This window comes from Lotus japonicus, chromosome 3, assembly GCF_012489685.1.
Source record: "Lotus japonicus ecotype B-129 chromosome 3, LjGifu_v1.2".
In the NCBI taxonomy this organism is placed as follows: Eukaryota; Viridiplantae; Streptophyta; class Magnoliopsida; order Fabales; family Fabaceae; genus Lotus; species Lotus japonicus.
The window spans coordinates 22696584-22768672 of record NC_080043.1 but is presented as its reverse complement, the minus strand read 5'-3'; the positions used below and the strand labels follow the sequence as shown (position 1 = coordinate 22768672).

The window sequence follows — 72089 nt, the reverse complement described above, 5'->3', positions numbered from 1 at the left end:
ACAATCCTAATTAAATAATGAAACGAATCAATCTAAACAATAATCTAAATTACCTTATCTAAAACATTCATTCATCCATTCATAAATGATTGCAAATGTCAAATAGTAATAGATGATTGGTTTAAGTGGACCCCTGTAGCTACAGGGAGACCTACAAGAATATGTCGAATACATATGATTGCCTCCGCGAATAATACATATGTTAAACAAAAATAAAATAAAGGATAGCAAAACAATTAAACTTCCCTCTAATTTCCTCTCCCATGTGCAATTTCAAACATTTTAATTCTATGATGTGTCCGTGGGAACAATTGGTTAAGTTTGGTCTCAAACATAATAGACATAGTTGCACATTGCAGTGTAACTACTGACAGGAATAATGAGCCCAAGCTAAAAAAGAATGGAATTAAGATTCAGTGCCTAGAAGCATTTACAGAACCTTCTATATGGTCGAACCCCCAATATAAAGTGTCATAAAGTGTGTAAACTTTACCATTTATGATTCATGATATTAATAAATATACAAACCGCTGAATGGATGAAAGAGGCTCAGCTTCCACGAGAGGGAGCTTGAGTGAAATCGAATTTGAAATGCATCTAACTCATTTAACATTTAATATGAAATAGGCTGATATTGATTGCGAAGGGGAACTTACATTGTAAAAGGTTCAGAAGAGCCAGACCCAAAAATTTACTTTGCTCACGTGAAACATGTCACTGCTTGCTTGGAGTGTTATTTTTTTTTCAATTTTGTTCTGCAAAGTGCTGTTTCATCATCAATTTTTACTTTCTTTGTTTGAGATTCAGTTCTATTGCTCAGCCAATAGGTTCAGTTTATGGTGTCATATACAAGAAATTCCCACAGAGAAATTTTCTTCTTATAAGAAAATCATATGCTTTTAGAAAATAAAACTTCTTAAAAAAATGGAAGCACTCCTGTTGTTTTGTTTGCAGCATAAATAATACATGGGCATGCAACTATTAGTTCTAATTTCTCATTATTATTTAATATTTATATGTAATTAGTAGAGAAAAGTATAATTATGGGTCAATTTGAAATTCGAATCTATATACTTTAGAAAAGAGGAAGCTTGTGAGACCCACCTTGCTGATTTGGCACTCCAAGAATTACTCTCACCCAACCTCCTTCTTTGCCTAACAAGTGTCACCCTCTTATTGATTTGGACCAAAACATTACAAAGCTCATTTTCATTTCAGTTTTGTATGGAGGCCCATTATTGAAAGCTTATATATTGAATGCTGATTTTTTATTATTTTTTTTAGCCATTCATTAATTGCTAACATAAAATATCCACATTAATGGCTGATTAACATTTTGACTATTTCAACTATTTAATTACAAATAATTTTTGTTTTGCACCACAAGATCCATTTGTTTAAATAGAATTATCATTTTTCAAAAATATTCGAAACAGTTTTGAATTTCCTATAATTACTCATTACCTGTGCGAGGACCGTCGACAACGCGTTTCTCAGTTTTTTTTTTAAATCAACGCGTTTCTCAGTTAAATAACGCGTTTCCTATAATTAATCATTTCCATAAATGAGAAATATTGACCTATCATTCATAATAATTATAAGTGAACCGTACGTTTGTAATATTATAATAAATGGAATCACTATTTAATATCATGATTTGTAACGCACGGGGTAATATTTTAATATCTTTTTTGCTACATGGGTAATATTTTAATATCATGATTGATACATTCCATTCTTATGAAGAAAAAATTACCCTGGAATTAATTGAATTTCCTATTTTGAGTAGTAAATCACCTTATGCTATTAAAAGTCACTATAAGCGTACGATTGAAATTTTGGTTGAAAAAAGAAATAGCGCCGGCTAATTTCAAATACCATGCATAATATTACCTTAATTTTCCTTCCTTTTTTAACTTGCATTGAGAAGTAACCCTAATTCTGAAATTTATATATAAATCACCTCATGCTATTCTTCAACTTTATCAATCCTTCCATTTTCCACCAACTATTAGCTTTGAAAATTCTGAATATTACCCGTCAAACACTCATCTTTTTGAACTCAACTTCCGGGAGGATACGCCCACTATCGGTGAGTCTTTATTAATTATTTTGTAGTTATATTATTCGCACAATATTAACAATTTCTGATATCTGGAAATTTTAGATATAATCGGTGTTTTGAGTAAGGTTGGACGAGTACAAGAGTTCACAATCCTTAGAAAGATTGAGAAGGTCGTCCGAATTGATCGACCTTTCTGCAGCAGGGTAATTTAATATGCATTCGTGTACTCATTTATAATTACGTTTATTTTTTTTTCCAATACACCAAAGAACCTAATTTTGTCTTTTATTGATATAGCAGAGCAAAATTGAATGTGTTTTGATTGGGAAATTTGTACAAGAATATGTTGATTTCATTTCTGCTGGTCGTGCACTCGGTGCAGTTGTTTTGATCCAACTTGCCAGAGTAAAAAATTACCCAGGTACCTCGACCACTAAAATTGTTCAACGGAAAAATATATTTTTTTTATGAGAAATTTTTTTAGTCTATTTTGTAATGTTGTTTTTTTTTACTGATGTAGGAAATTCCAATAGATATATATGTGCTGGAATGGAGCCAACCAGAATTTTGTATCAACCAACTCTTTGAAGAACCTCTGATGATCAAGTAGCGCTCCTAGCTATCGTCTGAACGTGAACAAAATAACTGCCCTTATTTTGTTAATAAATCTCGACAAATGCACGGCAGCATCATCTCCATGAAGTATCTATGGAGATATTTAGGTTGCATGGTCTGAAATATGGAATACATAATTCCTTTTTCATTTATATTATGAAAAGTTGTTTTGTTTGTTAATTCTTTGGGTGGGTTGTGACCCAATTCCAATAATCAATTCTGTGATGTTAAGTTACTTTTAGAAATTTAATTAATAATTCAATGCATGGAAATTTAAGTAATAATTAAAAATCTTATAATTGAGGTGGAGTAATAATTAGGTCGACCAAAATGGACTCAGGTTGTGAGTGTGCTCGGCTCAACCCACTTATGGGATGGGTTTAGTTGGAAAAATACAGGTTTACATTTAGGTGAATGCTTTTTCTTCGTTCAATAACTTAATGGGCTACACAAATGAAAAAAAAATTATTTTCTTATATCTTTTTAAAGTATGATCATTAACTACAGAATAACATAACTTTTGATCACAAAAATAATCATAATGGAAATACATAAAAATTTATTAGGCTTTATATCACGCTCATAGTGTGTAGCCTAATTATCAACAATGATATATACACACCTCATTTTTTAAACACTTCATTTCCACCTATTTTTGTTTCTTTTCTTCCTATCTCTCACCTCATTCCACCTCTTCCACCTCTTTTTGAGGTGTGTAAGTAACATTTTCCGCCTAATTATAGACGGAATCTGAAAATTTGCGTATAAATTTTGTATGCTCTTAAATATTTTTTGTTTTGAACTAGCAAAATATATTGACAGAGAGCACTAGGAGTACTCCAACCCAAATAATAAATATATTTAATTACAAAGATAAAGGGAATTACAAATTTCCTTTCTAAATTAGTGTCCCTCCACCATCCCGTGCAGAGTCAAAAAACCTCGATCAACATTAATCTACCACCAATCATTAATTGAATTCAAAACCAAGTCTACAAGGAACTAATCTCTAAGAAATCAAAGGTGCTCTAAACAGTATCTTGGGATGGAGATCCAATCATAGGTTGAGAAATCAAAGGAAAACGTACTCCACCTAACATGTTCTCCATTTTTTCACAAGTCAAACATCAGTTTTTGGCTAAGGAACCAAAATCAAACACTTTTACCAAACAGTGACTAATATGACCCTTAACCCTTCTTTTTATTCTTGACAGTATAAAAAGATTTCAAGCAGTTTATTGATCATCTAATTTGAAGGTTTATTGGCGTGTCTATAAGGTTTGTTTAAGATTTTCAAATTATACACAATTTATATTTGTATTGGTTATTGATTATTACTCTTATGTAAATTTTTCTTTTGTAGGTTCTATAGCTCAAATATGCTTGATTGACAACATGATTGGTTATGAAGTTTTTATCATTAATCATGGACTACAACTTCTAATAAGGGTTAATGTTGTTGTCATTGTTATGTTTAACTTATTTCAATTTCAATGTAATGCATTCCTTAAAAACTGGGTTCTTATTACTATTCAAGTGTTGCCATTGTGAGGTCTATACAACCTCATCAAATTAATATATTTATTGTGGTTCATTCATCTACATGTTTGTAACATATGTTCGGTTCCATATCTGTTCTACTTACTAAAAAGAGCCTAAACTAAGTTAAAACATATTTCTACTAATTCATCTTTACAATAAATTTAATCGCCGTGCAACGCACGGGTAAAGAACACTAGTGAGTATTTTATTTTGAGGAGGGCATTAGTTTTTTAATATGGGTTAATTTCTCTTTTTCACTCTCAAAAACTTATCTTTACATTGGAAATTAAGTTATGGGTAATTTTGGAAATTCATCAATATTCGAGAACAAATTTTGTTTTTTGAAAGTGGTCAAAATAATAATAAGGTGTGTGAAGTAGTTGGTTGATTCTTATATTAAGGACTGAAGAGAACATTTATTATTTTACTTACCAAACAAAATTACTTTTACCAGTATTGTTGGTGTAGGAATGTAGGTGACATAGAAAATTGCAGGTGGTAGTTAAACTTAGAAGTTAGAACTGTGTTACCAATTATTTTCAAAAGTAGTAAAATTACTATCATTGGTAGTGTGATGAGCTGCAAATGTGCTACTCACCAATAACTTTGATGTAGTACTTGCTGGGTAGCATGTCAAATGAAACTTCATAAACTAAGTGGTTAAACAGGGTGGGATAAAGGTGTTGCTGTTTATTATGAAGCAGTAGGGCTTTAACTGAAGTGGTTCTTGCGTTCGGTGGAGCCACCGTGCTAATTAATTGCAACCTTTATGGAGTAAGGGTCCAGGCCCACTTTGATATGCAGCTCACTTTAACCATTTTAAGATGTTATATTTTGACAAAAAAAAAATGTTATATAGTGCTGAGAATTTAAGTGAGTTGAAGTCTAACATTACTTAAATATGAGTGAGTGAAAGACTTTATAAAAGATGTGGCTCATAAATCCAAACAAGTTTTGAATGAAGATATAACGTTGGGTTCTCTTGATGTCTTATTTCCTCGGGCCATGTGCGGTGAAAGCTTTATAAAAAATGTGACCCATATACTCATTGTTTTAAGATTTTGGGTAAAGATGTGATGTAATCTACTACTCCCTCCGTTCCTATTTAACTGTCCGGGAAGAGAAGAAACACATATATTAAGGAGTGCAATTAATTTTGTTGGTTTTCATAAAAGTAGTATTTGTTTTCCATTTTTACCCTTTAGATTGCATTTTATCTTTCTTCATTTATTGTTCTAATAAGGGTATTAGTTGTAAAACATCATTTAATGTTCTTTTAAAATGCTAAATAGACAGTTAAATAAGAACAAATTATTTTTCTCAAAGTGGACAGATAAATAGGAACGGAGGGAGTACATCTTAAAAGAGAGACATGAAATCACTATTCATAAGAGAACTTTCAATCTGGGCCATTGATTTTAATTTCTGATCAAACGGTTATTCAATTCCTCAACTAACCACTGCCACAACCAACCACAGTCCCATCACTCACTTTTCCTCTCATACCATACGCTACAACCACCAACTCCACTCCCATCAGCAAATCAGAGGTGAAAGGAGGAAGAAGCACCAAAGTAACAGAAACAAAAACAAATTTTTATTAATAAAGATTCAAACTTTACATCAAAAAATCAAACTTTACACTAAAAATGGAAACTTTTACACAGCATATTGATATTTACATTAAAAAAAATCCATCTTCAGAGGCTAAAATGTCCGGTCTGGCGTCTTGACTCGGATTTTGGTGAAAAAATCCTTGCTAGGATAGCTCAGAGCCTTGCACGTAACAAATCGTTGTAAAATCTCCGATTAAGGTGCTTCTTGACTCGGATTTGGAGGAAAAATTGTGGCTTTGGTGGCGGTTGGGATAGGGATTTTCGTGGTTCTGGGTGGGTTGGGATGGTGGTTGGGAGTGGAAGAGAGAGAAAAAAAAGAGGAAGAAGAAAAAAATCATTGCTTGGGGTAGGGTTGGGTCCAGATTGAAGCTTTGGTGGCAGTTGGGGGAGAAAATGGTGGACAGGACAAAAGGAGAGGAAGAAACCGATGTGGAGGAAGAGAGAAGAAGATGAAGAATCAGAGAGAAAGAGAGAGGGGCGGCTAGGTTAAAATGTTAGGAAATGTGGTTTGGGTGTTGTTTTTATTTTAAATTGGGTTTCTTTTTATTTTGGTCTTTTGGATATAAAACTGGGCTGAGAGGCCCAGCATTTGTTTTCAAATTACTTTTTTTGTTTTGCTATTTTATCAATATAAAACTTTGTTTTTTAAGAAAGCATTTTAAAAAAATCAATTTTTTTAGAAAGCAATTATTAATATAGAACTATAAAATTAAACAAACCAAAAAATAATCAACTTAGTATTCGAATAAAATAAAATGCATTTCAAAATCAAAAATCCCAAAACAATAATCTTTTTTTAAATTTCACAAATAAAATGATATCAGCTTTTTAAAAAATCCCCGTACTAAAAGACTTTTTACAAAATCATTAAGGTCACCATATTACGGTTGCACATATGTTAAGCCACCCATTTATGGTCGAGTTTTATTAATCAAATCGTTATAGATAAATATATGTTATCATTTATAGTTTTTCTCTTCTTCCTTTGGACGAAGTTATCTTTATGAAAGCATTATTGTAATTCACCTAATTCAGTAGATATTCGATTTAATCCTGTTGTTTTAATTTAACCTCTTAAAATGAGATTAGTTGGAGCAATTTTTTAAATAATCTGATGTGATAAGGTTTCCAAAAACTTATTCATATTTATAAAATTTGATATAGATATGTGAAATTGTTGAAAGGTATAGTAGTGTTTGCAAAACGTTAAATTGATATATTTTTGAAAAGTTAGATTATTACACTGTTACAAGTATATTTATTAATAGTATATTTTTAATTCACTTTGAAGATTGGTATATATTTCTTATTATTTGTCATGGTATTTTATAGTTGATATAATTTAGCTTTGGAATTGAATATGAAGTGAAAGTTGGTTTTTTCTTCGAATGTTAGCAGAAGTGGAAGGACAAATTTGATGTAAGGGATCGAAAAGGTCAAGTGTGAATGGTACAGGGTTCGAAGCTTGTGGATGAAACACTGTTACAAATAGATCTATTAAGAGTATATTTTTTATTCACTTTGAAGATTGAAATATATTTCTTATTATATGTCATTGTATTTTAGAGTTGATATTATTTAGCTTTGGAATTCAATATGAAGTGAAAGTTAGGTTTTTCTTCAAACGTTAGCCGAAGTGGTAGAACTAATTTGACGTAGGGGATCAAAAGGGTTAAGTGTGAATGGTACAGAGTTCGAAGTTTGTGGATGAAACACTGTTACAAATAGATCTATTAAGAGTATATTTTTGATTCACTTTGAAGATTGGAATATATTTCTTATTATATGTTATAGTATTTTAGAGTTGATATTATTTAGCTTTGGAATTCAATATGAAGTGAAAGTTAGGTTTTTCTTCGAACGTTAGCTGAAGTGGTAGGACTAATTTGATGTAGGGGATCGAAAGGGTTAAGTGTGAATGGTACAGGGTTTGAAGATTGTGGATGAAACACTGTTACATATAGATCTATTAAGAGTATATTTTTGATTCACTTTGAAGATTTTAATATATTTCTTATTAAATGTCATAGTATTTTAGAGTTGATATTATTTAGCTTTGGAATTCAATATGAAATGAAAGTTAGGTTTTTCTTTGAATGTTAGCCGAAGTGGTAGGACTAATTTGACGTAGGGGATCGAAAGGGTTAAGTGTGAATGGTACATGGTTCAAAGATTGTAGATAAAACACTATTACAAATAGATCTATTAAGAGTATAATTTTGATTCACTTTGAAGATTGTAATATATTTCTTATTATATGTCATAGTATTTTAGAGATGATATTATTTAGCTTTGGAATTCAATATGAAGTGAAAGTTAGGTTTTTCTTTGAATGTTAGCCGAAGTGGTAGGACTAATTTGATGTAGGAGATCGAAAGGGTTAAGTGTGAATGGTACATGGTTCGAAGCTTGTGGATGAAACACTGTTACAAATAGATCTATTAAGAGTATACTTTTGATTCACTTTGAAGATTGTAATATATTTCTTATTATATGTCATAGTATTTTAGAGTTGATATTACTTAACTTTGTAATTCAATATGAAGTGAAAGTTAGGTTTTTCTTCGAATGTTAGCTGAAGTGGTACGACTAATTTGACGTAGGGGATCGAAAGGGGTAAGTGTGAATGGTACATGGTACGAAGCTTGTGGATGAAACATTGTTACAAAAAGATCTATTAAGAGTATATATTTGGTTCACTTTGAATATTGTAATATATTTCTTATTATATGTGATAGTGTTTTAGAGTTAATGTTATTTAGCTTTGGAATTCAATATAAAGTGAAAGTTATGTTTTTCTTCGAATGTTAGCTGAAGTGGTACGACTAATTTGACGTAGAAGATCGAAAGGGTTAAGTGTGAATGGTACAGGGTTCGAAGCTTGTGGATGAAACACTGTTACAAATAGATCTATTAAGAGTATATTTTTGATTCACTTTGAAGATTGGAATATATTTCTTATTATATGTCATATTATTTTAGAGTTGATATTATTTAGCTTTGGAATTCAATATGAAGTTAAAGTTAGGTTTTTCTTTGAATGTTAGCTGAAGTGGTAGGACTAATTTGACGTAGGGGATCAAAATGGTTAAGTGTGAATGATACATGGTTCGAAGCTTGTGGATGAAACACTATTACAAATAGATCTATTAAGGGTATACTTTTGATTCACTTTGAAGATTGCAATATATTTCTTTTTATATGTCATAGTATTTTAGAGTTGATATTATTTAACTTTGGAATTCAATATGAAGTGAAAGTTAAGTTTTTGTTCGAATGTTAGCCGAAGTGATAGGACTAATTTGACGTAGGGGATCAGATGGGTTAAGTGTGAATAGTACAGGGTTCGAAGCTTGTGAATGAATTATGTATTAACATTATTTGATAACTTGGATATTTCTAAAAGAGGTAAGATAATTGTTTTACTTGAATGTTGTGATGGTGTACTTACTTCATGTGGATTGAGTTGGACATGATTTTTTTCATTTGTCCTAATTGTGTAGAGTTTTTTTATGAAACTTATTTTTTTTTGTTGGTAAGTATGTTAATTTTTTTTGGTTAACTAGAAATTTGCTCTATGGGCCAATAATTTTATGAAACTTTAGGGGGCCCAATATTTTTTGTTGAGTGATGAAATTTAATTTTTTGTTAAATGTTACGGCAGATCTATGATCTTTGTTTTTCTTTTCCCAGAGACGTGAATTTATCATCATAAAATTAATTTTCTTATTCTCTCCCTTTTAGTTTGGATTCACTTTCTCTCCTTCCCATTTCAGCTTTCCATTTTTTGTGATATGAGCTTTGTTTCATTTCCTGTTCAACAATTGACAAACTTGTTTTCGTCCCACTTTGTGCAGCAGTTAGGCTTCGCGTCAGCGTCGTTGTTGCTGCTAATTGCCGAACATGGAGAAGAGGTTCAACTCTATCTCTTTGTAGATCTTCTATAATGTGACAAGTAGGTATTTGACAAATTTTATTTTCTAACATCTTCTTCTGTGTGCATCCAAGTAAGATATTTACTTATTTGATGTAATGTACTAATTAGTACAAAAGTAACAGTAATCATGATTTTCATGTACCCACTCCCAACTGCTTTCAGAGGTAATCATACTTGGAAGTAGATTAAAATAATTTTTACTTGATCATTATTCGTTTACATGACTAGCGTGGGGCAATTTTCTTGTGAAAGTAGGTCAATTGCTTGAGTCCGTTTGTACAATAAGGAAATTAGTAGTTTATGTATTTTTTGATGTGTATTTGACACTGTAATTTCTTTCTGAATATATGTATATTGTTGACCATACCCTGTTGTGAAGAGATTTTCATCATTTTCACTTCGAGACTTCGTATATTTGTAACAAAAACTTTATCATTGTAATTGTGTTCAAGTTATTTTGACAAAGATAAATGAAAATACAACTTTTGTTATACATATTAATGTTTATAATTAATCGTTCATGTCTATATTTCGGTTAAGCTATATTTTGTGTTGTGATTAGTAAGAGTTATAATAATTGGTACGTGATTTAAATAGATGAAGTTAAATAAATTGATTGAATAAATATGATAAATTGAAGAACTGCTCTTCCGTACATTGCACGGATACGGGCTAAAATCCTAGTAATAATGTAATGGTGACTCACACTTGAGGCCAAAACTACCATCAACGTGGCCAAAACTACCCTAGGTAGGTAAACCTTATCTTTTTTCAACGGGTTTAAATAAAAAAAAAATCTGAATTACTAAAAAATAAAATTGGGCGGATGAGCCGGACCAGACTTTGTGCAAGCCAGGAGACTTGACATTCATTCTAATTTCACAGTCATTCATTTAAATTTTACAATCCAAGTTTGACCTGTCACCTATCATAAACCAAATTTCAACGTCAGGTCAAGGCCATAATATGACCTAGCCTATTAGCTTGTTTACAAGCTTATTTAACACAAAATGTGCTCTTAAAGAGGCCAGTAGGCCAACGAGGCTACATGCCTTTCTACATATCATTGCATTTTCATTTGTTTATATTATTAATTAAAATAATATTATGTAAATAGACCAACCTATTAGGCTAAATAGACTTTTTTGATAATCTAAGCCTAGCTTTTTTAATTAATCAAATTGTGCAAAAAGTATAAGCCCGACTTTTTCAATAAACAAAGCTAAGCCTGGCCCGTCCTACTCCCACCCCAACTTGAGGGTGTTAGGTGGACAATACTAGGTGGCAATGGAGGCTGTCAAGCAGTGGTGGAAGTTATTAAGTGAAGGTGGCAGTAGAGTATCGAGTAGTGGTGGTGGCGGCAACGGGAAAGATTGTCATGTGGTTGTAACCATGAAACTGATGCCGATACCCAAACAAGAGTAGGTCATGCCCTTAAAGTTTAAACCTAGTGTCTGGCATGAAGATAACCATGAAATAAACAAATGAAGCTATGTTCTATATTCTCTTCACCATCTTTATTTATCAGCCTTTTCAAGGCTCACATACTTCATCTTTCTTGACATTCCTTAACCTTGAATGTTTTCAATTCAATAGATTTCTCTGCAAATCTATACTTGCGGGAAATACCCCTTTTTATTTAGCCCTGGAGAGGAAGTGTACAAATATACTTAGATCAACTCAGCTTTCTTAAGAACAAAACAAGAGATGTTGATAAATGAGATATCACAAAGGACATGCTCTGAGCCTCTGACAAGAGAACTATGTTATCATCTTTACTTCACAGCTTGAATTGGAAAAGACAGTCAAATGATGGTACATTGAAGCTAAGAGGGAATTTAAAAAACAAAGAGAAGATAAAGCAGTTTATTCAACAATATGCTCTATCTAACTAAATATAGAGCAGCTTAGTATGCAATCCTAGAAAACAGGGCAGCTTTCAAATTCACTTGCAAGCAAGACAGCATATTGTTCTTCAACAAGTTCCAAGTTCCCTGTTCAAGTAGTCAATAAACATTCTTTTTGCACTGTCTGCATCAGAAGGAGGTGGTCGCCCACTTAAACTTGTTTGCCCTGTCAATTTTATGAAGGTACGCCGCATCCTGCGAAGCTCTGGCAGCGCAACTGATCTTGAAATATTGATTGAAGGCAAGTCATTTCCTATAGAAATGCCATTCAGTGGCCCACCAAGAGCACTTGATTGAGCTTCTACTATAGCATTTGTGACCTCCTGCGTGGCCTTGTCCAACTCATAGAGAGAATTTGCATCTGAAAAACGTGACGTTTGAGTTGCAATAGTTGGTTGTAATATTTTCACATCCCGAGTTTTGGAGTCAACCTTTTTGGTTAAGTAGGAGATAGCATCTACAATGGCAGCGGAAGATTTCTCTATCCCATCTCTCTGTGGCCATAACTCAAATAGAGGGGAATCCCATCGGTTTCTTCTATCTGGTTTCTCAAACCTTGTAACCAAATCTTCAAATATTGAATCATCATAATTAGCTTCTCCTTTCTCTCTGCGCTCTTCATTCCATTTTCTACAATGGGGTTCTTCAACATCACAGTAAATCACACAATATCTAATCCCTGCTGCACGAGCCAGGCACCATAGCTCGTATCTGTAACCCTTGATGCTATTCAAAGAATCTACTATGATTATGCTATCTTTGGACAGAGTCCTATCTACTTCTGACCTGAGCACCCCTCTTAAATTCTTCTCTGAGGGCATATTAGCATAGCTCTGATTCCGATCTAGATGAAAGCTAGCTTCATCTATGACCCTCACCTGCTGTTTTGATTCTGATTCTTTGAGAGCTTCAGCCACACAAAGTGCAGCTTTGGACTTCCCACTGCATGGCTGTCCACATATTACAACCAGTGCCATTTGGGGAGAAAAAGTAGTTGGGTTTTCAGCTGATGAAATGATCTCAGTTCTAGGGAACAACCTGCAATATATTCATGTAAGACAAAGGCACCTGGTCTCGTCAGGGCGGAGCAGGGGCAGGAGAAAGAAGAAAGTGGCAGAGGGAGAAAAAGGCACCTGGTAGTTGACGGCTGCTGCTAATGATGAACAGTGGCAGAGGCCAGAAGTAAAAGAAAGGATACATAATTAGGGTTTGGTATTTGGGCTATTCCTAAAAAAGAGTTGGGGCCCAAATAGGCTGTGTTTTTAAAAGTGGGTTGTTTCTTTTAAAACATTTTCAAATTGGGTAAACAAAAAAACACTAGGTAAATATTTTAAACTTGTTTAGTTTTTGAAAAAAATAACTATAATATTTAGTTAATATATTTATTATAAAAAGTGTGGCCATATGTTCCAATATTTAAAAAAAAAAAGACACTTATTCTATTAGAAAAAAAACTAAGTTAATGTATCCTATATCCTACTTTTCATAATATGTTACATGACATATTCTCTATATTTTTTGAGTGTTTTTATATATATATATATATATATATATATATATATATATATGTCGTATCCCCGTATCCTACTCTTTTGATTTTAGCCGTATCGCCGTATCCGTGTCCGTATCGTATCCGTGTCCGTGCTTCATAGGGTGAAACCAATTGAGAAACAACATAGCACATGTTTTAAATTGTGATTGCAACTATATTACAATCCCTAAAATTATGTAAAATTACGGGGAAATGCAATTAGTTGGAGAAGTCTTAGAGAAAGATGATGACAATGACAGAAATGCAGTTGAAGAAGCCCTAATTGGGGTTGCAATACAGTTGTACAGAACAGAAACTTATAAAACTTCAATATTGTGGACGTAAATGGAAATGTAGATCTCAATTTAAAAACTAATAGTAGTCTCTCTTCTTCATTCGGCCAGTCAGAAAATCATATTCAAATATGTTCTTTCAAGTTCATGGATAGATAAAACTAATAGTAGTCTCTCTTCTTCATTCGGCCAGTCAGAAAATCATATTCAAATATGTTCTTTCAAGTTCATGGATAGATAAAACTAATAGTAGTCTGACTAGTCTCTCTTCTTCATTCGGCCAGTCAGAAAATCATATTCAAATATGTTCTTTCAAGTTCATGGATAGATAAAACTAATAGTAGTCTCTCTTCTTCATTCGACCAGTCAGAAAATCATATTCAAATATGTTCTTTCAAGTTCATGGATAGATTGACCTCCAATGCTGATGAGTAATGATGATGAGTTTTCTCTAACTCCAAGGAATGAACAATTTGATTTTAAAATTAAGAATCTAATGTGTGGACACATGGATTCTAAAGACACCCACCTGTCCAATTTGCAGATCCAGTGTTAATTCTCATAGAGGAAACCAAGTTCAAGATGTGGGCAAAAGTGAGAATATTTTGTTAAAAGAGTGTACTTGCATTGAATTCTCTAAAATTGGACCTCAAATTTGGTTTAGCATGATTTACCAATAGACTAGCAATGACTACAGAATGATAATCAAATTAATCTACAAGTACAAGCATTTTCTAGAGTCCAAAAACATTCCCACCAGAAGCTCAATTGAATATATTAACCAACCATATTCAATCCATGGATGCAAAAATAAATAGTCAGGCAATCCAAAACCTACAAGAATCAAAATAGGACATGTGTGGGGCCAAGAATGTCCTGTTGTAGCAAGAATGGACCCACTCTTAGAAGCAACATCACACAAATGATCACACCCCTTACATCGTTCCATCTTAACATATTCATCTTATCAGAGAATCACAAGTGTGACTCAAAGAAGTCCCAGATTGTGTAGATTAGCACGTGTACAATAGTATATGTTAAAAGGGCACAAACACCTATTGCCTTAAGTGGCTTAAGGTTTTGTGGTGTGTGGATGTAACTTAAATTCTTACACATTTAGTATGCTCAATGTCCACACTGCTTTAAAATGCCTTTAAAATATTGGTTGGCCTATTTGCATATTCTCAGCTGATCTGTTCCTCTCCTAGACTCCCAACTTTTTTAATGTGCTCGTTTGATTTCACTTCCTTAACCTTTACACAAATTTTTTTTTATTTAACACCGTGAATTGCATTTGTCTTAGTTTTTTCCCTTATTCACGTGACACTTCAAACTCCCTTGCTTTGGGACATATTACAGATGACTCCTATGGTTCTACTTCCATCTTTCTATAAACCTTTTGAAGTAAACCACACAATATCCATAAATTGATACTACAAATAAAAAGCATACCCAGATCATGGTGTTAAAATTTCTAGGAGCAGCTTCTTTATTTCAATTTAAACTCCAACTACAGTTAAAATTTTGCCAAACTAAACCAAAATTCCTTACTATAAGAAGCTTCTTTATTTCAGATTCTGAACCCCAAATTGTAGCAAACCCAGATCACAGGCTCACAGGGACATCAACAATAAAGCTATGTAACATCACAATACCAACAGATAACATGAGACAATACCAGCAAGCCAAAGATACAAGTCCATCACACTAAAACCAACAAACAAAGCACCAGACAAAATTCAACCCAAGCATCAAATAAAATTCAAACAGAAACCAGAAAATGGAGCAGAGGTTGATGTTGATAACGCATCAGACATTGGAGCAGAAAGCCATAATCTGAGTTTGAGAGCAGAGATTGAAACTTGATCATTGATACTAAATTGAACAGAGCATCAAACAAAGAAGAAAAGGTACTGAGAGCAGAAACAAGATCAGAAACGAAACATACAGAGCTTCGCTTCGATCAAAGTTTATGCACTGCTTCGTCTTCGGTGAAAGTGAGAGCTAGGGTTCTTCCCAGAGCAGAGAGAATCAACGTTCTAGGTTTCAGACGCGTCCTTTACCGATGTCGGAAGGTTTGCCGCCGTCGCAGATGCCTTCGTCGACAGTGATTGAGAGAGGGCTAGGATGTGAGGAAAATCTCCTCTAGGTTTCTCAGCTGATCCATCGAGAAGAGAGTGATACTGAAATTTAATTTTTTAAGTTGTTGAGGGGTCAAATTGTCATTTCTCAGGTTTAATTAGTGCAGCCCATATACAATTCACTTCTCTCAATACAGTGACAGATATTTTGAGCAGTGGGAACAGGGCAAAAGTAATACACAGAATGTAAAACAACCTTTCTGCCCTTCACTCATTTCCTGTACAACCAAAATTTTAAATTTCAAACATTCCTAGCTAAAGTCTCAGAAACCTAATCATCCCTCCACTTTGGCTATTCTGTATTTAATCTGTTTCACCTTAGTCATTATCTTCTGAATTAGTTAATTTTAAGCCATTCATTCAATAATTAGTACTACTGGGCCCTCAAATCTAGCAGAAAATGTAACCCCAACTGAAATCCCAAACCAAACTCTGTAGCAAAGAGTGATATCAGACATGGAAAAATAAAATTGGAAGGCGTGACACACAATCACCAAAGACCATCTAAACATGAAGATTCTACAAATCACACTATCCTCCTTGGGTGGTATGTTCCATTTTCTAGGGACTAGAATTCAACTTCAACTCAAACAAAACAGTGCTATTGATGAAATAAGAATAGATTCATAGAATATTAATTGATATTTTACATGTACATGGTCAGATAAGATAAAAATGAGCATGACTTGGTTCAATAGATTAAGAAGTTATAGAGTCTTACTTGTGAATAAAGGTCTGAGCAGTGGATCACAAAAACAAACAAAACTGCAAGCAATAGAATAGATAGAGAGATAGAGATTCATTCATACGCTTTCCTTCGCCGAGGGAACTGGAATCGCCACCGTCAATCTCCTTCTGCTAGTGGTTTTAGTGGCTGAGAATGGTGGCGGAACGCTACCAGGATTAGGGAATTTGGTTTTGCTTATGGTTGGGAACCTTCTGTTGAGACCCACACTAATGGGTATTGGACTATTGGTGACTTGTTGAAAAAAATGGAGATTACAATTTAGCCCCCACCTTGATGCCCCTGTGAATATGACCACACTAATGAATTGCGGTTTTTGTGTGTGCTCAAGCAGATCAGGAATAGAAGAAGCGTCGAAGCCAGAACTCCTACGCCGGGGTGGCTGGTCGGAGATGGCCGCAGAGGGGCGGTTGCTGGTGAAGAAGTGGAAGAAGGTTGAGGCACAAAAGGGTTTTAATGTAAAATACAAGTGATAGTGCACCTTACACAACACCTAATACATAAAAATGATTGATAATATGCCAACCTGATAACCTAGTCCAATTCAACCTAATTTTCAATTGGATTTGTTTTGTTCGGATATTTTAAGATACAAACCAAACTCATTAAGGGCTTGTTGAAGTCGATTGTGGATTTTTCTGTTTTCTATTTTCAAATGTAAATTAAAAAAAAAAGTGAATCTGAAAATGGTTTTTTACTTAATTTTAAAATTATTTCAGCTGAATTTCTTTTTTGCTCAATCGGAAGATTTTCAGCTTAATTTCTAAAAGCACAAAAAAGTTTTTAAAATATGGTCTTTAGTTTCAAAATTATTTCAGCATAATTTTTTTTTCAGTGTTTGAAAAGAAAGGAAAACTAAGGTCTCACAGAGGAGACTCTCATAGCATCAACCAACAATGAAAAAACTCATCCCTTCTAGAGGGTGATATAAGCCACGAACTCGCTATCTTGCTGAGTACCAAACTTGACGAGGAAATCCACATACGCAGAAACTAAACCAGTAAACGGAGATGAGAATTGGGTGTGACTCTGGCAAAAAGAAAATGAGATCAGAAACAAGATCAGAAACGAAACGTACAGAGCTTCGCTTGGATCAAACTTTATGCACTGCTTCGTCTTCGGTGAGAGTGAGAGCTAGGGTTCTTCCCAGAGCAGAGAGAATCAACGTTCTAGGTTTCAGCTGATTCATAGAGAAAAGAGTGATACTGAAATGAAATTTTTTAAGGAGTTGAGGGGTCAAATTGTCATTTCTCAGGTTTAATTAGTGCAGCCCATATGCAATTCACTTCTCTCAATACAGTGACAGATATTTTGAGCAGTGGGAACAGGGCAAAAGTAAGGGTAAATAGTCAACTTGGTCCCTAAATGTGTCAGCCGACTTTATATTGGTCCCTAAACTTTTAAAATGCCTCTCGCGGTCCCTTAATGTAGCAAAACTCATTCATGTTAGTCCCTCGGTTAAAAACATGTTGACGGACGTTAACAAATTTATTTTTTATAATTTTTTTTGCCTGGGTGGACTGCCTACGTGGAATTGGAATGTTGAGAAAACATTTAGACGTCAAATTAGTCCCTCAATGTGGCAAATTAGTCCCCAATGTGGAAAAAAAAAAGAATTTCTATCACCTCTAAATTCTGATTCAGATCCAAAAATCTTCCAACTTCATCACAAATTGAACCCAAAAAACTTCAACAATGACGTAGTTTTCACGATGAGAGCTTTCAACCCATCCTGTTTAGATTTTTTCTCTCCAAAACCCGATCTTCTTCTTGTTGCAATCTCAAAGTTCTCAACTTTCTTACTTCCATAAGAGTGAAATCCAACATCTCCGTTCCCTATTTCCCACCTTCTCCAACATGTACGATAAAACAAACATACCCAGAAAGCAGAACAAGTTCATCATCTTACAAAAGTTATGTTGAAAATGAAAAGGAGAACTTACTCTTTGTAGGAGATCAACAAATATCAAGACAGAGTGACATTTGTCAAGAAAAAACATCATTTTTTTTACATTCTTCAAATACCCAATTCATGATATATTCAAGAAAACAAGGCCGAGTAAAAGAATGAAATTTTGGAAACATACAACCCACTGAAGCAAAGATACAAACATGTAAAGTGCATAAAATGAAAGAGGAACTGAAGAGTAGGATTTTGAGAAGGATATGCAAGATCTTCACTCTCATCTCCGTCCCAGCAATAGACGATGGTGTAGAGTTTCTGCGAATTGTGAATTTACAATTTAGAGACCAAGATGAAGGGTTTAGGGGGAAATGTTACAGGACGTGAAGCTATGATTATTCTCCCTCAAGTACCATGGCCAGCAGCGCATGGCAGAGTGGTACCTCTTTTCGGATCCCTCCCGACTCGAATCCAACCGCGCGGGTTGGAGTAGCTGGATTTGGACCCTCCGAATCTGAGATCTGATTTGTGGAAGAAGATGAAGGTTGAGGGAGGTTGGTGTTGGTGGAAGAGGGTTTCGGTGGTGGTGGTGTTGTTGGGTGAGAGGGGGGATTTGGTGGTGGTGGTAGTGGTGCTTGGTGGGGTTTTGATTTTGAAGGTTAGGTTGAGAGAAAGAAGATGAAGGTTGAGGGAGGAGGAGGGAGAAGATGAAGTTTCATTTTCTTCATTTTTGGGGGGAAAATAAATAATTTCCACATCAGCACTCTTGGATGGAAAAAAATTCCACATCACTGATTTTGTTAACGTCCGTCGAGTTTTTTTAACCCAAGTACTACCGTGAATGGGTTTTGCCGCATTCAGGGACCGCGAGAGGCATTTTAGAAGTTTAGGGACCAATGTGAAGTCGGCTGACACATTCAAGGACCAAGTTGGCTATTTACCCGCAAAAGTAATACACACAATGTAAAACAACCTTTCTGCCCTTCACTCATTTCCTGTACAACCAAAATTTTAAATTTCAAACATTCCTAGGTAAAGTCTCAGAGACCAAATCATCCCTCCACTCTGGCTATTCTGTATGTAATCTGTTTCACTTTAGTCATTATCTTCTGAATTTGTATGTTCCATTTTCTAGGGACTAGAATTCAACTTCAACTCAAACAAAACCCACAGTGCTATTAATGAAATAAGAATATATTCATACAATATTAATTGATATTTTACATGTACATGGTTAGATAAAAATGAGTCTTACTTGTGAACAAAGGTCTGAGCAGTGGATCACAAAAACAAACAAAACTGCAAGCAATAGAATAGATAGAGAGATAGAGATTCATTCATACGCTTTCCTTCGCCGATGGAATTGGAATCGCCACCGTGAAGCTCCTTCCGGTACTGGTTTCAGTGGCTGAGGATGGTGGCGGAATGCTACCAGGGTTAGGGAATTTGGTTTTGCTTATGGTTGGGAACCTTCTGTTGAGACCCACACTAATGGGTATTGGACTATTGGTGACTTGTTGAAAAAAATGGAGATTACAATTTAACCCCCACCTTGATGCCCCTGTGAATATGACCACACTAATGAATTGCGGTTTTTGTGTGCTCAAGCAGATCAGGAAAAGAAGAAGCGTAGAAGCCAGAACTCCTACGCCGGGGTGGCTGGCCGGAGATGGCCGCAGAGGGGCGGTTGCTGGTGAAGAAGGGGAAGAAGGTTGAGGCACAAAGGGTTTTAATGTAAAATACAAGTGATAGTGCACCTTACACAACACCTAATACATAAAAATGATTGATAATATGCCAACCTGATAACCTAGTCCAATCCAACCTAATTTTCAATTGGATTTGTTTTGTTCGGATTTTTTAAGATGCAAACCAAACTCATTAAGGGCTTGTTGAGGGTGATTGTGGATTTTTCAAGTTTTCTATTTTCAAATATAAATTTAAATTAATTTCAAAATCATTTCAGCTTAATTTCTAAAAGCACAAAAAAAGGTTTTCAGTGGTTTTGGCTTAATTAAGTTTTTTGTCTCCAACCTTTGCCATAAATATGGTTTTAGTCCCTCGCCGGTGTAAATGTGGGGGTTAGTCCCTAGTTTTTGGACAAATGGTTGGGTTTGGTCCCTTCGGCCGTTTGGGTCAACGTCGGAACTCCGGTGGCCCATGTGGTTTTTAGTTTATGGCAAAGGTTAAGGACCAAAAACTTAATTAATGGTTTTTTGTTTCAATAACATGTATCACTGCTGTCATCGTGGTCGCCGCCACTGAGTAACATTCATCCCCCACCGGTCACCACCATCGCCGCCTCCACTAAGTAACATTCACCTCTACCATAACGTTTCCTTAGGCGGGAAGTAACCATCACATTGGAAGACATATTGTTCGCAAAGGTTACTAGGTTATTCTGTTAGGGGAGCTCTTGTTTTCAGCCATCTTAAAGATCATTATCAAGGAAAATAGAAGCAAAACTTGTTGCAGACTTGCAGTAAGAAAAACATTTAATAGCTCTAAAGCTACAAAAAGTGGATCTCATTATGAATGAAAGTGAAGTGGAGCATGATGTTTTTTAGCTTATACCGGTTGTCAAGACTTGTGTTCACTGAAGAAAAAAAATTGAGACTATTTTAATGAGTGTTTTCTCTATTGCAATACATTTAAAACATTTTGCTAAATTCTTCAAGTCATCAGTAGGTCAAAGTGGTACAATTATTTGATTTTGTTACATGTCATATCAGTTCATCCACACCCTATATCATGAGTTTTTCGCTATGAGTAGAAATTGTGATGTTAGGCAAATGCTAATCTTTGTTCCTTAATTGATCATACTTGACATGATGCTTTATTATGACTGGTGCATTAGGTCATAAGTCATAACGTGTTTGATGCTATATAGATTACATTTACCTTGCTTGATATCAATGCAAATATGATGATGACTTACATATCATTTATTAAATGTTAAGCAAGTAAGCATAGCAACTCCAAGTTGGGAGTACAGTTTGGCTATGATGAAATCGACTAATATAGAGACCTTCAAGCACCCATATTTCCATATCAAGGTATCAGGGGTCTGTGTCATACAATAGCTGCTAGAATTAAAGCCAGTTATGGTTTTACACTGGCAAAGACCAGTTCCAATAGGTAAGGTTGAAGCACTGGCATCATATCGTGAGATTGAAACTGTTGTATGCTCATTTACTGCACTTTTTTGTTGGTTCATCTTGTATGTGTCTAAAATCAACTTATTCTAACGTTCAAAAAAAAAAATCAACTTATTCTAGGACAACTTTTAGAGCATTTGATTTAAAGGGTAGAATTTTGTTATTTTTGGTGCTTTTAATTTTAAGGATTTTAATCTTTGTCCTAACTAAGATTTTCCCATATTTCTCCCTTTATCCACCCATTCTTGCTTTTCTCTCTTTTTCTATTGAAACTAATCTTCTGTTTTAGCACACTATATCTATAACCTTAGGTATGGTTTACTAGATCTAAGTGGAGTTTTAGCACTTGCTCTCTGACTATATCAATCCCTGGTTGGAGAATGAGTTGGCTTTAAGCCAAACTAATAGATAAGATATAAACAAATGTTCAACCTGTTGGAAAGGATGATATTGCAGTATTTTTCTCAAATCTTGGTAACTATTTCTTCACTTCTTGTTGCTGACACATGGTTGTTGCTTTGCTATGTTGCGGTATAACATTCCATAGGGGTTTGTATGATAGAACCTGATTTATTGATTTTTTTTTATAGGCAAATGTTAATGGTTAGTTGTTAGTAAGTTAGAAAATTCCTTCAAAGTTCCCTTCTAGGATTCGAACCCTAGACCTTCCCCTCCCCACCCTTATGTCCCCTAGCTCTTACCACTTGAGCTAACCCTCGGGGACAGAACCTGATTTATTGATAGTAAGCCCTACTTCCCAATTGAGAACTAGGGAGAGATACAAGAGAAAGGGATACCGAATTCCCTTCCAAACCTATGAGAGAACCACGTCTCTCTCTAACCCAAAATCAGAATGAATACCAAAAGATACCCCAAATGCTCACTTACCTCTCTTATTTATAGGCAACATGCCTTATTAACTCTCTACCTCACTAACAACTACTAGCACCTCTTAACTAACCTTGCATTCCTATCATTGTATCTCCAGAAACTTGACATCACTAAGCACATCAAACTAAACACTAGTTCATACATGGGATAATCATTAATCAGTAGATAATACCACAGTTTAGATACCAAATTTTGCATAATCACTGTGCTCTTATCCCTAGCGGTCAGTAGTAAAATCTACTTAACTTCAAAGTTATACTTCGTACTTGTAGCTATCATTCTGTATTATGAGTTTGCTGATATTATGCATCCCTATTCATTTTGGTTTAGGCAGCTGGTTGCTTATCTTGGAGAAGGTGTATCCTTGGAGGATAATCAATTGATCTGATATCTGTTCATCTGCTAACAACAACATATATATGAGTGCTTATAATTTTAGTGGCCTGTTACTTTCATGCTTTTAAGACATATGCTTAGATAGATCACAACCAAGCATGCCCACATGCTCTTCCTTTTGAAGTTTTCATGGGTCCGTTTAACGTGCACCATCTACTTGGATGGTGTACGCGTACTCCATAAAAATAACCTACTGCAGTGGGTTTTGCCGGTTGTATTTGAGTTTTTCGTATTTGCAAGGGAAGGACTTGTATATATTTTATGTGGGGTCCCTATACATATTATTAATTGAATAAGTTTGAGCTATACGGGAAATTCTTTTTTTACCCTCCAAACAAGACTTAATTTTCAAATCTTGCCCTCCTCTCAATACAGTAAATCTATGTTTTTTTTTTAGATAAGCAGTAAATCTATGGTAATATCCTATTGTTGGAGCAAGATACAGTGTTGAATGGTACTTCCATCCACCAACTTATTTCTGCACAAATCACAATTTTCATTCTTTGCCTTAGAACTTATTCAATAAGTTGTCAATTTTGGTTACTTCTACTTCAAACGAACAATTGGTCCAAGCAACAATGCTCAAAAAATTCAAACTAGCATCTAAAACACGATTCTGTAGATCATATGTTCTTACTTCATTTAGCGATGAAATTAAGATTAATATTTTAAACAAAAAAACATGAAATTATCCTAGCTTCAAATCCAAGAGACAGCAACCGACAAGGCCAAAGGAAACTCCAAGTTCGAATTGAAAAGAAAAATAACATCACAAAAATGATTTTTTGAGAAAGAACTGATAAAATTTTGACTTGGCTAAAGACTGGAACGACATTGGAGAACCCAGAACGGGAATGCTCTGTTGTTGACAGATGATTTCAACATAGAACCCAGAATCAACCCCCAACCCAGAACCCAGAACCCACCTCCAACCCTGAACCCAGAACCCACCCCCAACCTTGAACTCGGGGCATGCCACGAAGACCACCGCACCACTAACTGCTAAAAAACACTGCCGTTGCCGATCATGTCCACCGCTTCCCACACACAGAGGTGCTGTAGATCTGGGCTATGGTGCTATAGATCTGCAGAGACTTAGCTTAAAATTCATGGCTACCTTTGGAGCGGCGATTTTCCCTCTGAATTTGTAGGAGAAAGTCAATGGCCCTTCTAGATCTCCTTGTTGGTCTTCTGACCTGGTAACTGACATGATGGAAGGATTTTGTGTCGCCAATCTGGTTGAGAAGCTCTTTGACCGGGACAATGGTTATCTTAAGATGTCTATCTCTTCAGCAAGATGGATCCAAACAAAAAGATAAGAACTTGTTTATGGATCTTGTTACTTTTGCTAGTCCTTGGTAGCATACCACGTGATGATGGCAGTGAGTGGATTCAATAACCTGTCTTATGCATGGCAATAAGTTAATATAATAATTTTTAGGTACCAAATTGCAATTTTTAATAAACTTTTAGCAACAGGTTCTATTTATACAGTTACCATCTTCATCTCGTCCGTCTAATATTATATAATTATATCTAATGACAGTTTTTGGTGAAGGACGCGTACACCACCTAATTGGATGGTGCACGTTAAACGGACCCAGTTTTCATCTATGTTACTTTCCTGCTTTTAATATTTGACTTTCTTTCTATATTTTGGGTTGTTCCATATCCTGTTCATCCTCTTCCTTCATTGTTCAGTTCTAAAAAATGTTTTGATGGAGTCATATATATATGGCTCAAGTTATGGAGAATAAAATGTTTTCTTTACATAGTAATCTCAAGATCACTATTTCTATTTTTTCGCAGTCAAAGGGTAACTACTTGGTTTTACATAGGAAATTGTCACTACCTTTTATTAACAATAGCTAATTAGCATAGCTTTGAATTTTTATTTTACTTATAAGAATCTCCACAATGCATATATTTTGAAACAAAAAGGGATCTATTTGAGTATGCCAAGAAAAGGACTAGTAGTTTGGCAACTGATTAATCAGTAATTAGTTTAAGAACACGGAAGAATGGACATCTGATTTTTAAGTAAACATCTCAAAACTTCATCTTCAAAAGAATACTTCAATTGATAACATCAAATTAATTGATTTATTCAAAGCATAACCAGAGAAAAAACATAAGTAACACATGTATCCCTTGAACAAATCATTCATGCGTGAATGACCCAAAAATCAAAAGTGAAAAACAGATCAGATAATCAGAGTCCAAAAGCTTAACAATGTCTTTCACTCTTAATCTAGATTTTAAAATAAGAAAACAGAAATGAAATATAAAACTGTTACTCGTGGTTTTGATTCTTTTTCCATCAAAATGATAATCCTATAATTCCTGTTTTGTTTTTTCTTTGGAACTCTTTTTCATATAGAAAAACCTTATTTTCCACCATGATATTCTCCAAATGGTTCCACAAATTGAATGGCTTGGTTCTGTTTCCTTGGCAATGAACCCACGTTTCCTCATGACATGCTTTTCTTTCTGCAACAAACATTTTTTGTTGATTAGCATATAGATTTAAATTTTTTAATTAATACACATGCACTAAAAAGGTCCAGGTTTACATTTGCTATGAATTTAAATCCAATCTTTATCTGTCCTCTGTAGGTGTTATCTTCAAGGACCACACTATATGCTGCTGGTTTTATTTCTATACATCCCTGGTCAGTTCCCTCACTGATTATTCCACCTATATAAATCCTGCTTTGAATTTAAAATAATGATGCAAAATATAAAAATTAATCCTTTTGAAAAAAAAATCATATGTATGAGAAATGAAAATTCAGATATATGTATAGACATTATAAAGCATGTTTGGATTGGTGATAACAAATACTATGCACGGTGACTTTAGAAGCTACACTATATGCAACTTTTTTTCACAAGTGATTATGAGATTTCCTATCACATAACCAAACATGCTAATAGTCTCCTAATTGAGTGAGAGGAAAAGAATTACTTGGCTTCACCAACAAATCCACCATCTCTGAAGAGTTGTGTGTCCATGATTCTACACTTAATGTGGGTTGAGTTCGTGCAATCATCACACAATGAGAAATCAAATATGAACTTCTCATTCCACCATGGTTTCTGATGTTTGCCTGCTGCATCACACATTCAGTTACTGTAGAATCAATCTAGAGAGGGAGAGAGAAATTAAAAGAATTCAAACCGGATAAACAAACATGCATTTTAACCTGATGAAACTTTGCTTCTTTGAGATTGAGTCCCACACTCAATGACCACATAGTAGGAAGGTGTTCCTGTAGTGTTACTGTTAAGTACACATTATTTAAATTAAAGGAGCTGCATTTACATGAAGACTCTTCAAAAAAAAATGTACACAATATTCTCTAATTAGTTATTGTTCATTTGACTTAGCTTAACCATGTGTTAAATTTTTGTCTCCTAACCCATTTTCTAGTTCTGTCGATCTGGACACGTAGAAATTGACATACTAAGTAAAAATAAGATAATCAAGGATACCAACAAGATTTGTGTGTGTAATGCCTTTAGCATTAACAAGAAGTACTTCAAGAATCCCTGTTTTCATGTGTGTCTATTGATTATGAGTCTAAAAGATGAAATTCATGGAAAAAAAATTCAGATGACATATTATTCAATGCTAAGAGGGATTGAAGGTGGCAGTTTCACCTGGTTCACATAACGAATTAGTTGGGGTTACAAGGAACTGAAGGAAGTCAGTATGTGTATGACAACCATCAGTTTAATCTTTAATTTCTCAAACTGTTTCTGGACGAAGTATGTAAGTTATCATTGGTGCATCCATGGTAGCAGTTTCTGTCACTAATTAAGGATTTAAATTCAACAAAAATCATACTTTTGTGAGATAATTCTTTTATGGAACATGTATTATATTTGATTAGCGGACAATTCTATAATGAATCATATTAAAAGTTGGTTCACGTGGCCAGCCCCCTACCGCTTAGTGCGCTGACCGTGGGGCGAGGGATTAGTCTCACGACTGTCGGCTGAGGGGATACCTTAGTCAAGACAAAAAAATATTAAAAGTTGGTTCACCAATATATTGTCATACAAATTGTTTTTTTTTCCATACAAATTGTTTATAATATACTCCTAACCTAAGGGTATGGAAACTGGGCCAAACCCAGACAATAGAGAGGCCTAAGCCCAAAGAGCTACAGTCCGCAAGGCTAGCAAGAGAAATATGAAGACAGAAAAAATTATGGGGATCCTGGCTCTTGGGTCGAATAGGTGGGAATGCGGAGATTCGCATCATCTCCCTAAAAGACTTCTTACGGGCTGTCGTTGAGGGTCCTCCACCTATGAATTTACTAACGATTACCATCATCTTATGATCTGGAGTGTGATCCTCGACTTCTTGTTCCTCGATTTGGGTAGTCGAATGAAATGAAGACTTCGTCGTTTGTGTCAATAAATTTGAGAGAGAAATGAAAATTATGGTTATAGGTAGCGTGTGCTTCAAAAGTGTCTCATTAATTTGTATTTTTTGTACATCGGAAAGATAAATTGCACCCACTATAGATTAAACCTTGAATTTTCCCCACCTCAACCCATTTGTCATCAACTCTTATCACTTGAACTATCATTCGTGAATTCATTAATTTGAATTTAATTATTTATAGCTCTCAATATTCATCTATCAAAGTATTAATTGAACCTATCATTTCATTACGCAACACTTCCCATGAATATTGGGTAAGAGATATTCAAAAGGTACTACAATTTCAATCAAAATGAAAACATCATATCTTATATCTTATCTTATATTATATATTATTTACGAAAGTGACAACTCCGACAAATGTCACTTCCTTATGCTATGTCTTTTTTTCCAAGTTTTCTCTCACATACTATTATTAGTTGGTAGATGATGTCATATTTATATTTTCTGACTTTTCGGTAATTTCATATTTTTGAAAATAACTATTATATTAATATGATATTTCCACTATTAAAAAAAAGGAATTAGAATAACGTTGTGAATGTGACTAGGATCATATACTATAAATGAAATAACGTATAACTCTGTGAATGTGGGTTTAAAAAAAAGACGTTGTGAATGTGACTAGGATCCTAAAGATTCCCTTTTTAATTGATCAATGATTTGTAACGTAATTTTTTTTAATGATTAATGATTTGTGACGTATCAATGACTTTGAATTAGAAATAGAGAAAAAATAACGATGATGCACTGACAGTGTAAAGTTCTTTTTACACAAAAAACTAATCAACTTTTAAGGATGTGTCACGTCAATTAATGAAATTAAATAATAAAACATATTTCCTCACATCCTTGAAATCTGATTTGTTGATTGTGTAAAAAAAGATTGCATCGTTAGTACATAAAAATGAAACTCTTAGAAATAAAATGCAAATGCGGCTTTGCTATCTATTTCAAAAAGAAAAATACGTAGCTATCAAGGTATTATAGATACTCAAATACACTACGGTAGTTAGCCAACAAGTTTTTTCCACCAATTTATTTTTTCTATCGTTCTTTGCAACTTGGTTTTTCAAAAAACACAAATCTAATGGCTTCTTTGTGTGAAAATACCATGAGCATCAAACTTGGGAAGGATGTGAAACTCATATCAAGAATCATCCTGCTTTGGTCTATTCTAGGTTTTATATATTATGGACATGGTTCTACTTGATGCAAATGGTTCTACTCCACGTCATCACACACCAACATAATTTTTACATCAGTAGCGCAAATCGAACGGAAAACCTCTTAAAAATAAATGACTCATCTTTACTAGCATAGTGACTTAGAGATATTTTTTTGATAGACAATTTGTTCATCATCTTTATAATTGGAAAATAGTATGTCAACTTGTAAGATAGATGAGAAGAAACCGAGAAAATTTAGTGGTATGATATCTGATGTGATAGAATATAAGAAACAAGTTAGAAATAAATATGAATGGAAAATTGAAATAAACGCTTTGTTTGGATCATAAGAAAATAGCTAGCAGAATAGAAAAGAATAGAAAAGGAAGACTAGAAAACAAAGATTTCAAAGCATTTTCTCCCCTTTGGTTCATCAGAGAATATGTGGAGAAAAGATAAAATCAAGTGAGGCCCACACAAAATATTTTCACCTCTTCCATAGTGATTTTTTTTGAGAGAACTCTTCCATAGTGATTAAATGTGAGAGATGAAGGTATTTTGTGGTTTGACCAAAATACCATCACACTTTACAATTTATAATAATAAAAAATAAAAATATTAATAAATTTTAATAATAGACAAAAAATTAACATTTTCAATTTACTTTTTAAAAATATATTTCAAAAAAACTAATTATTATATTTAAATTTTATTCAAGAATATATATGTCATTTTATAAATAAACTTTGTTTTTAATACTTTCCATTTCACTTTCTTTCTCACCAAACAATCTGAAAATCATCTCATTTGTACTATTTTTTTTTATTTTATCTTAAGATAGTAGAAAATACATTACATGCCATAATAAATATTAATAATATTATTATTTAATTCTTATCAGTTCAACCCCGACTCGGCCCCGGTTGATCCTTTAAACCTTGAACTAGTGCCTCAATGCAGTGACGGATCCAGAAATTTTATATAGTGAGGGCAATAAATATATAGGCTTAATTGCAACTTTGGTCCCCGACGTTTACTAATGCCACGATTTTGGTCCCCCACCTAATTTAATTACATGGATGGTCCCCGACGTTGTAGGCCGTGTGCAACGTTAGTCCTACCGTTTATTTCTTAATGGAGGAGGCTTACGTGGACGTCCAGTTGGAGAGAGAAATGAGGTATAGGGAGAGAGGGAAGCACGTGAGTATCACGTGACCCTTATCTGAACCCATTATACCCAAACCCCTGACCTCCCTGGAACGAAGAAGGTAACGCGATTTAGATCCCTAGGGTTTCAGATTTGGGTATAATGGGTTCATATAAGGTTCACGTGATACTCACGTGCTCCCCTCTCTCCTCAGATCTTTTTTTTCTCTCCAACTAGACGTCCACGTAAGCCTCCTCCATTAAGAAATAAACGGTAGGACTAACGTTGCACGCAGCCTACAACGTCGGGGACCATCCATGTAATTAAATTAGGTGGGGGACCAAAATCGTGACATTGGTAAACGTCGGGGACCAAAGTTGTAATTAAGCCAAATATATATATATATATATATATATATATATGTGTGTGTGTATGTATATGTATATATATAAATTTGTAATAAAAAATTAACATACACTATTAGAAATGATGATATTTTTTACCAAAGGAGACACAAGAAGACATTTTTTACCAAAGGGTCACTAAAAACCACATACTTTTACTACTCAAGTGAGGACATTTAGCAATGTGGAACACAAGTGATGGCATTTAGCAATGTGAGACATAAGTGAGGGCAACTTTTATCAAAGAAATCATCAAAAATCACAGACTTTTACTAGTCAAATTTTTTTTTAATGTATTTTTCCATATTCAAGTGAGGACACTTGCCCTTATCTCTATTTGCATCCGTCACTGCCTCAATGGGTTCAGTGAATGATTTGATTTTACAAACATTGAATAAAAAATAAACACATGTTTGAATTTGAAAATTTTGAAATTCTCAAAAATTATTCTAACTAATAAAGTAGTACATGTTTATTCCCCTTAAATAATGTCTTAGGTGTGATTGATTGGATAAAATTCTCGTTAAAAGAGTTGGTCCCGCCGTAATGTTTATGTTCCTGGCTGGAACAAAATTTATTTCGTTAATGTAAGCACAAAAGATAAAAAAAAATATTAATATATTACATTTAAAATTGAATTTTTTTTTGTTACACATTTAAAATAGATTATTGAAATTAAGGAATTTTTTGGAAAAAAAAACTATTAAAAATTGATTAGTATGATCTGATTTGATTTATCATGCTAATTATGATTTTTAAACACTATAACACTATACTCGTACCGCTCGTGAAGTTCAATTTTTTTTTACAAAAACGTCTAACACAACTAGTAAATAGCTGAACTCCTTAAGCATCTAATCCATGTTGGTGTGTATGAAGAAAAATTTGTTTGGAAGATGTCTACCCACTAATGTAATCTCCAAACCTCGAAGAGATTAGTCTCATAGCTGTCGGCTGTGAGAATAAAGTAGAAAAATTTCAAAAAGTCATGAGTATGGTCAATATACACATATTAATTTTCCTCAAGAGGATTAGTCTTATGACTGTCGTTCATTTTTCTTAAGACCTCCTAGAGACATTTTTTGTTTTCCTAAGGGTTCGTTTGATACGTCGCATTAGGCATGATAATATAAGCTTATACAATACATTATGAAGTTATCCATTGTTTGGTGCTAATATTGTATTGTATAAGCCTAGCTTTTATACATTAAAATGACGGATCATTTAAGACTCATTTGGTGTGTCGTATCAGACATGATAGTATAAACTTATACAATACATTATAGATTTATTCATTGTTTGACGCTTACATTGTACTGTATAAGCTTATCCGTCAATTCACTCTTCTACATTAAAATGATGGATAAGGTATGGTAAGAATGTGATGTATAAGTTACGTGAAAATACTAAATCCAAACCACCCTCCACCTCCTCCACCACCACCGCCTCTACCGCCGCCACTAACACCACTTCCACCACCACCACCCTCCATCATTGTCGCTAAGCCCATCACTATTGCTATTGCTATTGCCACCATCGCCCCCGCCACCACCACTATCATCACCATCATCTTCCAACACCACCACTCGAAGTGCCACTTCCATTGTCATAACCACCCTACAGTACTGGCACCACCATAATACTCTCCACCAACACCACCACCACAACCACAACCACCACCTCCACCACCATCGCCACCACCACTATCACTATCTACTGCCATGATCCACCACCGTCACTTCTATGCCACAACCACCTTCCCCCACTGCTGCCATCACTGAACATCACCACTGTCACATCTACTGCCACCGACACAACCACTACCCTCCATCACCGCCAACATTATTGTTGTCGCCACCACTTTTGCTGCCTCCATAACCCATCACCTCATCTTCACCACTCACTAACACCATCATCATTTTTATGTTATCTATCATTATTCAATATTTCACGAAACATAAGAATATATTAGTTTAGAGCCTGTTTGGTTTTCAGTTGGGTGAATGTGAGAGCACATTCACTCAACCCAACAAGTACATTCTATTGGCTGAATGTGCATTGGAAATCGTGATCTCGAATTCCAATGCTTCAAATGGACTTCATAACTGAAAACTAAACGGACACTTAAACGATATGATAAGTTTTAGAATGTATGACTAAACGTTGTATAGTATTAAATTTTATCAGGTTTTATCCTATCAGACCTAATACTATCAAGTCTTATACTATCAGGGTTGCATACCAACACAAGTCTTAATCTACCCTATAGATGATGGATAAGGCCTGATAAGAGTGATGTATAAGTTACATGAAAATATTTAATTCATTGCCACCATCACCACCACCACCCTCCACCTCTGCCACCACCTCCACCATCACTAGCGCCGCCTCCACCACACGCTCCACCACTTCCACATGCTACCGCTATCGTCATCGTCGTCGCCACCACCACCACCACCCACACCATCCAACACCCTCACCACATGAACCGCCACCTCAATAGCCGCCACCGCCCTACAATACTACCACCACCATAATACTTCCACCAACACCACCCACAACTAGTACCACCACCCCCTCCACAACCCTTCACCGCCATCGTCCTCGCCCCCACTACTACCTACCGTCACGAACCACCGCCACTACAACTGTAACTACCCCCACCACTGCCATCACCACTTAACTTCACCACTGCCACCTTTACAGCCACTACCACAACCCGCCATCACTGCGCCACCACCACTACCGTTGTCAATGTCGTAGCTCCATAAATCACATACCTTACTAGTAGCTTAGGTAAAAATTAAAATTATTAAAAATATATATTAAATAATATATTATTATTATATGATTGGATTTCAGGTTGGGTTGGATGAATTATTATGAAATCCGATATCCAATTCAAAGATGATTTGATCGTAATAAAATCCATTCGATGGACCCGTTTGCCCAATCCAACCCGCATTTTTACCATTGAATCGAGTTGGGTTGGACGGTTTCATCGGGTTGATCCGACCCATGTGCACCCTAGCACCAACTTAACTTAAAATTAGGGTTTGGGAAGGACTACATCTGTCTGGCAACGTAGCATTTAGTACAGTACCATATGTATATACAGCTAAGTCCAACCAATGGGAATATAGAGAAAGCAAATCACCAATTTATACAAAGCATTACTTTTCAACCAACTCATCGACATAGATGCGTTCTTCCCTCTATATATCTCTGCTCAACCTTCATCTACAGTTGCCATTCAACTCATTCTCGCATCTCTATCGTCCCACCTTTTTTATTTTCTCCTTTAGTTGTCTGCTCTAAGATTAGATCTCAGGTGTTTATTACATATATGTTTAATATATTGTCCTTATATGTGTGTTCCTTCAGATTCTATCTGATCTATTCCAAACATGTGTGGATATATCTATCTTTGTTTCTTTTGCAGCACTTCTCGTTCCTATAATAAGGATCTTTCAAGGTAGGTCTTCACTGTTTGGTTTGCTTATTGTCTTGAGTTTTTTTCTTTTTCTTTAAATATCTTCCTTCTGGGTAGAGGCTTTTTCTTGATTAGCTTGAATGGAAAAGCATATATGTTTTTTGATCTCTAGATTTTGAAGGATGGTTAACTGGCTTTGATTCTCGCTTCTTTCAGCTTTCTTCAATCTTTTGGATGTTCTAAAAGTATGTTTTTTTATATTTTTCATATAGAGAAGTTGAACACATGTATGTTTGATTCATCTTAAATTAGGTTAGTTTCTGAGTTTTGTAGGGAAACTCTCGTGAAAGACTTAAATAAGATGTGAATGTTTCCGACTTGAAAAAAATTGTTTTCCATGACAATATATACTTGTGTTAAATCAAGAGATAGAGATGTTGAATTTAATTTCTTTTTCTTTTCTTCAATGGGATTTGGCTTTTTTTTTTTTTTTTTTTTTTGGAGTATGATTTGAATTGAGTTCATATGAGTAGATTCCTTTCAACGAACCCTCGTGTGCCAAAGGTTTATTAGCCACTGACAGTAGGCCACATCAGCTGCTCCTCGTGGCCTTGCTCCCAAAATTGCACATAAGCAAAAATAATCTCAATTTTCACTGTCCCTTTTTTCTTTTCTATTTTTTCCCCCACACTCTTGCTTTCTCTTTTTTTCATGTTGTTCCTTCTTTTTTTATTTTCTCATTGGACAATTTTCCATCAGATTGGTTTTCACTCTCACAAAGCTATTAGACTTTTTTAGCATTCATAGTATGTGTTCAGATTTTCATTTTAATTCGATGTTGATCCATGTTGCATTCAACACTGCAGAATCTTACTTTTTTTTATTTGAAATATGTGAAATCACGTTTTCGTTTCGACGAGATATACTTTTGATTTAGTTTTAGTAGGTACAGTTTGATGGGAAGATTGGCAGTCGTTGTTTGCTGATGTAGCACCATCAAGATTCACATGCAAATGCAAGTGGATATAGATGGGAATGGGATTCTGATGCATTTAATTATGCATGTGATGTAAGTGCCCAGTAAATCCATTAATCTTTTGAAGTGAGAATCTTGATGATGCTGCATTGGCCATAAACGACTTTAAAAATTAGAGTGCAGATGCTGTCCATGGTGCATATTTATTACACATGACAGGTGACTTTTTCTACTCTCTATTTGTTGTTGCCAGGTCGGTTTCATCTTCATTTTGTTGTTGTTGCCAGGTCGGTTTCATCTTCATTTTGTTTTCAATTTAGTTAGTAGTATATATGGATGATCTTCTTGTACTTGTTTCTTTCAAATACTATTTTTACTAATAAGCACGTTTACATTTGCAGACAATCCTAGGTTATTGAACTTAGGCTATTTGGGGGCTGAGTGAGGGTTAAGCCCTTTATTTGCTGACTTCATATATATTATCACATAGATCATGAATATTCCTTTTTAACAGAAATGCTGGCCTAGAAATGGTGTCTTCTCAGTTTCTTAATATATAGATAGATAGTATCACTTTATCCAATTGAACATTTTTTGTTTTTACTCATTCCACTTTCACCTTTAGAGATAAGAATAGAAGTGAGAGATATCATAGCATAGGTTATGTCATAAGAAAATAATATTGTGTTAAGAGAAAGTGAGTGAAAATTCGGTGATTTTTTTTTTCATAAGCAACTCATGTTGGCTTCTTCCCATGATCATGAGAGAAGTGGTTTTAGGAGAAGCCACGAACAGCATGTTACTTATAGTAGTTTCTCATAAAATCACTTATTCACTTATCTCCCAAATGTGAAAATTTGTCATGTCTCCAAACACAAATTAGGAGTAGTTTTTGTGGAAGAAGAAAGAATATAGCTATATAAGAGGTTTAGGCCTGGATCCTTAACACGTGTTGAGTGAAAAGATTTGTGAATACCTTGTGATTCTGATTCTTGAAGCTAGTCAGATAGTTTTCTCGGTAAGGGGGATCTGTGTTCCCGTGTCCTCAAGCTTTGTTCTTGTAGTTAGTACATTTAATCATATCATATGCAGGAAATATATTTTAAGTAAGGACATTCTTCCAACTGGTAATTAATTTGCATCTGAAGATCACAGAAGATGGAAGCTGGCTTGGGAATTGGATTTGTAAAATTATGGACATTAATTACATCAGTTTCATTTCTTGGCTTTAGCCTGCACTGAATCACTTGTCAACTTTCATCTGGTTGGTCTTGCAAGAGAGACCATTCAGTAAGTCATCTCAATTTCATCTATTATTCACCTTTCATATAATTAATATTATCTCACCATCTTTTACAGTATATATTATATATTCATGAAAGTGATGATTCAGTCTATTAAGATCTAAAAAAATTGTGTGGTTGTTGTTCTTCAAAAATCTGAGCTATTGCTTGGATACACTCGATTTTTCGCAGCGATGGACGAGGGATCTTCTAGCATGATGGTGAGATGTTAACACGACATGGGGAGGTAACCTGCAAATTAAAGGCATTTTGCAAGTTAGTACTTATGAGAGTATGTGAGAAGCTCAAAGTCAAAGAAGAGCGATGGAATAGCAAAATGAGTAATATATGCTTATGTAAATAAACAATCAAACTTGTACTTATAGGTGTAGTAAGAGTCATATTTGAGGCTTTGAACCTTAATTATGTCTTTATGTTAGGCTTCCGAGATGATGATTGTCTTTAGGCAACTATATATGCAATAGTAATATGAACATGTCAGCTTAAATTTGCTTGCTTGTAATTTGAAAGAAATGAATACTCACTTTTAATTATCTCAACTAATCAAAGAGTCCACTTAATAGTAGATCATTTGAGCTGCCTTAGACAATATTAAGCTATGAAGTCTTTTGAGCCGACCTGAACAATTTGCATATTGTCCAATCTAGGTTCACATAAATTATATTCTCTCTAGTTCAATATAATAGTATATATATATATGTTGCATTTTGCTGCACTCACTTTATTTTGTTTTATGTTTTATTTTTACTCTTTTTTTTTTTATTTTTCTTTCATCACATCATTTACTGTATTTATCCTTTTTTTATACTCTCTAATCTGAATGCAGGTGAATTTATAGAGTCTCGATCAATTTTTTTGGGTAAATGCCACCCGCTCTTGTGTGCCCCAAAGTATATCTATCATCACCTTTGCCCTACTTGTCTGTACTACCATACCTGTTCTCTCTCTATCAATTGGTAGGGGACTCACAAGAGCCATTATTTTGCTTGGATTTCTACTGACATATAGGCAGATTTATTATCATAGTGTCTCTTTTTTGCCATAGAATTAGGTGACGGTCTTTTGACCACAATAAATTTATAGTAATTAAACTGGGACAAAAAATTAAAGTTGGATATGATGTCTGATTAATAAGGAGTGTTCAAATTTGAACTCAACTAAGAGTTATACCCACTGAAGTGCTATGTGAACCGGACTTTCGTCTCAGTACATAAAAACAGTTTTGTCCACTTTTTATGTTGAAGTACATCCTAACTTCCGTTTACAGTACTAATGTATATATAAGCATAACCTTCCTAAAACAACACTATCCCAATTGGCCATTGTGTCTCTTGACTTGATGCTATTATTGCTCTTATGATGCATACTGCTGAATGATATAAATTAAGTTTCAGAGGATAAGCTCTAAATTAATCTCTGACCAGATTTTTATGCAGTAGAATGTAACTCAGTCTGGTTGCAGTTGATGATCAGTTTAGGTTTAAAATGTTCTCATCTAATTGGAGAAATTCAATCTCACTTAGATAGATCCCGGCAAGTAAACAAAATGTCTGATCAAATTCTCCTACAACATGTCATGAGATCAGCAAATTTGGCATTCCCCTCTCTTTAAGATTTCAGATGCATTAGTAATTAATTTTATTACTTTGCATAGGCTATGAAAGTTAATTAGTTCCCTGTTAATGCTTTTTTCTTCTTGGTACTGTTCGGTTCTGGCATTGAAGTAGGTCTTTCTACTGCTAGCACTTCTGTCTAGTGCTCTTGGCTGCTGCCCCCTGTTAGTTCGATAGTTATTGGTTTCTATTTGGCCTTAGGTGGTTTTAGTTGGGATCCTCTTGTACATTGTCTTCCTACAGACTTTTTCTTTTTCTTTTTCTTGTAATTCTTTCTTTTCTCTTTTTAGTCTCTTTTTTCTCTTCTTGTATCAAGGGTTGGAGGACCCCTAGTACTCCTTTTTAATATTATACTTTGGCTTAACAAAAAAATAAAAAATGTCCCTTTTGAGATGTTTCTTAATTAGAATAACGTCATTTTTTTTTTCTGTTATGCTATAATAATATTGCTGATAAAGAAAACAAACAAAAATATCTCCATAATTTTATCCTAGACAAAATTGTTGTCCTTGCAAATCAGAAACTTCAAACTGAATTTGAGTAGGGGACCTAGGTAGTGGTTTCTTTGTGTTTAAAGTGTGGGTTCTTGGTCCCCATGTATCGCACGTTATGGTCCCAATGTATGTACTGATACTATACAGGGGTATATGTGGCAGGCATGCAACTCAAGGACTATCCTTGGGACCCATGCATACGTTCTCCTTTTATAGTTAATTTGGACAGCAAAGAAAATTATAACAGTTTCTTAAACATTTACTTTAGGCCTAATATACTATGAGCCACTTGGAAAAGTGTTGCATTCTATATATGCTAGCAAATAGTTGAAGGTAATTTAGTAACTTCAGCACAGTACAAGATAGGTTTATTTTAGAGTAATAAATTAGTGTCGGTCACGACACCACGCAAATGCTAATTTTTACTTAGCGTTGGTGAAACCGACGCACACAACATAAGGGTCACCTTACTTAAAGCATAGTGTCGGCCTAACTGACAATATATAGTTTCTGCTAAGCCGACTCTGCTCCCAAAGAGGCCATAGCCACGTAATTTTCCGGCCGACGCTAATTAAGAGGCCCAGTTCCAATTGTCCAGTGTTGGTGTAGTTGATGCTACTATAAAAAAATGTAAAATGGGTCGTCGGTAAATTTGAATGAGTTTATTCGCCCCCAACCTCGCGAGCGACCATATTCTCACAAAATTTTAAATCCCCAATCCTCATACTTTCTCTTCTCTAGTCTCATCGCCCTTAACATCAACACTGTGAGAACCCGCAGTAGCCAGTACTCCTCTTTCTAACCCTGATGGAATCCTAAATCCCCAATCCCTCCTTCAACTACTCTTTCGATTACCATCATACGTCCTTCGAAAACCGCCAATCCCTCAGATCAGGACTGTAGAGGCATCGCTGAGAGCTCCCCTAACCAATTTTTCATTTTTATTAATACATTAAAGGCTTAAATAAGTTTTTGGTCCATTTAAAACACCTCATTTTTTATTCTAGTTAAAAAAAATTCCATTTTTCATCCCACCAAAATTATGACTTTTGTTTTTAGTCCCTAATGTTAGTTTTTCTATTCAAAAGAGAAAGAAGTCCACATGAGTGTGAGACATGACTTATTTTAATTTTTTTTATTTCTTATAAGCTAGAAACCTCATACTCCCTTCCCTTCATGCTCCCCACATCCACCATTCTCTCACCCTCCTCCCTCTTCCCTAACCAGAACCACGAAGCAGGCCAAGTTCCACAGCACTAGCTTTCATCTCTGTTCCATCACAACTCCCAAACCTAATCACCCCAGAACAAGCACCCGCCAACTAACTTCCTTCCCTTCCACCGACCCCAACACCCCAACAAAAGCCTAGATGCTGGTTTCCATCTTCAATACCCTAGTTGTCCTAAAGAACCTAAACCAAACCTAGCCACGACCACTGTTGTAAGTGTCGTTCCCGTCAAAGGTGAATCCTCTGTTAGCCAAACCCCAACAACTCATCTCATTTCATAGCCTTCAAACTACCTAGCCACCACTGTTTCTATGACATCCTCCTAAAGCCAACCATTTCCTCAGCCAACACATAGTTGTCGCACTCGAATGTGAGCTGGTACCACACTACAATCCATCTGTTGATGCATGCTTGTAAGAGGATACTTTGGGAGACGGCTTGAAGGTTCTTAGAGGGCCAACTACAAGGTTAGAGGAAAATAAAGCTAGGGATGCATTGCACACTTTTATTTATTCTTTTTATATTCATTATACTTATCATAGGGATGACGATTCACTATATAACGAGCTCATTTTGTATTTTTTCTCCACCATTAATCATAATTTGAAATTCAAACTTTTGAGTTAGAAAATCTCTCATAGTTTTCTCTTTCGAAAACCCCTTTAATTTGACAACTATCAAGTGTTCTAGATCACCCGTTGCTTCTCTTCAACAATGCTTATCAATCTTCTCTCAAAGAGGGTTGTGGCGCATACTACTTTATTTCCTACCTTTCCACTTTGCTTTTCCCCCCTTCTTTTGCTTTTCCTACCTATATCAAAAGAGAGTAGAACTATGGAGCATGAAGAAGGATCTACACAAGTCTTTTGCTAGCTTGAAGAATTTGTGGATTTGGATCAGTGTTATTAAACTCGGATGATTGGTCGGTTAGACCGGTCCGATCGTGACCACGATATGTAAGCGGTTCGAGTCAAATATTGGATCGGTCATGCATTCAACCGGCAATAATCGATATGAACCGGAATAAACCGACCAGTTTCGTGAAAAACCGGTAGCTCGAACCAGCCGAGTTTTGCCATTTCAAAGAAATAGAGATGTGGTTCGCTTATAAAAAGAACCCAGAGATAAGGTTCTGAGCATGCAATGGGATGGAAGAATGGAGAAGAGATGCAGAAGATTGAAACAGTTCGAGGTTCCTGTCTTTCAGCCGTGTGGTATCTCATACTAATGTGGTATCTCATATCTCATTCATTAGTCTCACAACATAGATTTGGTTGTAGGTACAAGAAAAATGAAAAGAAATGGTGGAGAGAAGAGAAAGAGAAAAGAAATGCGGCTGTAAACTCTGTATAGGAGATGAGAAGAACAAAATATTAGGGTTTTAGTTATTTAGGCTTTACTTTGCAAAGCCTAAAATTAAACTATTGCTTTTAATAAGTATTTTTGTCTTAAATGGGCTTAATAGTGCTGCCCAATATGTTAATTAAAAGTAAAAACTTCCCAATTACCGACTCGAGTTTAATAAAAGTGATTTGGATGTTGAATCCATGAGGTGTACCTTTGTTTTGTCATCTTTTTCTTGAGTTATTGTGCTTTGATTGTTGTATATGTATGCTAGTACCAGATAGATCCTTGCTTAAACTCACCTTTAATCGGTTCAATCTTCTTAAAATGGCAAAAAGTCAATAAAAATGGTGCTATGTTGCATGTTCTTGGCGCCAATTTATCAATTCTTTGAATTTAAATTTTATTGCATTTTCGGGTTGAATCCTTCATGATCTACTCTTTCTAGGCTTCTAACACTTGATCTTGATAATTTGATCAATTTAATCGGGAAAAAATGAGGGGATCTGAGATTAAAAAATTGAATTATCTACTGTTGTTCTTGGCGCTAATTTGGAATCAACATGTGTTTTTGATTTTTCAAAGCTAGATCTATAACTATCTGCTACTTGTTTGTGATTTTTTTATGTTTGATTCTTCTTATCCATGCCATAAGCTTCAATAATCCTATGTCAATTTTTCATTTTCATGATGCACATGATGTTTTCCAGGATCTAGATCTTGTGTTTTCTTTGTTGTTTGATGTTATATAGTGATGTAACCACTTGTTCTCTTACATTTCTTTTTACAAAAAACACATTGTTCTATAGACTCATGATCAGATTTGTTTCTTTGATTTTTGAAAATTTCAAAGTTTTGTGCCTTGTGTTCTTCATGTTCATGTATTAGTTAGATCATAGAGTTTGCTAAATCTTCATTTTTTGAAGTTGTTCCATACATAGTCGACGAGCCACTCATTTTAAAGGGAATTTGATTATAAAATCATCGTTTTGTTGTATTTAAGGATAATTCTTAATATTTAGTGACATTTTCTTGGAATCAAATTCTAGGATTGAACACATGTTCATGTTCATATTCACAAATATTTTGGCAAATTAGTGTTTAGTGAGAATCACTATGAGAGAAAAATAAAGAAGATATGTGAGAAGAGAGACGAGAGATGAGAGAAAAAAGTGTTTGAAAAAGAAAGCAAATTGAAAAATGAATGGAGCATTATGCTAGTATAGCCGGTAAGAGGAGAAATAAGGTGGCTTTTAAACTTGAGAAAAGAGAAGTTTACAAGAAAGTCAAAACTAAGTCCTACGGTGTAGTGAAGTGTCTAATAAAAGCCTCAACTAGCCTATTTATACTAATAATCAGACTTATCCATCAAGAAACAATTCTTTTTTTTTTTCTAAGTCTTCACAAATTGAGGCCCACAAATGAGTAACCAGCTTAACACTACAGGCAAATGCGGGTCCCACAAAAGGCCGAATCTTTAATTGAGGTAAACATGAGATTTTTAGCTCTTTAAGTAAGCTTCACGGGCCTTCTGAGTTTGAACAATTCCGAGTTCTTTAGCCCAAGATATGATCATTTTAGTGCAGGCTGGTCAAGACTCGCAGGATTAGCGACAACAATTTTGCAAGACAATTATAGCCAAATTAGAGATATATTCTCGAAATTGTTTGAGTATATAAGTTGTAGGGCTTCGAGTAAGTTTTCCAAAGACATATAATTTTCCCCATTTGGATCTATGCAGCTCCATATTCAACCTAATATAGTGCAAATTAAAGAGTCATAAAAGCTAAAAAGAAAGAATTAAGCGTTTTTTCATAAAAAAACAACCCAAATAGGTGTGAAGTTTAGAATTGAGGTAAGTCACCAAAATAATGCATAAAAGTAATTCATTCAAGCTCAGAGAATCACAAATAATATGTAAATTATGCATTGATCAATGGACCATTTCCAGTCATTGCGAGCATCAATAATAATGACTATAAGCGTGACTTTCCTAGGGAGTGTGGTGATAGTGCTTCATTTAATCTTGTTGACCTCTCCATTCTTATGATGCATGTTTTGATTCAAGGATGAATCAACTTGTAGATGGGAGGAATGATGCATGCTTGCCATAGGCTACTTTGGGAGATGACTAGGAGGTTCTTTGCTAGGTCCAAAGTAAAGAAAGCTAGGTCCAAAGTAAAGAAAGCTAGGGATGCATTTGACATTTTGGTGGTTTTTTTGCTTATTCATGATACTTCTCATAAGGTTAAGGACCCCAAAGGACATAGTACTTCCACTATTGAGTAATAGAATTCTAGGTTAATCATTCTTGGTAGTATTTTTCTTTGTAATTCTTTTTTTTGGTCAATGGATGGTAGTTGTATTAGAACGGGCCAGGCCCAAAGGAGGCAAAAGCCTGATACAAGAAACAGATATTACTGTAGAGGCCCTACAAGAAAGGAGGAAACTCCTTAGGCATACAAGCTGTTTCGAAACAACAGGAGGGAAACAAAACAAAATCAAAGCATGTGAGGACAACGAAAGAGTCCAGAATAATTAAAGCTCCTGTCTGTAGAGGGATTCCTTATCTTTAAAGCAACTCACACCCACGCCACTAGTCTCTTGGACAGAGACCTCATCAACTACCCACATGCAGGTCATAAAGAAGAGAGAGATAGCAGAGGTAGCTCTCATCTTAGGAAACTCTATGTAGAAAAGCAACCAGAGAACAAACAGCTCACCGCCAGGAGAGGAGGGCACACTGAACAGGGAGCCAAACCTAACCAGTCATAGGAAGAAGGATTGGAGCGTTGTAAAGAACCATCAGAGGCTAACAAAGAAATGAGCATAGTGGACAAGGGGATCATGGAGTTAGGAGGGCTTAGGAAAACCATTTAACTTAACAACAACTTTTGCATCCTGGATCATGGCATTCCTAATCATATGAGGGGAATTAAAGATCCAATCTGGGTTGAGCTAGTTCTGGATGCAGAGCTTAACAATATCATGGGCAACTTGGTTCTTTTCCCTGCTTGCCCAGGTGAAGCTGCAAGAAAGGAAGAAATTCTGAAGTTTATTTATGTCGCTTAGTATTGTGCTAATTTCCCTTTGGATGACTTCTGATCTGCAGGATTCAATGAGGCTAAGGTTATCAGATTCAATTACTACTTGTGGACAGCCAAGGTTATGGGCAAGGAGAAGTCCTTCTCGGATAGCTATGGCTTCAGCAGCAAGAGGAGAGGGGGACCTGATGAGCCTGTGGTCTCCAGCAAGAATAGAGGCATAACTATCTCGGATCACGATCCCAACTGAGGAGAAGGGAAGGCCCTTAGTCAAAGCCGCATCAACATTGATCTTCAAGGTTCCAAGAGCCCCGGACACCATAAGGTATTTCTTTTTTGCTTCGCTTGTCCTGAATTAATCATCTTGTCTTTTACAGGGAAAGCTAACTTAGCAATGGTGTTGAGCTGAGATGCCTGTTGTAGTGTCAGAAAAGGATTTGGATCTTTCATTTGGAAAATGGTTCTGTTTCTTCCTTTCCATATGGCCCAAAGAGTGCAGCAAAGTAGGGAAAAATCCCCGTTGAAATCCAAGGAGGTTGTGAGTAGTGTTGAGATCTTGTTCTGGAACCAGGAGTCAAAAGTAGTGAGCCCAACAGGGTTGGTGTTCCACTGCATGGGGGAGCCAAACCAGACAGGGCGGGTCCAAGTGCAGAGTAGGAGCATGTGTTAAGTAGTTTCTGGCTCACACTGGCAGATGGGGCATAAGGAAGAGTTGGTGAGCCTCCTTCTATATAGGTTTCCTTTCACTGCCAAAGCATTGTGGCAAGCCCGCCATAGAAAATGCTTAACCTTCTGTGGTACATTACTGCTCCAAATGTGCTTCCAAAGATCATTATGGATATGGTGATAGATGTTGTTCAAAGGGGGGGGGGGTTGTAGATTTATTAGCTAGTGCAACCTTGTAACCCGATCTCACTGAATAGTCCCCTCTGGCAGTATGTGGCCAGTAAAAGACATCACTGCTTTCTAGAAGGCTTGTGGGTGTGTCAAGTATTTTTTGGATCAGGGGAAAGGGGAAAAGGTTGGTAAGTTTGTGAAGGTTCCACCCCCCTCCAAAAGGAGAAATAAAATCACTTACTATAAGATCACTTATGGGGTTCTTCTTGGCTAGCGTCTGGTGAAAAAATTGACAAACCTATCCTTTGTAATTTTTTTTTGGTCAAATATCCTTTGTAATTTTTATATGCTTGTATTTATAGCCTACTTAAGTTTAGGTTTGGGCCTTTGGTATTGAGATTTTGGGCTTGTATTATGGCCCACACAAGTTGTAGGATTTGAGTTTTGCATTTATGGCCCAATAGGCTAGAGTCTACATCTTATGAAGGGTAGCTTAGCATTTGGGTCATCATGGGCTATGCCTATTAGCTCTTGGCTGCCACCTACATGAAGCTCCACTATATAAGGAGCTCATATAAGATCCTCTTATGTGAAAGTCTTTCCATAATTTCTCATGTGGAATTTTCGTGTATATATTTCTTTGACATGTATGCATTAGGTATAGGTGAAACCTTTTAAACGTTTATTGAGAAAGTTAAATACAAAATTTCAAGAGGTAACTCAAATTAAAATGTTAAAATAAATTTACAAAATGTTATAAATTTTATTATAATTATAAATTTATATTTACCTTTAAAATTTCTATTATTATAGTATACATATTATATTAAAATTATAATTAAAAATTTGTTTTTTTACATTGGACATACAAATTACACTCTCCAGTGATCCATAGACTTTCCCCTTCCCAACTCATATGCCCTCAGCTCATACTACTTGAGTTATCCTTAAGGGACTAATTAAAAAGTTGTTATAAATGATTAATAAATTATTCACCAATTTTTTTAATAAATAAGTAAATAATTTTTCAGTTTTAATTTATTATAGATTTCGTAATCAACAAATATCATATTTTACGTGGAAATTATTTTTAAGATCCATTCTTAGTTGAGGTCGAAATTACTATTGCTAACAATCTCCATCATCCAACCATCATCCACCCACAATTACTAGATTAAATAGGATTTGTATTCAATTCTTCATACCCGTTCTTGGTTGAGGTCGAAATTACTAGTTCCTCTTCAAGTCGCAAGTTTCTTTGTTTCAAATCTGTTCTTGGTTGAGGTCGAAATTTCTTGTTTCAGATATGTCGTTATTGGGGTCATTCAAACGCAGATTCTTGTTTCATACCCGTTCTTGGTTGCGATTATGGTTTTCTTCCCAACCACACCTTGAGTCACAAACCGGTTGGGATTTGAAGGGTTGAAGGAGGAAATGGAAGGGCGATTATGGGAGGAGATTAATCTGCTCTCTATGCAGCGTCGACGGTGGGGACGGAAGAGAGGAGATGGTGTCAACGCCACACCGAAACTTTACGACCCACTATTTTCTCCCTTTTTGATATTATAAGCGAAGATAAATCGTAGTGAGAGCTCCAGGGTGCGGGACTGTCATCAGTCGTTGCCGGAGCAACGCCAATGAATTCAACCAGTGACGGAAAAGGGGATGTCGACGGGAGGGGCTACAACATCGATCCAACAAGATTATTCTATCTTTGGGACCAAAACCACCATCATATGCAGATCTGAACTAAATCAGGGCCAACAACATCACCACCACCACCGGAAGAGATCTTGACCAAAACATAGAGAAAGAAAGGGATGTTGGAGTTGGTGGGGTGAAAGCGGTGCAAATAATGGTTGCAGAAGGAAAAGAAGAGATGGTGGTGGGAGTGGAGATAGGGATTAAGTTTATTTACTTTTGTATCCTTTTATAACTCTTTCGATCATATCCATTGATACAAAGAATATTCTTTAAATCTTAAATCTAGCAGTTATAAATGGTATACCCTAGTGGACACCTATAATTAAAATCACTAGAAATAGATACCAACTATATTTAGAGGATGGATAAAAAATAAATTTAAAATAGTTTTTTAAAAAACAAATTCAATCATTCTTCATAAAATTTGCTTCAATTAAAGAAAAAACAAATGGTTCGTTGTTTAACTAAGTAGTCATGACTTCAATTCTCAACTTTTGTGAATGAAAAAATAACTCATTGGTCATCCATTCACTACTCAGTGCGCTAATCATGAGGTAGATGATTCGTCTCACATAAATACCTTTTCTTCACATCGGAAAGATAAACCGCACTCTCAAAAGATTGATCACCGGATAGTCATCACCCAACACATATGTCCTTAAACTCTCACTTAAGTTGTCATTTGGGGACAATGTACTTTGACTAAAATAAAACAAAATTCCAAGGCACTCCAACGTTGTCGTTTTGACATGAAGTAAAAATTTGGGGAAACGCATCTTCTCTCTCCCAGCACCACCGTGTGAGCCCCATCGCCTTCACCGCGAGCTACTTCACGCCTCCGGGAACCTACGGCGTCGTTTACAAGGCCCGTGACCGCGTCACCAACGAGACCACCGTGTTGAATGATCTCTGTCTGTCTTGTTGTTTTTCAATTATTCTGCAGCTACCTGAGTGAGGGGACAATAATGGGTGATCCCCAAAAGCATAGAATTTTAATGGTGTCTGATTTTTTCTACCCCAACTTCGGTGGTGTGGAGAATCACATTTATTATCTCTCACAGTGCTTGCTCAAGTTAGGCCACAAGGTCAGCCAAAAGTTGTAATTTTTGTGATTCTCTTGAATATTTTTTTACATATCTCTGGCAATGCTTCCATTTCATAATAGCATTTGGGTTTAAGTTATTCATGAGGGTATTTTGTGTAGATTACTAGATTTTCATTTTAGATGGGAAAAAGGGGAAAACATCTTAATTAAGCGCGATTATGGCATAAGCGTTTTCATAATCTATTTAAAAATATTTATTGAAATAAATTGAAAATAAGCTATATATAAGCATAAGTACTTTTTCAAAAGCTATTCTGAGTAACTTATGAAAATAAGCTCAAAACAGCATAAGCTCTCCCAAACACTGGAATAAGAGCTTATACTGTCAGATAAGCTCAAATAAACTCTTCCAAACGGGGTTAATTAGTAAGTGGAAGTTATAGGTGAGGAGAGTAATATACTTATACTCTTTGTTTCTTACTTATATTGAGGTTGTTTTGATGATGGGAATTCAATGGGAATGACTATTCAGGTGGTGGTTGCAACTCATGCTTATGGAAATCGATCTGGGGTCAGATATATGACAGGAGGTCTCAAAGTATATTATGTTCCGTGGAGGCCGTTTGTTATGCAGAATACATTTCCAACCATCTATGGTTTACTGCCAATTATAAGAACTATTCTTATTCGAGAAAGGATTACTGTGGTGCACGGGCATCAAGCCTTTTCGACGTTTTGTCATGAAGCTCTGATGCATGCGAGAACCATGGGATACAAGGTTGTGTTTACAGATCACTCGCTGTATGGTTTTTCTGATGGCGGAAGCATCCACATGAACAAGGTGTTGCAGTTTACTCTGGCAGATGTGAGTCAAGCCATATGTGTTTCCCATACAAGCAAGGAAAACACGGTGTTGCGGTCGGGTTTGCCCCCTGAGAAGGTTTTCATGGTGCCTAATGCTGTGGACACTGCCATGTTCAAGCCTGCAGTGGATCGTCCTAGCAGATCGGAAGTTATTATTGTTGTTATCAGTCGATTGGTTTATCGGAAGGGAGTAGATTTGCTTGTTGAAGTCATTCCAGAAGTATGTCGATTACATCCCAATGTGAGTTGATGAGACCATTGTTTGTCTTGCATAACTAGGAAATTTGGATCTTGAGTTCTGTCTGACATGGAGGTATTAAGAGACTTTGGAAATGATTTTGGCTTTTTATAATTGTTCTCAAAGTTGCAAATTGTTGTTTGGTGATTTATACGCTTGTTCTGATGCTCTTTACACGTTATATATGCTTCTGAGAGAAAAAAACTAAGGGCTGCTTTCCAAAGCTGGAGCTGGCTTTCAAATATCTGCAATATCTAAAGAGCTTAAACCTTTTCTTCAACTCTAATTTCATTCTTTCCTAATTTTGTGCTATCTATTAAATAACCTTTTTTGTAATTTTAGATACTTACAAAAGTTTACTAGGAACTTTACCATCACTTATTTGATGGCACTTCAGAGAAGCTCTCATAAAAAAATCACACTAAATAAATAAATAAGTACACAAATGACCTTCTGCTCCAGCTTATGAAAAGCCACAGCATTCCCTAATGAGTTCTTTCCACATTGCTTTCTGGTGATAATTGGAGAATTACCTGAACAAACTTGATGAAATAGTACATGGTTTTGTTTCATGTGGAAGGCTATGTCATGATGACCTTCTAGAAAACTGATGAGGATCTTACAAATTTGGTCCTACTTTCATGATGTTGAAATTACAAGGGCACACAACAATTTTGCTAAAAGAATAGTTTTGGTCATTTTGTGATTTGTTGTTTGTTATCTATGGCTTTTTGTCAGTTAACTTGAACATACACGAGAGATTATCTCATTTCAAAGTTTTTGCTTAAACCCTTTGTATGTTAGGTGCATCTTATTTAAACTTTTAACAAAATGCTGTAGGGTGAGCTTTATGAAAATAATGCATATTTTGTGATCTTTTTGGTTAACCTTAATGTCATATTGCTGAACTTAATCTTAATTTGAAATCCTCAAGTTAGTATATGTCAGCACTTTGGTGTAAATTCTATATCTGTTGACAGATGGCACTGTCATTGTTATTACTTGTATAGATATTCTTTTACAAGAGCCCCATTACATAGTGCATCTATAGGAATATGCAGTGTGACAGGAATGAATTGCAATTAGATTGTTTAAACTGTGCACTTTCAAAGGCTTAACTAAGTTACATATCATTTGAAGGTTCGTTTCATCATTGGAGGTGATGGACCTAAGCGTGTGCGGTTGGAAGAGATGAGAGAAAAACATTCTCTTCAAGATCGAGTTGATATGCTGGGAGCTGTACCACATGCACAAGTTCGATCGGTACTAATATCTGGGCATATCTTCTTAAATAGGTTCAGCTTCATTAATAAATTTCTCCTTGTGTTCAGCTTTGCGAATTGCAATGATGACTTTCTACCTGTTTGGATGCAAACCAAAGAGGACTTATTGGAGCTTATTTAGTGCATTTTCTAGTAGATAAGCTCCAATAGGCCTGTATCCAAACGGACTCTTTTTATAATTCAAGCTTCTAATTCTGGAAGTTGAGTAGTTCTAGAAGCTTAAGTTTCTTCTATTTTGAGATTTTGGGGCTCTCAATGTCAACACCAATTATGATGCCTGTTGTTTGCACTGTTTCAGTTCGTTGACAGAAGCTTTTTGTATAGCCATATTAGAGGCTGCTAGTTGTGGATTGTTAACAGTAAGCACACGTGTTGGAGGAGTTCCTGAGGTATGTGCAACAGATTTTTTTTCCATACCTATTCAGTCCAAGAAAAAAAAATCTTTTAATATAGTTTGTCTGAGATTTTTATTTATGAAATTTTGTTCCTTTCCATTTCAACAATTCTGGAACGCTGTCGTTAGAGGCCTTGATGTAGATTCATTTCTTTGCTACATAGGTTTTGCCAGATGACATGATTGTTTTGGCAGAACCTGATCCCAGTGACATGGTGCATGCAGTTCAAAAGGCTATATCTATGCTGCCAAATATTGATCCTCAAGTCATGCACAATCGAGTGAGTTTGTTGTTCAAATGGTCTTTTTCTGTTGCATTCATTGGAGAAACTAGCTCCATTTTTGTTTATGTATTGTCTGCAGGTGACAGAGCTCTACAACTGGAATGATGTTGCCAAAAGGACGGAAATTGTGTATGACCGTGCTTTGAAGTGCACCACTCAAAATCTACTAGAACGTCTCTCACGGTACACTCTAAAAAATAAGAGCTTAATTTGATTGTAATGCTGACATATAGTTATTATTGTAATGAAAAACCCACTGTTCACTCAGTTTTAGCTATGTGATTTTGTTAATTTCTTGAGGATTACATTTTTTAATCTGCTAGTAACATAAGCTTGTTGTTGGTACTTGGTTGGGATTTTTATTTGATAGCACCAGTCATGGCAATTCTTTTTTATGGAGATAGGAGTTCGTATGTAAAATTGAAACATAATTTAGAAGAAGGAACATGAATTTATTGGAGTATTATGATAGGTACCCGCATGTTTGAAATTGGTTAGCAATTGTCTTAGTTAGTTAAGGGGGTTAGTAGTTTAGTCAGTTGAGAGGGATGAGTATTATAAATAAGGTTAGTGAGAGTCTGATGTATCCTTGGGTATATCATTTGGGATTGGGGTTTAGGGAGAGGAGCTCTCTTGTATTTCCCTCTAGTTCCCTAGGATTCTATCATTGAATAAAATCAGGATTCTAACATATTATTTGTGAATTTTCCTCTTTACTCAAAGGTTGATGTCAGTTTAATATTCAGAGCATACTTCCTGTATTGATTAACTGAGATAATTTTACGAGTGCTGATTTTCTCGGCTATTTCAGATACCTCCATTGTGGACCATGGGCAGGCAAGCTGTTTTTCTTGGTTATGCTTGTTGGGTTTTTGTTATGGAAGCTATTGGAACTATGGCAGGTAGGCCAGTGGTCTATGGTGTGTGTGACATTTTCATCATAATTATGTTTTGGTAACCTGAATCGCTTGTGTATTTCTATTATTAGCCTGCAGATGATATTGAGATGGTGCCGGATTTTGCTCTTCCACGCGACTCTGATGAGGAGAGGTTGGGAAAAAATCCAATAAAATGAATGTGGTGATAAATTATTTTGGTGCACTATGGGGTTTTCATTTTGCGCACTAATCGGAAATGCAGAAAGCAGAAGTGTGTTTCAGGAACTGCATTCCATCCCAGTTCCCGGATCTTGTAATGGAGATAATCAGCAGTCCTATGCATGATCAGAAGTGTGCTTCGTGTGCCATGTTGGCGAGTCATGTGCTTTTGAATCTTAGGCGACCCCACCCCTTTTTGGTGGGTTATGTTTGTATGGATCATTTTGCACCAAGGTCCATATCTATGTTTAGGGTTAGACTCCTATAAAAGGGAAGATGAACTATTGTATTATCTATGTTCACTTGCATAATAAATAGGTGACTTAGCCCTAAAAACTATTACTTCCAATAGGGTTTTTGCTTAGTCTCACTAGATTGTGAACAAGTCAATTCTTCAAAACTGAAATTGTTAGATGTCTCGTTAAAATAATGAGAAGATTGCTAATATACAACCAAGAATACTCCACCCCGTGCACAAAAGAATAGTTTTTTATGTGGCGTTGATCGCCATTTTGGTCTTGCACATAGGAAACAAAGAAAATGAAGAGTAGAACCAAAAATTGAGAGGAGGTTTGTGTTTTGATTACTGTGTTTTTGAAGGTTCAACGATTGTGATGGTTGATTGAATTGATGCTAGTGAAGACTCAATGTTTTGGTTTTAAGACATGAATAAAAGTTAAAACAATACTACTACTTCAACTTAGTGCTTATCCAATCTGAAGTGTGAATGGTTTCTGTTAGAAAGGAAATTGGTATCCAATTGCTGCAACAGGTGCAATTGGTTGTGATTTCTGTTTTGTCTTTGTTTGTATTGTGCAGCTAGCTGGATTTCCAATCAATGAATGAATGAGGTTGGAAGAAGAAAAGGTGACGACCGACGAGGAAAATAAACGAGGTTCCATCAATGCATGTGAACGATAAAGACTGCCTCTCAAAGTCAACGATTTAAAGTAGGCTGCCTCCCCCTGTGTGGCTGCTGTTTGGGGTTTGGATCCATTCCTATTTTTTAAAGTTGGTTTTCACTTATTTCTCTCATAATTGATTTTGTGATTGAGAATTTATTCTATGACTATGTTTGACACGCCTAACTGATAAGCTAGCTGAAAGCTGAAAAACTACGTAATTGGAACAAAAGTGTTTGGTAAAACTAGCTGTTGAACGAGCTGGAATTGTAAAATGACATAAAAGGACATACTTGTATAATTCTTTTTATATTTAACATTACTTTATTTTCACATTAATACCTATATGATATTGATATTAAAATTATTATAAATATTTTAATTTCACTCAAGTTATTTATCATCTTAAAAATATAATATAATTTTTACTTATTTAATTTTCTATTTTTTATTAAATTAAATAGAATAAAACAAATAATTTGTAATTTGTAATATAAAATTATGTATTTTATTCCAAAGTAGTAATTATTTGTGTGCGGGAACGGTGTGCATATGAGACAAATGTGATAACTGATAAGTAAATAGATTTAGTAAAAAAACATATAAGGATAAAGGTGGAATTTTAATAAAATAATAAGGATAAAAATGATAATATATTTAATAAGCTATAAGCTTTAAGCTTTAAGCTACTGAAATAAGCTCATTCAGCTAACACTTTTATAGAGTTTTTAAGCTAGTCAAATAAGCTTTAAACTAGTCAAATAAGCTATAAGCTAGCTGAAATGACATGTCAAACATAGCCTATGATAATGATGTTGTTACGAGAATGATATGAATAAATCATGACCATTGGATATAATTATAAGGTGACACTAGGGGGAACACCATTTATATTTTGGTCTTCATGTGCATCATGATTAAACATAATTGTATTTTAGAATCTTGAAATATTCTTTAATTAGACGGTTAAGATTGACTCAAAATTAAAAGGGTAAAATTGTAAAGTGGTAAACTCTTCTATCCTTCCATGTGAATTGCCATCGTTCAACCACCAACCTCCATCATCAAGACCTCCATAACCACCCCAACCATGCCTCGTTCTATTGCCTCATTCAACCTACACCCTTCAAGAACCCTTCCTCACCACCAAATTGTACCCACCTCAAATCAAACCTTGCAACAAACACAAATCTCCATGAAATCCCGTTCAGATCCAACAAATCAAAGCCCTATTTTTGTCATCATCGTAATCTCCACTGTTACAAGACTATATCAACGTCGTTTGGGCTTCATGCTCGTCATGCCACCAATCCTGTCGTGCCTGGAACATTACGGCCAAAGCTCCACCTCCAATCATGACACACAACCTCCGAGAGCGTGCGTGGGTGATGGGCAGGACGTTGTTAGTGTTCGAATCGGCACACTGACAGATGTAGATGGAGAACAGGCCCATGAGGAAAAGAGCAAAGACCAACATGACAAAGATTATGGCGAAGGAGGGGTTGAATTCGTTGATGAAGATTGGGTGATCAAGATTTTTGAGGGGAAATTCTTGAAGAAGCCTAAGAGCCTCTAGGTTTTTTTATGTAGATCTGGTTCAATTGGAGAAGGAGGAGGAGGAGAAGGGATGGCGGTTGCGGCGCAGGACTGGTGGTTGGTTAATCGGAATGGTGGTAGGAGGGAGAGGATAGGGGGATGGGAGAATATATTGACTTAAATAGTCAAAATTTTCCCTGGGTGTACTGATGGATCAAAGTATAAATGGTCCACCCTAGTCAGACCTAATTATGAATGATTAATAGTTATTTGGTCACACCCATGAGTTTCTAACTTTCTATGTTAAGTGGTGACGAAAATCCTAAAATCTTAAGCAATGTCTTACATTAATGTGACAACTATAGATCGACCTCAAAAACAGACACGTGTAATGCAATTCTTTGAGTGCTCTTATTTATTAAATATGAATTAGTGTCACATTCTAACTGATTGAGCGTAACGTTAATGGAGATATTTTTACAATGTAAATAAAAGAAGAAAGAGTCTTAAAAATAAAAGTTCAATCTAGTTCAAAAATTTGTGGCATGTGACTTGACATTTCATTAAACACCTTTCTTGCAACCTTAACATCCTCATTTCACCATACTTAGCAATTTGTGAAGGAGGGGAGGTGGAGTTGAAGAAACTACAAGAAGGTGGTGGTCATGGCAGTCGTGCCAAATGTGGTGTTAGATTTGGCGAAGAGGAAGGGGAATAAAAAATGGTAGAACTTGTAACACCCCCTTTTTCCCATTGTTTTATTTAAAAACGTTTATCAGAGTTTAAAAACATATAAAGGGAGTATTACACTTCTTCACGAAAACTCATTAAAATTAACACTGATTGTGTTTGAAAATTTATAAGTTCATATGCTTTTCAAAGAATGAATTATTCCTGCCAATGAAATTTCTAAACCAGTCAGATAATCCTAAGATGCATAAAATCACTTATTTAAATAGGTTTATCTTCCATGATATTCCAATAAAATTCATCATACTCAGAACTGAATTTCATAAGCACTTCGGCCGTCAACAGTACGACATCGCCATCATTTAGAAAATTATTCAACAACTTCCATAAGAAGAGATTATAAAATCCTCTCAACATAAATGTAAAAGTAACGTAAAATATCTAACCAGTGTTACATTACAGAGCAAGACACTTATTTTATAATAATAATAATAATAACATAAGCTAAGACTCTCCGAAGCTACTCCTCATGAGCCACATCTCTACCTCCTGTACCTGAGCGATGTCGCATAGAACATCATTCCAACAGAAGGGTAAGAACTTACATTGTATAAAATATAACATAACAAAGAGCAAGTAAACAATTCAGATCCTGCTTTATAAACTCTTCACCTTTACTTTAAAATCTGAGTGATTATAATATTTTCTCTCAAGACAGTTTCACAATTCTTATTAATGTTTCGAAAAATTATAAGCTTAAAGAAGAATAATAATTCGACTTTACCACAACAGCAAAACAATTCACCAACAAATCACCAAACACATAAAACCACTGAAAACGTGAAACTTAGTGTGTGAGACTCTAATGTATGCATGTGGTACCAATTGTTAACCTTAGCGGTATCACCGCGTCCACTCCAGACAGTTAACCACCAATGAAGTCCACTCCAGACTTCCAGAACCACGCCAGTTCTGGGACAAACCTCAGTTTTCCGATGAAAACCGACACGTTGCCTCTTGACTAAATGAAGTGTATTTCGTGCAAAAACTCATAAATTAAAACATGCAATTTTGAGACCACTCCAGCCCCAAATATATAACATATTTTCTCACCAAATTCCATAACGGAAATCACACCAAAATTGCACAAAATAACACTTCAATACAATTATCAAATCATTCACTATTCCACTGACAAAATAGCAACACAAAATCATCAAATGTCTCATATCAATTACTAGAATCAGTTTCAGAATCAATCTCAGAAATAAGCAGAAACATAGCAAACTTGCATATAATCCTGGTACTAAATGAGCAGTCCAAAAATTATGAAAATTTTACCAAACATATCCTTATACGTTAGCTTTCATATAAAATTGGTTTCACCTAATTTGGAATTCTGTAGAGAGAGTTATGGTCTCTACAGCACAGGCTGTTAGGGTTTCTGCGAGCAGAAACAGAGTGAACTTGCAGATAATTCTGGTATTGAACCAGCAATCTAAAAATTATGATAATATTACCCAATATAGCCCTATGAGTTAGCTTTCATACAAAATTGGTTTCACTCAATTCGGAATTCTGTAGAGAGAGTTATGCTCTCTATAACACAGGCTGCTAGGGTGTCTGCGGGCAGAAACAGAATAAACTTGCAAATGATTCTGGTATTGAACCAGCAATCGAAAAATTATGAAAATATTACCCAAGATAGCCCTATGAGTTAGCTTTCATACAAAATTGGTTTCACTCAATTTGGAATTCTGTAGAGAGAGTTATGCTCTCTACAACACAGACTGTTAGGGTATCTGCGGGCAAAACATAACAGAACCCAATTTTCCCCGAAACCTCAATTTCGCTCAAAATCAATTTTTCTCACCACATGTTAACACTCAACACAGTCTCTCAGTTCTGAATTTTCAAAAAAGATGAGGGTTCCTTCATGTTAAACTCAACCTCTGTTATTCTACAATTATACAAGATAAATTCAAACCCTTACCTCTTGAAGATCAAATTCTAGGTTTTTTCTTCTCTTTTCTCCCCTTCTCTCTTTCACGCTTCTTTTCTTCTCCTCTGCTAACTTCTCCAATTCTCAAATTCTGATTTCTCTCTTTCTAATTCACTCATATCCCTTAAATAGTCATACTAATGGGCCCCACTCTCAATTACTCACACAAAAACCTAACAAACTTATTTATCTAAATCTTATTCTATATCACATGAGATTTAAATTATAATCACATAATTCATCAAATTACCATATAGCATAATAATAATTAAGATAAAATAATAAATAACCTAATAACGAAAAGTGGGGTGTTACAGAACTAATGAACAAAAGTTTGTCTAGACTAAAATTGATGCCCAAAATCTCAATGGACAACTACATTCGACTAGGATTACCTCATGGGTGGATGAATGTAAAAAAATTAGGATATGTAGAGCAATGTAACGTCATAAAGACTTATTTCAAATAAAAAACTTTGAGGAACAAACAATGATAATTTATTTTCAAACTAATGTAGGTTCACCTTTCTATATTTTAGGACTAAAAACATATTTAACCATTAACTTTATATTTGTATTGTTTCTATAACTTTATATTTTGTTTAACTATTAACTAGGGTTTAAGCTAAACTTGGTCCACTGAATTAGGGGTGTTCATAACCGAACCAATCCAAACAAAACCGACAAACCGATCCAAAAAAACTGAAATCCAATCAAACCGAAAACCGAACGGACTGAAAATTGAAAAAACCGAAATTATTTATTGGATCGGATCGGATTTCGGATTTGATTTCCAAAACCGAACCAATCCAATCCAAACCGAACATTCACAAATATGTATACTTTTAGTTATACATATATCATTCCATTTACACTTACATAGTATATATTTATTGTATATATATTGATTATATCACACATGCATCAAAGTTTACTATATACATGCATCAAAGTAAACAATTATAATCATAATTTTAAAATATGTTGACTATGTTATAATTTATGAATGTTATATTAATGTTATAAATTATGTATCATTGTATTTAATACTATTTATCATATATTATATATTTTTAAAATTTATACAACACAATTTCAAAGTATAAAAAAGTGAAACAAAAACCGAACAATCCAATCCAATCCAAACCGCTATAGATTGGATCGGATTGGTTCGGATTTGAATTTAGTAAAAAATCTATTGGATGACAAAATCATAAAACCGATGAGATCGGATCGGATGATTTTTCTCCTCAAAACCGATCCAATCCAATCCGCGAACACCCCAACACTGAATGAAGGCACAACAGGGGCCCAAAGAAGAGCAAAAGGCCCAGTCCAATGCTTAAGTCAGTAATGGAAATGGTGATGGTGAAGAAACACAAAGAGGAAAACTAGAGAACTTACTTTCTGAAGTTGATGAATCTAGTATTTATAGGGGAGGTTGTGTGAGTCCCAAAGCGAGGTCGCTTTCCTGATTGGCTCTGGACGACTTATTGCCTGTTGGATCTCTACAACTCTGCCATGATCTGATGGTTGTGCTCATATGAGTATATCAGGTTTAGCATAGAAAAATGGTCAAAGGTGACAACCAAACTCGTCCGACGACCGCAGCTCCTCAATTTTATTTGGTATGTCGTTCTCAACCCTTGGGGCTCCCAAAATAGTAGTCACTTGGCTCTGGTGTTTGTGATGGAGATGGTTGAGCTGATAATTGTTGTTAGTCCTTGATGACCAACTTACCTATCCAACCGATCAGGACCCCAAAACAAATATCAATTTCAAATTTGACTGCATCACACTTGGGGGCGAGGGAAAATAAAGAAGATAGGATTGGTTGGTTCTTCAAAACTGAAAGTGATGGATGTTTCGTTAAAGTATTGAGAAGATTGCTATTATTCAATCAAGAATACTCCAGCCCGTGCACAAAGGAGTAGTTTTTTATTTTTGGTCAAAGAACATGTGAATAGTTAAGTTCATCTTAGTGCCTTCCAACATATTCCACCTTTGAATTTCAAAACTGAAAGTGATGGAATGGATAGTTCGTTCTATAGTAACATATTTTATGTATCTCAAAGCTAGAATGCCCTTTGATCCATAAAACAAAGCTAGAAGGCCCGAATAAATTCCAAATATAAAAATTGTATCTATCTTAGTATCTTACCATTCACAATGCTGCTTATAAAATATACATATTCCACAACTTGTGATTCAATCAAATCATCAATGTTACTATCTCTGTATTTCTTCTCTTACAATGTCAAGTTGGAAAAACAAATTGAAGAAGAAAAAAATCACCATGATGATGAAATAGAACTCATCGTGGAACCAGTGAAACAGACATATCAGGCATCTTAATACTCTCAGACCAATTCTTCGACTTTAAATAAAGAGTGGAAACCTTATCAGCCACTCTACTCATGTTCGGCCTCTTATCTGCCTCCACGTGTACACAATCCAACGCTACACGTGTCAACTTATCCGCAATATCAATCGGAAACGAATCCTTCAACCTCCTATCCACCCACCTCCTCACGCCGCCACCGCCGCCGCCATCAACCGCCACCCTCGCCGTCTCAACCACCGATATCCTCACAAAATCACGCGTCTTCTCATCAAACCGGAACTTCAACGGCTCCTCCCCGGAGAGAAGCTCCAGCAACACCACCCCAAACGCGTACACGTCAGACTCCTGCGTCGCCACGCCGGTGGTTTGATACTCCGGCGACATATACCCCCTCACCCCCGAGAACTGTACCTCAGGCCTCCCGGACCGCCTCGCCGGCGGCGATTCCTCCACGATCTCCCCCAATTTCTCACCGGCGGTGGCGAATTGGTTCTCTACCTCGCCGCATAGCTGCGCGGCGCCGAAATGGCAAACCCTAGCGTTGAAATCAGGCTCGGTAACGATGATTGCGCTGCTCTTGATATGGTTATGGACGAAATCGATGCTCACACCGTTCTTATTGTGCACGTAATCAAGCGCGTGAGCGAGATCCGTCGCAACCTGCATTCTCGACATCCAGGTAGAAAGCACGGTGAAGTTCGCGTTCCTCGCGTTACGGAGGCAATCGGCGAGGTTACCACCGGCGACGAAGTCGTAAACGAGGTAGACATGGTCACCGGAGATCGACGCGCCGAGAAGCTTCACGATGTTAACATGGTGGCAGCGGCAGATGATGGATAGGAGGCTACGGAGGTCGTTGATCTTGCGGCGGAGCTTGCGTTGGAAGACGATGACGTCGGCGCCGCGGAGCGTGCAGCGCCAGCAAGGGGTGGAGGAGGAGTGGCGTTTGGAGAGGAAGTTGTTGGTGGCGGCGCGGATCTCGGAGAAGTCGTAGATGTGGGGATTTTCCGGGAGGGTTTCGCGGAGAGTGGGGAGGGAGTTGCGGCTGCTGGTGGAGATGGAGTTGGAGGAGGAGAGACGGTAGCCGGTGGAGGCGGAGGTGGAGGCGTAGGAGGTGGAGGGGTTTTGGTCGGAGAATGTGAGGGAGGTTGCACTTGCACGTGCGGTTGATGATGTTGTTGATGGTGTTCGTGGGGTTGAGGTGGGACTTGTGGCGTTGATCGCCATTTTGGTCTTGCACATAGGAAACAAAGAAAGAAAGAAAGAAGATAATGAAGAGTGGAAAAATTGAGACAAGGTTTGTGTTGTGATTACTGCGTTTTTGAAGGTTCAATGATTGTGATGGTTGATTGAATTGATGCAAGTGAAGACTCAAAATAAAAGTCAAAACAATACTACTACTACTACTACTTGCTGAAACAGGTGCATGCAATTGGTTGTGATTTCTGTTTTGTGTTTGTCTTGTAATGTGCAGCTAGCTGGATTTGGAATCAATGAATGAGGTTGGAGGAAGAAAAGGTGACGACCGACGAGGAAAAATGAATGAGGTTCTACTATTTCCATCATGCGTGCGTGTGAACTGTGAACCTTAAAGACTGCCTCTCAAGTCAACGATTTAAAGTAGGCGGTTGCCTCTGTGTGGCTGCTGCTTTGCGTTTGGATCAGTGTTTATAATTGGACCTTTTAATATTTGTTTCACATCTTTTTTTTTTGTCAATGGACTAAGATTTATTAATCAAAGCCCAAATGGGTAGGGCGGGGCAGTACAAGGAAAGTGGGTCTATAAAAACTGAAAGCAAAAGGGCCTAAGATACAATAAAGAGACCCACTGGAGAGCCCACGTTCCTAATTCTACCCCATCTGCCCAAGATCCAATCCAGGAGCGGAACATCCTAGGGAGCCAATGACCTTAACCACCTGGATCAAACGGAAAGACTCGATCCTTTCCTTCTGCTCGACGATGATTGTGCTCCATGTCCCTACGAAGGATTCTGGCCAAGGCACTCGGAGGGTTATGAGCCTAGTTAACTAGGAGTGTTCGCTGGAGATGGAGTTGTGCTATGGTGTGAGCTGCTTGATTGGACTCCCTTGGAACCCACGTGAAATCGCAAGAGAGGAAATTGGTTGCCAAGTGATGGATGTCCTCAATGATGATTTGAATCTCACCTATTTTCCTTTTTCTCTTGCAGGTTTCAATCAATTCCAGACAATCAGCTTCCAAGAGGACAAATTGCCAATTGAAGTTAGAAGCCATGACCATGGCCTCTCTCAAAGCTTCCGCTTCAACCACCAGGGGGAGATAGCATACAATTCAGAGGCACCGCCTGTGAGCACTTGTCCCATACAATCCCTGGCAATAAAAGCTGTGGTAGCACGCGGTTGATCCTTGATCCAGCTCGCGTCTGTATTAATTTTGATGAAGCTTGGGGCTGGTGGTTTCCACCTCGCATTGTCCCTCCTTCGAGCCAAGTCTCTTGTGCTACTGGTAGTCTCCGTAGGCTGCAAGTACTTTCTTTTTTTTAACAGCATTGTGTTATAATAAATGCACCGGTAATAGTATACTTTTTCATGATAAATGCAACATTGATGGCACCTAAGCCCAAATGTAGATTTTTTGCTGCAAGAAAGGAAGAGGTGCAGTTCAATTTGGGCTACCATGGTTAGGCCGAAAATCAAGCTATGGTTTCATAACCCTTAAACATATAGTTTGACAAAAAAACCCTTTAACATATAGCATTATAAAAAAGGCGAAGGTTACTCTCAAGACTCTCTAGCCTTGACTATAGGTGGGGATTTCTCTGCTAGGGCACAAGAACCGTGAGCAGCCGCCACCCCCCTTTGGGGGTCTCCTCCCCCATTGGGGGGTTCCTTCTCCTCTAGGGAGATCTTTCTTCTGCTTTGTAGATGTTCCCTCCCACAATAGGTGGGTCTTCTTCCACTTTAAGGTGGATTTTCTTCCACTTTAGGTTGATTTTCTACCCAAATAAGTGGGTTTTGTTCTTCCTTTCATCTCTGTTTTCCTTCTTCTACTTCCAACACGCCATCTGCTGCTACCAACGCCGTCCACCGTTCCCCACCTCCGGCGGCGAGGCCACCATTACCTGCCACCACCGTGACCATTTTCTCCATCCACTGTAACCCCTGCCGCCCTTGTGACGAGCTCCTACCACCGCCTCCCCTCCTCACTCGTAGCTATCAGATCTAGCTCACCACTACTCCTGCAATCTTCTCCGCCACCTCCGCCCCATCTCCGCCTCATCTCCGCCGCTGTGCCTCGCCGTTGCTATCGTTGTAAAGACCGCTGCTTCCACTACCACCCCATCGTCTCCTTCCTTTTCCATTCTCAGCTATGCTAGCTGTTGGTTGTTGTGGAATCTTCAAAGGTCTTCCTTTTCTCCCCAGGTTCTCAGATCTGCCAGTTTGACCCCAGTTGGTGTGGCTGATGCTAAGCGTCCTTGAAAGCCCACAGTGTGCAGCCCTGACAGAGTCGGTTGTGTTGTATTTTTGGAAGCGCCATTTGTAAAAGATGATTAAAATCGCTTAGAAGTCGCTTGGTTTATTTCTGCTAATTTTTGGGGTTTTTAGGGGCCTTTGTATAACCTTTAGGGTTTTGCATCATGGTTTAGCTGGGATGTTTCAGCTTGTTATTTGAGTGAGCATGTTTGTTCCTCACTTTCTTATGTATTTGCATTGCGTAACTCTCCTTGAGAGTTATTCCCACAATGATGTAAGTACCGCTTGGTAACCTTTTGGGTATTTATTCCAAACACCTTTGACAAAAAAAAAAGGCGAAGAAACCTTCCCCTCTTCTTCAACATAAAGTTATGCTATATAGTGCGAAACAAGAATCAACGAAATGTACGGAATAATGTACATGTTCATCAAAGAAAAAAAAATCGCATCTTTTACACCATAAAAGGTAAAGGTGAGTGTGATTGAAAAATAAAAAACCACATACCACTTCGTCAGTTTCATCCTCGTAACATTAAGGCTTTTCCTTATAATAAACACATTAGCAGTCTTACAAGACTTCGGTACTGAGAAGTCAAGTTTCTTTATAATTGAGATGATCCAAATCAGAGAAAGTGTCACAACAATTCCACATTGGTTCAATCATTGTACTCTCATATTTGATTACAATTGCTTTATAATAATCGCGTTTTCTACACTATTCTTCTCGTCTAATCTCTCTCTTGACCCCACCCTTTCCCCCTGCCAGTTTAACATTATCAATCTTTTCACCTTGTCTCTTCTCGTTCAGTTCATCAAACCAGGAGGAAGAATACATCCAAAACGAGATTAGCAACACATAATTGCACCGAACGTTCATCTCGATTTACCGGCTTTAACCATAGTTCACTAGTGTTTTGTTTGGTTTTACAGATGTCCAATTTTGTGAGCCTATCGAACCGACCACTAGTTTGGTTCTCCGTTAAACCAGTTGAACTGTTCAGTCATGTCTAATTTTCAAATCCTTGTAGTTGAGTTTGTGACTAAGGATATCGATTATGAGAATGATCTTCTTATATAAGAATAAAACATGACCATTAGATATTATCATGAATGATCAATATTCAAAGGTATATAGTCAATCCAACAATTTCTAGTGGTGAGGAAAACTAAAAAGCTTTCATAAGTTGAAATTTTTTATAATGTCCCCGAATGATAGCTCAAGTACAAGAGTTTGGTACATATGAGTTGAAGAGGGAAACGTCCAGAGATCATTGGAAAGAAAATTTAAATGTTTTTCGATGTAAAAAAATGTCTTATAATAATGTGATATACCTCCACAAATGGATATCGTAAATGCAATACTTTAATGTGTGTTCTTGTTTATTAAATCTGAATAAGTAGCGGGGTTAAATAGAGATGTTTTGCAACTTTAATAGAAGAAGAAAAAATCTCAAAAGAAGAAATTCAATCTAGTTCATAAACTTGTAGCATGCATGCACTCGACATTTCATTGAAGACCTTTATACTGCAACCTCAACATCCACATTCAACCACACAATTAGCAATTTGTAAACGAAGGGAAGAAAGACGAGAAGGTAGAGTTGAAGAAACTACCATGTGGGGTGGAGCTATAGTTGCTTTGCCGGCGCTGCCGAAGGTGGTGTTAGGATTTGGGGAATTAGAGGAAGAAGAAAGAAGAGAAAAGACCAAAATTGATAAATAAAATTTTGTAGGGACCAAGCTGATGTAGAAAGTCGACATGAACAACCATAATCTGGCGGAATAAAAATTCGGCCATGTAAACAATGTGACATCATAAGAACTAATTTCCAATTTACAAGAAAAAAATTTGAGGGACTAAAAACTATGAACTTTTTATGAAGTAGTTAAGTTTCCTCTCTACATTTCAAGAACTAAAAATATATTTAATACTTAGTTTTGTTTAATTATAAATATTGATACGATACTACCCCATATTTCTTTTTATAGGTAAATATTAGTTGTTAATAATGTTAGTAAGTTAGTCTCCTTCACCCTTCAATACCCTTCATTCCCTTAGCTCACCAAGTGAGCTACCCACCCCACCCACGAAACTACTCCATATAATAACGCGCAGAAATGGGAGAAGTTGTTATACCAAGTTATTAACATAAGTTTTTTTTTGATAAGCCTATACCAACAGAAGTGTATAGTGAACAACAATGATATATACACACCTCATTTTCTAAACACTTCATTTCCACTCATTTTTATTTCTATCTCTCTCATCTTATTATCTATCACATCTTATACTTTCTCTCTCTTACTTTTTCTTTTCTTCCTATCTCTCTCCTCCTCCACCTCTCTCCACCTCATTTTAGAGGTGTCAACATAACATTATTCGTATAGTGAAGCATGAAATCCTTCTCAGAGATTTCATCCTCGTAATGGGAGAAGCTGCTATTTCGACAGAAGTGAATTCAATCTCAGTTCCCATAATTTGATGGCGTATTCAGATTGTTTTCTTTATGGATTATTCCACCTTCTAAATTCCATGGTTGTAAAAACCGGACCGGACCGGACCGGCCGGTTCGACCGGTACAATCGGAAACCGGACCCCTGTCCGGTCCAAAATGACCACAAAACCGTACTGCTGAAAAACCGGAAATCAACCGAAAAACCGGTCAAAAACCGGTGGTTTTTCGGTTGAACCGGTTCAGGAAAATATTCTTAAAAAATCGCATTTGTTTGTTCCAAGACAAACAGCATGTAGACTGTTGGACTTTCCAAGGCTATTAAGAATTAAATATCATATCTGTGCGCCTGTGCCATTGTCACATCTCTGCAAAACTTGGACTTGTTAAAATTTGAAAAAGGTTGTGATGTTTAGTATTCCATTTTTAAATCGGGTATGCATTAGGCAAACTAATAACTGATAATATATTACGAAGAGAAAATGCCAAAAGAGAGAGAGAGAGAGAGCGTTGGAGAGAGAAGGGGAAGGGGCAGGCCTATGGGCACTGGAATAGGACCATGCAGATTGACAATGGCGCTAGGAGGAGTGGTAGGAATTGGGGGAAGCAATCTTCTCCGTCGGGAGGGGAAATCACCCACTTCTACTTCTCAAATTTCCCTGAGAATTTTTTTGAGAAGGAACTGTGGCCGGTGTTCCAGAGATATGATAGGGTCTGGGATGTGTTCATTGCACCACGGAGAAACAAGTTTGGGAAGAGATTCGGGTTTGTTCGCTTTATTGGTGTGAAAGATCCATTGAGGCTTGAACGGGAGTTGGACACCATCTTGATTGGGAATATGAAAATGCATGTCAATATTCCCCGTTTTGAGAAGCACTTGGAGTTGCACCAGAAACAACCACCGCGGCACGAGGAGAAGGTTAAGGGAGTATCAAGAGTCTCCAGGGTTGTGCTTGGGGATCCGTCTAAGAAATCTTTTGCGTAGGTGGTGAGAGCGGGAACTAAGGTGCCTGTCACTACACCCCCAGACCAGGCCTGTGCCAACTTAGAAGTGTGGAAAGGTCCTATGGTCAAGGCGGGTGAGTCATGGATGGAGAGAAGCCTTGTGGGGATCATCAAGAAGCTTGATATGATCCCTTCAATCAAGAATGCAGCTTTAATGGAGGGTTTCAATTTTATTCAGGTCAGGTATCTGGGTGCAAATATGGTTCTCTTGACTGGTTCCGAAGGCTTTGACTTGCGGAGTGAACTAACAGAATTAGTCGATGGGCCCGATCCGATCTTTGATGCGATTCATGCTTGGTCACCTGGACTTGTATCAGAGTTCAGAATCACTTGGCTCAGGTGCTTTGGTTTCCCAATTCATATGTGGGACCGGAAGTGCTTTGAGGAATTACTTCGTCCGGTGGGGGATTTGGTGGCTATCGATGACAGAACTGCAGCCTTTTCCACCCTGGAATACTCAAGATTGCAAGTGCGTACAAGTTTCCATACAGAGGTGTCTCAGTTTAGAAGCATTATTATCAATGGGGTGACCTATGGTATTCGCCTGATAGAGGAGACATCAGACTTCAGTTCTCTGGCTTGTAGTTGTCGTTGCATGGGCCAGGAGGAAGAAAGTGAGGACGGGGTTTCGGAGGAATGGTCATTGAATGAAAGTTTGCAGAGTCCGGCGCGGCAGTGGTCTGCCGGCGATGTGGCGGCGGAAACGGTTCCTGATACCGTAGCTATGAAAGAAGATGAATTGGCATTGAATACGAAAGATGCGTTGAATCAGTCCACAGGTGAGAGCAATAACGTGCGCGAATTCCATGCAGGCCATAAAGGGGAGGATTTTGAAATTCCGTGTACTGCGTCACCAATTAATCAGGAGGAATCTTTGGGGAAGGTTGTGCTGTCATTAACGGCAACTTTGAAAGCAAACAATTTAATTTTAAATGATGGGGTGATTAGTGAGTCAGCAGGAGGTGAGGAAGGTTCTAATTCTGTGGGGCCCGTTCATTTAAATGAAGAAAATGGCCAGGTTGTGTTAGTTCACGGCCCACTTGCTGATGGACCATTTAATGAAGAGTGGGGCGGGTCGGGTGGGGTAGCACCGACCCAGGAAGCTTCACAACGTTCGCCTCTTTCCAGTGAGCAACGTGCGGATGAGAGAAACATAAAAGAAAACACAACGTCTGAGTCAAGGGATCCCATCGATTCAACGCTGAATCGAGCTATCTCAGGGCGGGCAAGGAGAATCGTACTAGCGGTGGAGGTAGAGAATGCGTTTGGCGTTTTTTGTGAAAGACCAGCGGCCAGGGTCGTGGGTGGGAGCACTGTTTCAGAGCCAATTTTGTCCCATGAATTCCCATCTCTGTCAGCAGCTGAGAAACGAAAGAGGTTGAGAAGTCTTTTGTGCGACTCGTTGTCGGATTCTGCCCCGGCGACTCACTGTCCTGTGACTTGGCTGCGAGGTGAAGCTAAAGAAGCTCGTAACATGTGGGAGTTGGGTAAAAAATTTGGGGTTTCTTTTGAAGGACAGGAATAGGAGGTCATTGATAAGTTGATTGAACTTGAGCGGCGTGATGCGCATGGGAATGGTGGCAATAATGGAAGGGTAAATAGAGATGGCCCATGAAGATCCTATCTTTCAATGTTAGAGGTTTGGGGGTGGGGGAGAAAAGAAGTGTAATCAGAGAGGTAGTCAACCAAAATTATGTTGAAATGCTTTGCATTCAGGAAACCAAAGTTCAGTCTGTTGATAGAAGATTGTGCTTTCTGTTGTGGGGTGACTCTGATTTTGATTGGAGGGCAATCCCAGCTGTGAATAGTGCAGGCGGATTACTTTGTATTTGGAATGCAAAGGCTTTTGCTGTGGAAGAGGTTGTTCAGGGAGGAGGTTTCCTTGGCTTAGTTGGTGTTTGGACAGCGAATCATCACAGGTGTGTAATTGTTAACATTTACTTTGCTTGTGGTTTAGCTGACAAGAGAGCCTTGTGGTCTAGTTTGCTTGAATGGCGTCAGCAATGCCAGGATCCTTCTTGGTGTTTATTGGGGGATTTTAATGCTGTCAGATATGAAGATAAACGTCGAGGTGTGGCAGGGGTGTTGCCTTGTCAAAGGAGGGAGATGGCTGAGTTTAATTTATTTATTGACAATATGGAGCTGCTGGATTTACCGTTAGCAGGTAGGAAGTTTACTTGGCGCCGACCGAATAACCAAGCGCATAGTAGAATTGACAGATTTTTGGTATCCAAGGAGTGGTGTGATGCTTGGCCGAATTGCTCTCAGCTGGTCCTCAACCGTGATATTTCTGATCATAGTCCTCTGTTGCTCCGTCAGTCGTTTCAGGATTGGGGCCCGAAGCCCTTCAGGGTGCTGAATTGCTGGCTCGATGATCATAGACTTCGTCCTTTTGTTGAGCAAACTTGGGCAGGTTTGCGTGTTCGCGGTTGGGGAGCATTTGTGCTAAAGGAGAAGGTCAAAGGTTTGAAAGGGAGTTTAAAAGATTGGAACTCTCAGGTGTTTGGTGATATGAAAACTTGAAGGGAAACAATTGTTCAAAGTATTAATTCCCTTGATGTCAAAGAGGAGGAATGAGGTCTTTCTATGGAGGAGGAGGACAAACGCAAGGAGTTACTTTCAGAGTTTTGGTCTGTGTTGCGTCATCATGAGTCTATCCTGTGTCAAAAGGCTCGATCAAGGTGGATTTCAGAAGGTGATCAGAATTCAGCTTTTTTCCATTCGGTAATTAATTGGAAGCGTCGTGTAAATTCCTTAGTTGGTTTGTTGGTGGAGGATTGTTGGGAGGAAGATCCAAATAAGGTGAAAGTAGCAGTTCAAGAATTCTTTGTGAATAAGTTCAGGTCAGAGGGCTGGCAGCGACCAAAGCTTGATGGGGTTCAGTTCAAAACAATGTCTGAGAGAGACAATGCAGATCTGATTGGGTCTTTTGATGAGCTAGAAATAAAAAATGCAGTTTGGGCTTGTGGTGGGAATAAAAGTCCGGGACCAGATGGATTTAATTTTAATTTTATACAGAAGTTTTGGGACGTTTTGAAGGGTGATGTGATCAAGGTAGTGAAGGAATTCTGGCGTAGGGGAGCGTGGCCAAGGAGGTGCAATGCGTCCTTCATTGTTCTAATTCCAAAGGTAACAAATCCTCAGGCTCTCAATGATTTCCGGCCTATTTCTTTAATTGGGTGCATTTATAAGGTGATTTCTAAGCTGTTAGCAACTAGACTGCAAGCAGTTATTGGAAAGGTAATTGATGCCAGGCAATTTGCTTTTATTGGGAACCGGAATATGCTGGATAGTGTGGTGGTGGTTAATGAGGTTGTGCATGAGGCCAAAACGAAAAAGCGACCGAGCATCATTTTCAAAGTGGATTATGAGAAGGCATATGACTCTGTTGAATGGGATTTTTTGCAGTACATGATGGAAAGATTGAATTTTAGCGCGAAATGGATTGGGTGGATTATGAGTTGCCTCAAGTCAGCATTTGTTTCTGTTCTGGTGAATGGTAGTCCAACAGGGGAATTTGTCATGGAGAAGGGGCTTCGGCAAGGTGATCCCCTTGCTCCTTTTTTATTTCTAATTGTTGCTGAGGGCCTGAATGGCTTATTCCAGAATGCAGTGACTTTGGGGGAGTTCAAAGGGATTCCAGTTGGTTCAGGGGGCGACCTGGTTGTCTCTCTCTTGCAGTTTGCTGATGACACTGTATTTCTGGGGGAGGCATCCATTCAGAGTTTGGTGGTTCTCAAATGTGTGCTCCGCTGCTTTGAGCTTGTTTCTGGTCTTAAGGTGAATTTCCATAAGAGTAGGCTAGCTTCTATTGCTACTGCTTCTGGTGTTCTCCAACAGTTTGCTTCTTTTCTGAACTGCAAGATCATGAGTATACCGTTTACTTACTTGGGTATTCCAGTGGGGGGGAGGGCAAGCGGTGCCAAGACTTGGGAGCCAGTTTTGAAGAAGATAAGAAGTAGACTCTCTTTGTGGAAACAGAAGCTGATTTCGTTTGGGGGTCGAATCTGTTTGATTCAGAGTGTACTTTCTGCTTTGCCACTCTTTTTCCTATCATTCTTTAAAATGCCAGCTTGTGTGCTTCAGACATGTAATCGCATTATGCGCAATTTCCTCTGGGGTGGCAGTGAAGGGGATAGAAAAATTGGTTGGGTAAGCTGGGATCAGGTCTGTCTTCCAAAGGCGGTTGGTGGGTTGGGTTTGAAAGATTTAGCTTTATTTAATAAATCACTCCTCGGTAAGTGGATGTGGAGATGGAAGACTGAGAAAGAGGCACTTTGGTGCAGAATTATAAAGCTAAGTACGAGGATGGGTCTTTTATGCAGGCATCAGGGTGGTGGAGAGATGTGCAAAACGCTTGCTGTTTGGGTTCCAATAATTGGTTTGAGGAGGGTGTTTCCAAAACAGTAAAAGGAGGAGACAGTACACTTATGTGGCTGGAGGGTTGGGCTGGTTGTGGTCCTCTTAGGGAAGTCTATTTTAAGCTCTATAACCTGTCCAGGGTCAAGCGTGCGGTAATTAGAGACTGTGGGGTGTGGTCTAATGGTTCGTGGCAGTGGAATCTTCCTTGGCGGCGACCATTGGGGGTGCGTGAGCAGGTTATGGTGCAAGCTATGTTAAGGACTATTAACACTGTTGCTCTGTGTGAGGGTGTGTTGGATAGGTGGACTTGGAGCCCGGCGTCGGATGGTCTTTATTCTGTGAATTCTGCTTATGTCTTTTTGCAAGAACCAGTATTGCGTCCTGTTGACTGTGTGTTCAAGCTTATTTGGAATTCATTTGCTCCATCTAATGTCAAGGCGTTTACTTGGCGGTGCATTCTTAATCGTCTTCCGTCCATGGATAATTTGTTGAAGCGGGGTGTTATCTTGCAGAATGGAGCGGAGCTGTGTAAGTTTTGTGTCAGTGAGGTAGAATCAGCGTCCCACCTTTTTTTGTCATGTCCTGTTTCACTGGCATTATGGTTGGATTGTTACCGTTGGATTGACTTTCAAACTGTCCTTCCAGGAAATTTGAGAGATCATTTTCTGCAATTTTATTTCGGTTGGAGTGAGCAGCAACAGTTGGATATGTTGTCAGTTTGGTGTGCCATGGTATGGACGGTTTGGTTGATTAGGAATGGAATTGTATTCAGGAATGAGCAAGTATGTTGGACAAATGCTTTAGACCTGGTAAAGTGGCGGTCATGGCAATGGAACAAGGGAAATATGAAAGGGTTTTGTTATTCTTTGTTTGAAATGGCATTCAAATCCTCTCTTGTGTGTTTGTTCTTCTTAGGTGATTGTTAGATTTTGGGGGGTTCTCAAAAGCTGCTAACAGTACTGCATAACTGGTTTACTACTTGTTTTTGTACTGTTTCTAGTTTTTAATTCTGTTTTGAGCTTTGTATTCTTTTTTCTTTGTATTGGGTTGAAGTACCCCTTGTACTTCTTATTCAATACAATTTTGGCTTATCTAAAAAAAACGAAGAGAAAATATTTGATAACATATTAAATGTAACGATTTTTTAAATATTTTTTTTTCTTAACTAAGTATATATTTTGAGAGTAAAATTCAGTTTTTAGGAAATAAGCTTTGTGAGCCCCACTTAGCTGATTTGACACTCCAAGAATAACTCTCACCCAACCTCCCTCTTTACTTGACAAGTGTCAATCCCTCCTTTTTTCTAAGCAATTTATTACAAGCCTATTTTCTTTGATTTAAGTAGTGAGGCCCATCATTGACAACCTTGATTTTGCTTGATTTTTTTTTAATGCTAATTTTTTTTTTCATTTAAAATATAAATTAGAATTGATTACATTAAAAATAAAAACCGTGAAATTGAATTCGAGATTCAAATTCATACAAGTTTTATTTTTGAATGTTACAAAATTCAATACCGATATTAATTATGAGGATTTGATTTGATTTCTTTGATTAAAACTATTTTACTTCTCTAAAATAAAAATCCAAATTTGAATAAAAAAAATTAGAATTGATTACATTTAATGCTTGACTTTTCATTCATTAAAATTAAAAACCATGAAATTGAATTCGGATTCAAATTCAGACAAGTTTTATTTTCGGATGTTACAAAATTTAATGTCGATATTAATTATGAGGATTTGATTTTATTTATTTGATTAAAATTGTTTTAATTCTCCAAAATGAAAATTCAAATTTGAGTGAATTTTTTTTTTGGGAATGTTCAAATTTGAATCAAAATATTCTTTTAATATTGTTTTAATTAGCATTGATTGCATTTAATGCTATCGAATTTGAGCATGTTCGAATGAAAAAAAATTCAAATTTAGTCATCATATTCAAATAAAGACATTGGAATGAAAAAAATATATTTTAAATGAAAAGTCAATGGAATATTCTTTTCACCTTTAGTCATCGTTAACCCTAATTTCAACTCAACTATATATACTCCCTTAAGCTGTCTCTCTCCTCCATCATTCCATCTATTTTACAACACTTGATATCTTTGAAATTAACCTTTGTTCTCATTGCTGCTAGAATCGACAATCTTGCCAAAATCGATGCCTCCAAAGAGAACTTGACTATTGTTGCAAAGGTGAATCGTTTATGGCTAAGTTCGAGCTTATATGGTTCAAAGCTTCCC

General features: G+C 36.6%; 5 protein-coding genes and 3 long non-coding RNA genes across 8 annotated transcripts; 4 read left to right on the top strand and 4 right to left on the bottom strand.

The window, feature by feature from the left end:
* The first annotated feature begins 2379 nt into the window (after positions 1–2379).
* Positions 2380–2860, top strand: LOC130742977 (uncharacterized). Its single transcript, XR_009021311.1, has 2 exons — positions 2380–2486; positions 2586–2860. It is a non-coding gene; the product is annotated as an uncharacterized LOC130742977 (long non-coding RNA).
* An 8665-nt stretch (positions 2861–11525) lies between these two features.
* Positions 11526–13122, bottom strand: LOC130746903 (protein KTI12 homolog). Its single transcript, XM_057599686.1, has 2 exons — positions 12816–13122; positions 11526–12720 (listed from the first exon to the last, which is right to left on the bottom strand). Exon 2 carries the CDS (start codon positions 12657–12659, stop codon positions 11751–11753), a length of 909 nt encoding a protein of 302 aa, XP_057455669.1. The 5' UTR covers positions 12660–12720; positions 12816–13122; the 3' UTR covers positions 11526–11750.
* An 11778-nt stretch (positions 13123–24900) lies between these two features.
* LOC130743777 (elicitor-responsive protein 3-like) lies at positions 24901–26302 on the bottom strand. Its single transcript, XM_057596005.1, has 6 exons — positions 26236–26302; positions 25947–26012; positions 25709–25850; positions 25314–25449; positions 25127–25230; positions 24901–24991 (listed from the first exon to the last, which is right to left on the bottom strand). Exons 1-6 carry the CDS (start codon positions 26300–26302, stop codon positions 24901–24903), a joined length of 606 nt encoding a protein of 201 aa, XP_057451988.1.
* Positions 26303–32934: 6632 nt separating this feature from the next.
* LOC130742544 (uncharacterized) lies at positions 32935–36119 on the top strand. Its single transcript, XR_009021193.1, has 2 exons — positions 32935–35615; positions 35801–36119. It is a non-coding gene; the product is annotated as an uncharacterized LOC130742544 (long non-coding RNA).
* Positions 36120–46591: 10472 nt separating this feature from the next.
* Positions 46592–51510, top strand: LOC130748761 (phosphatidylinositol N-acetylglucosaminyltransferase subunit A). Its single transcript, XM_057602003.1, has 8 exons — positions 46592–46978; positions 47471–48043; positions 49181–49335; positions 49622–49712; positions 49882–49998; positions 50081–50184; positions 50813–50903; positions 50990–51510. Exons 1-8 carry the CDS (start codon positions 46796–46798, stop codon positions 51074–51076), a joined length of 1401 nt encoding a protein of 466 aa, XP_057457986.1. The 5' UTR covers positions 46592–46795; the 3' UTR covers positions 51077–51510.
* Positions 51511–54530: 3020 nt separating this feature from the next.
* Positions 54531–56530, bottom strand: LOC130748317 (uncharacterized). The gene is made up of 2 exons (XR_009022648.1): positions 56220–56530; positions 54531–54781 (listed from the first exon to the last, which is right to left on the bottom strand). It is a non-coding gene; the product is annotated as an uncharacterized LOC130748317 (long non-coding RNA).
* A 1904-nt stretch (positions 56531–58434) lies between these two features.
* Positions 58435–60169, bottom strand: LOC130749159 (lysM domain receptor-like kinase 3). The gene has a single exon (XM_057602457.1). It carries the CDS (start codon positions 59811–59813, stop codon positions 58542–58544), a length of 1272 nt encoding a protein of 423 aa, XP_057458440.1. The 5' UTR covers positions 59814–60169; the 3' UTR covers positions 58435–58541.
* Positions 60170–67093: 6924 nt separating this feature from the next.
* Positions 67094–68005, top strand: LOC130743775 (uncharacterized). Its single transcript, XM_057596004.1, has one exon. The coding sequence runs from the start codon at positions 67094–67096 to the stop codon at positions 68003–68005; it is 912 nt and encodes a 303-aa protein (XP_057451987.1).
* The last annotated feature ends 4084 nt before the right edge of the window (positions 68006–72089 follow it).

Excerpts from the sequence above, each read along its gene's own strand:
- LOC130746903 (XM_057599686.1), bottom strand. The coding sequence starts at position 12,659 with ATGGCACTGGTTGTAATATGTGGACAGCCATGCAGTGGGAAGTCCAAA.
- LOC130743777 (XM_057596005.1), bottom strand. The coding sequence starts at position 26,302 with ATGAAAACAGGGATTCTTGAAGTACTTCTTGTTAATGCTAAAGGCATT. Across the intron at positions 25,851-25,946 it reads AAGAAGCAAAGTTTCATCAG|GCAAACATCAGAAACCATGG; the intron begins GTTAAAATGCAT and ends GTGATGCAGCAG. Across the intron at positions 25,450-25,708 it reads GGATTTGTTGGTGAAGCCAA|GATTTATATAGGTGGAATAA; the intron begins GTAATTCTTTTC and ends AATTCAAAGCAG.
- LOC130748761 (XM_057602003.1), top strand. The coding sequence starts at position 46,796 with ATGATCTCTGTCTGTCTTGTTGTTTTTCAATTATTCTGCAGCTACCTG. Across the intron at positions 46,979-47,470 it reads TGCTCAAGTTAGGCCACAAG|GTGGTGGTTGCAACTCATGC; the intron begins GTCAGCCAAAAG and ends ATGACTATTCAG. Across the intron at positions 49,713-49,881 it reads GTGTTGGAGGAGTTCCTGAG|GTTTTGCCAGATGACATGAT; the intron begins GTATGTGCAACA and ends TTTGCTACATAG.
- LOC130749159 (XM_057602457.1), bottom strand. The coding sequence starts at position 59,813 with ATGTGCAAGACCAAAATGGCGATCAACGCCACAAGTCCCACCTCAACC.
- LOC130743775 (XM_057596004.1), top strand. The coding sequence starts at position 67,094 with ATGAAGATCCTATCTTTCAATGTTAGAGGTTTGGGGGTGGGGGAGAAA.